The 72,089-nt window shown below is 37.5% G+C and overlaps 6 protein-coding genes across 8 annotated transcripts; 1 reads left to right on the top strand and 5 right to left on the bottom strand.

Annotated features, from left to right (window-relative positions):
• Positions 1-9,730: 9,730 nt before the first annotated feature.
• On the bottom strand, positions 9,731-11,044 carry LOC131619055 (uncharacterized). Its single transcript, XM_058890198.1, has one exon. It carries the CDS (start codon positions 11,042-11,044, stop codon positions 9,731-9,733), a length of 1,314 nt encoding a protein of 437 aa, XP_058746181.1.
• A 1,430-nt stretch (positions 11,045-12,474) lies between these two features.
• LOC131620569 (dolichol-phosphate mannose synthase subunit 2) lies at positions 12,475-14,935 on the bottom strand. Of its 2 annotated transcripts, XM_058891694.1 has the most exons (4): positions 14,738-14,935; positions 13,272-13,357; positions 12,831-12,944; positions 12,475-12,744 (listed from the first exon to the last, which is right to left on the bottom strand). In XM_058891694.1, the coding sequence occupies exons 3-4, from the start codon at positions 12,918-12,920 to the stop codon at positions 12,592-12,594; spliced, it is 243 nt and encodes an 80-aa protein (XP_058747677.1). In that variant the 5' UTR covers positions 12,921-12,944; positions 13,272-13,357; positions 14,738-14,935; the 3' UTR covers positions 12,475-12,591. The 2 variants fall into 2 exon arrangements, with proteins under 2 accessions (XP_058747677.1, XP_058747676.1); XM_058891693.1 differs by lacking the exon at positions 13,272-13,357 and having other exon boundaries at positions 14,738-14,932.
• A 20,277-nt stretch (positions 14,936-35,212) lies between these two features.
• LOC131619054 (uncharacterized) lies at positions 35,213-38,597 on the top strand. The gene is made up of 3 exons (XM_058890197.1): positions 35,213-37,662; positions 37,841-38,084; positions 38,298-38,597. The coding sequence occupies exons 1-3, from the start codon at positions 35,213-35,215 to the stop codon at positions 38,595-38,597; spliced, it is 2,994 nt and encodes a 997-aa protein (XP_058746180.1).
• A 5,156-nt stretch (positions 38,598-43,753) lies between these two features.
• LOC131620568 (uncharacterized) lies at positions 43,754-44,928 on the bottom strand. Its single transcript, XM_058891692.1, has 2 exons — positions 44,668-44,928; positions 43,754-44,473 (listed from the first exon to the last, which is right to left on the bottom strand). The coding sequence occupies exons 1-2, from the start codon at positions 44,796-44,798 to the stop codon at positions 44,014-44,016; spliced, it is 591 nt and encodes a 196-aa protein (XP_058747675.1). The 5' UTR covers positions 44,799-44,928; the 3' UTR covers positions 43,754-44,013.
• A 4,964-nt stretch (positions 44,929-49,892) lies between these two features.
• LOC131619053 (uncharacterized) lies at positions 49,893-50,465 on the bottom strand. Its single transcript, XM_058890195.1, has one exon. It carries the CDS (start codon positions 50,463-50,465, stop codon positions 49,893-49,895), a length of 573 nt encoding a protein of 190 aa, XP_058746178.1.
• A 1,944-nt stretch (positions 50,466-52,409) lies between these two features.
• On the bottom strand, positions 52,410-56,600 carry LOC131620566 (uncharacterized). Of its 2 annotated transcripts, none has more exons than XM_058891691.1 (5): positions 56,387-56,600; positions 54,784-54,890; positions 53,172-53,562; positions 52,894-53,051; positions 52,410-52,817 (listed from the first exon to the last, which is right to left on the bottom strand). In XM_058891691.1, exons 3-5 carry the CDS (start codon positions 53,539-53,541, stop codon positions 52,524-52,526), a joined length of 822 nt encoding a protein of 273 aa, XP_058747674.1. In that variant the 5' UTR covers positions 53,542-53,562; positions 54,784-54,890; positions 56,387-56,600; the 3' UTR covers positions 52,410-52,523. The 2 variants fall into 2 exon arrangements, with proteins under 2 accessions (XP_058747674.1, XP_058747673.1); XM_058891690.1 differs by having other exon boundaries at positions 54,779-54,890; positions 56,387-56,598.
• Between the last annotated feature and the right edge of the window lie 15,489 nt (positions 56,601-72,089).

Genomic DNA, 72,089 nt, shown 5'->3' with positions numbered 1-72,089 from the left:
AAATTTGAGAAAAATTAGGGTTTTTCACCATTTTAGGATTTTGCAGGAACTTTGAAGCCCTATATCCCTCAAATGATTGACTTTTTGAAGGAACTACATTAGTGACAAAGTTGTTTATTGGACCAAAATCTACAACATTCATGTTAGAAGTTTTCTTCAATTTGTACTTGAAATTTTGAGTTATTCCTCTTTGAAGTTTGAAGAAAAACCTTGAAAACACTTAGAAAAATTTCCAAGTGTGAAAAAGTCAAACTTTGACTTTTTCATCCTTGATTGATTTTCTTCATTTTTCTTGGTCAAATGACTTCAATAATTATATATTGATGATTTTGATCCTTAAAAGTCCATGGTTGACCAAAAATACAAAAAGTCAAAGGCGATCCTGTATTGTTGACTTTTCCGAATGAATTGAGTTGATGGAGATTTCTAATGAATCAAGCTCTCCTCCTTAAATAAATGATATGAATGGATCATATTGAAGTATTAGAGGATATTGAGCTATGATTTAAGCCATGGAATCTTGTCCTGGTCAAAAGTCAACTATTCATGTGAATTAGGTAAGAAAAACCTAATTGTAAACTAGATGAAATTGATGACTGTGGTTCTTGAATTGAAGTATATATTCCATTGGATATTGATATAGCAATCCTCTGAAGATGTTTTTGCCTTTTGGATCATGCTTTGAAGCTTTGTGAGTCTTCCAAATGTTAGCCCTGATTTCAGTTCTTGATAGGCCCAAAACCCTAGTATAGTGACCTTGATGGGTATGTGGCCTGATGCCTTGGATATTGAGGATCATAGGTAGATGGATGAAACATATTGAGCCCTATGATTGTGCTGAGGATCATTTCACTCATTTATTGGTCCTTTGCTTGAACTTCCTAGCCTTGAAAACCCTGATTTGAGTACTTGGTGAACAAGTGACTGCTCTGGGTATCTGCTTGGAATTGATGGAGTAGCTAATATGTGACATATCAAAGCGGGGTCAAAAGTTAGGGTATGACAATAAGATTGATATTTTTTTAAAGTCGTTACCAACTAGAGAATATTAATAAATTAATTGTTTACCCAAAATATTACATTGTTTACACAGAATATTTTTGTGTGTGTATATATATATATATATATATATATATATATATAATCTAATTCATTGTTATCTCTGTTGGTGAAGATCAGATGTTGATCCTCGTTTCATTGAAATATCAGGAAAGATAAAATGTTGGATGCAATATAATCCAAATCCCTTTTGCATTTATTCATTTCTGATGTAAAATAAGAAAAGGATTAGTTAAATGAATGAATATATGATTATTGTGGAATATTATAAAAAATGGTTATTGAAGAACACAAACCTTAAACACTATATATTTTGTGATGTTGCAATCCACCGTAGAGAACTTTACCAAGTTTTTTACGCTTCAAAGTTTTCATGTTATATGTTTCTTTAATAATTATTGATATTCATAATGCTTTTATAATGGATGTCTGTTAGGTTTCACACAGATCACTAATGAAAGTGTCTTGAGCATTGATACTCATGAAATGGACGACACATATTTGTTTAAGGACGATTATCAATATCCTCATTTATCACGCCAAAATTATACTCTCGATTTTGTTAAAACCGAGGTAAAATATGTTTACCCCTCAGTTTCATTAGAAACCCGAGATGCATAAGATTTTATTTTAATGTTACATTGTTTACATAGAATATTAAATTACATTATTACTACAAATACAGTGTTATCATAGTAGATGTTATTCTTGGAGAACAACACATCTTTGTTATAATCCATATCCTGTTAAATATATTTTGTGCTCATTATTTTAAAGTTTTATGGATTGCATGCAATCAAGTTCTAAGGAGATATATGCTCAAGGTAAGGAGTTATCAGTTCCAAACATTGGAAATGTTTTTTTTTTGCACTTGAAATCTATCATAGAGAACTTTTCCAAGTTTCTTTAAGTTCCAAAATTCCATTATCTTGATAAAATGTTATCAAGGAAAATGCTTTCATTAGAAAGATATATAATGGTGGATGTAGATAGTATGTTGTGGATTAGTGTGTTGGCAATATCTTGAACATTGTTCCTATAAGAATGTAAGGTAGAGATTCATTGTTGTAGTTGTGTAACATATTCCTCGGCTTTTATTAAAAACACCGAGGGAAAACGCGTTTTCTTTTTTAAATAGAAAAATAAAATAAAATTAGTAAGCCGGTCGATTTTAGAAGAACATCGAAGTGAATAATATTTATTTATTTTTTACACATTACATTGCTTACACATAATATTAAAAAAATCCAGATTCATCATCATCGTTGCAATTCCATATTTTTGTTGCATATATATTTTCAAAGGTTGAACAACCTTTTTTGCTTAACTTGGAAGCATGAATGATTTTCTGCACTTGCAATCTATCATAAGGAACTTTTCCAACACTCTTTAACAGAGAGTTGTTCCAAAAATACAACATTAACACCATTATGTGACATAGATTGCAAGGGCAAAAGATGTTTTGTTCAAGGATAGAAGAACATTAAAGATTTTTTTCTGTCTTGCAATTCATCCCAAAGAATGATACCTACTAGTTTGGGGTGGTAACATATAAGTTAGGATTAGGATAAAATCTGTTTAACTATTGTTTTTATAGTAAAGTTTTATTATTTTATCCCTCAAGTATTAAGGAAACTGGATGGATAGATTATTCAGTTTTCACTTATAAACAAATAAAAACATAAACTACAATACCTGAGATTCAAAGTGTGTCTTGAGTTGTTTTTCTCCTCGGTTATATTAAAAATTGAGGGAATATGTTGTTTTTATTTATTTTTTAAATAAAACATGGCACACCTTGGCATAATACCTCAGTTTTTTCTAGCAGGGGTAAAACTTTCATCATGAAAAATATTATTTATAGTAGTGTTCTCTTCCATCTAGAAATTTGACAATTAACCAAGAAAAAAATATCTAAGTGCATGAAGAAATTCGATGAACGATAAAATTCTAAGAATCTCAAATATGGACCAACCAGTGATTGTGGTGATTTCCACTTTTGACGAAAGCTCTTACAATATACTATGTAGTCAATATACTATTAACGATAGCTTTTAATCCTATGCAATCAAAAAACTAGATCCATGTCCATCAAATTCAAATTTATAAGATAACATAGATCCTTTGTCCTTTAATAACTCTATGACTCACTTTAACGGAATAACAAAGAACACACCTTCAGCAGGGAAGGATACACGAGGGAAGGGAATTGAGGATCCCTAGTAACATTAAAGAAAAGTATCATCTAAGATGCTTCCAGTCGACATTCTTACCTAATATAATGATCAGATTAATTGGTCTGCAGGGAGAAGGTATTACAAAGAAGGAAACCAGCTAGGCTTGATTTGCACAAACCAAGAAAGGACTCGATGAACAAGATCTTAAGAAAATCTATCTCCATGCAACAACACTCTCAACGTAAGCAAAATATAGGTAGACCTCTAGGGGTGAATTCGTATGCCTCATGCGTGCACGCAGCCAACTGAGATTTGTAGGACTACGAATAATAACATATACTCCAAATTCGAGGGGGAAAAAGATAATGCTTGGCCACCTATTCAAAAGGTACAATCCCGAACAAAAGGAATATTGCTTCGAATGGCTATACAACCAACTGAGGAATAAGTTGGGAAGGATAACATTGTAACCATATGGCTCCCTCTACGAGTTAAGTATTCAGTAAGGCTTTTTTGCACAATTTTAATAACTAATATGATAATTGTGAAACACAACAACCACAAAGGGTCATCCAATTCCATGCATGATGGTATAATTTACTCATTTAACTCCACACCCAAGGAGCACTCTTCTCAACTTAGCTGGCACATCCCCTTCTTAGGAACTAGCCACTCCAATAGTGTGTGCGATAGAGCCTAGAGACGTCCTCATCGAACCAGGTCATCCCTGGGGGAAGGGACAAGAACCTTACATTTGGTCAAAGACAATTCCTAGCAACGCTGAAGAATCAAAATAACTCTTTTCAACTAAAGCTACTAATAACGAAACTCTTGTTAAGACTATAGATTTCTAAGAACACATTAGAGGCCGACAATACCCATGAGGCAAAAAAATTAAAATGTAGGATCAAAAGCAATTCTTACCGCAATAATAACTCACTCATCAATCTTAGCCGAGGAAACTAGCAGTAAATGAGGTGAAGTAGACAATAATAAATAATAAATAATGTCTACAAAGCACACAAAGCTAAACAAAGGCAAGAAGCAATAAGGTATATGTATATATAATGATCAAACTTCTGCGCTCTAAGATGTTGCACCCTGGTCGTCCGTTGTAGCCCCGTCTAGAGCAGCCTTGAAAGGGGCCAGCCCCTTAACGAGGATATGAACGTCCAGACATAACTCCTTAGCCTAAGTCACTACATTCTCAAGAGATCCATACATATTGTGCACAGTTTTGTGAAGAGACTCATGTGATCTCTCCTTAGTCTAACACATGTTTTTCGATATGAAGCACGAGACTTTTTTTCTTGCTTAAAGTCTTCTGTACGGTGATCCGTATCAAAACAACATTGGATGTCTCTTGGTGTCGTTCTTCTCTGTCTTGAGGGAATCTTCCGGCTCAAGGATCCGAGCAGCCAAGGAGTATGGAGAGTCGAGGACCTTTGCTTTCTCTTGCAAAGTTTCTACAAGTTTATTTCTCTTTTGGATATCAGTCAGATCCTTTGGGAAAGCAGGTCAGTTCTTCTCCATGTCTTCTCACTTTCCTTACTAGGTACCCTCTCCTTGGAACGGTTACCTACATCCAGGACAACACCTCTACCGGCATCATCTAGAGAGAACAAAGAAGCAACTCGGTAGGCGTGGTGGGTAATCTCGGCCTCAGGTATATTATGGAAGAAGGTTAGATCCTCCATAGACACGGCAATATCAGCTTCCTCATGTAATGTGAGGAATTCGAGAAGGAAGAATGATAGGTAGTTAGAGGAAGAGAGTGTTCTAACCTGAAGCAACATCCCTATACACACAAGCATGTTTAGGGAAATCCCTATTCAAAGGAGAATGTTAATCCTCATCCCGACCCCTCTTCATCGAGTAAGAGATTGTGGCCGATTTTCCACAAATAGAGCCTTGACAATGGGGGTAGGTGCAAAAGTTGAGGTGAGAAGGCATAATTTGTCGGCCTGTGAAACTGGGTTTGATGCCTTGACCAGTTGCAAAAGATCGAGAAACTAAAAGCATATGACTCAATGGAGATTGCCATAGCTATGTAAAGAAAGTAAGGATATAAACCCACGGAAAATAAGCAACATATAATATGGATAACGAGTACATGCACAATGGACCCATAAAATATACGATAAAACAATAGATAAATAAAGAAACCATGTACATATCCATGTCTCCGAAAAATGTAATTCTTCATTCAATTCTCCCATTCTGAATGTTTTTAAAATAATCCATATTGCCAGTTTGGAGTTGGAATCCAGAGTTTAGGAAGGGATCTAAGTAATGGCAATGTCAAAACTCTAGAGTCCAACCTTAAGGATTATTGTCATTGTTTCATTATAAAACTTCGTTAGTTTCTCATTCTTCGTAGTAAGGAACATGATTTTTTTTTTGATCGAAAGAAAGTTTCCATTCAAACTAAAGAGGTTACAATGTCTCTTGCAGTGGGGTAGGATCCCTGCCATACACAGTCTCCCTCTCTGTGCCCAATACTTACCAGATTATGAGCAGCAGAGATAAAATTTCTAGAAACATAAATGACAGAAGCTTTCCTAAAACTATTACATAGGTTCCTACAGTCAATAGCAACTGGCTCAAGAACAGCACGATTAGAAACACGATTAATACAATCCACCGCGATTAAACAATCTGACTGAACCAAAATCTCCTCGATATTCTTTTCACGGGCCATACTAAGGCACCATCGAATGGCCAGAATTTCTGCCAAGGCTACTTCGACATTCATGGCTTCCGCTTTGCATGCTGATAAGATTATCTTTTCTCCAACGGAAATCACACATCCAAACGCTATACACCCATCTTCAAAAACTCCTGCATCACTTTGGACTATATGCACGCCCTCTCCCTCCTCTGTTACGCACTGACGAATTCTGTTCTTTATTGCCAGCTCCAGATTCCACTTGTTAAAATCCACCACCATATTCAACGCTGTCCTTGCCACCTCTATAGGAGATAGATGTTTTGATTGGAAGACCAGGATGTTTCGAGCACGCCATAGGTTATATGTCACTGAACACACCAGCTGAACCGCCCATTTATCTTTTTGTGATAGCATAGATTCCAGCCAAGGGATGAGAGCCGTGTCCGTTTGTACTCGCAAACCCAGAATAGAAGAAAAGAAAGCTTGCTTCGCATATTCGCAATTCAGCAAGATATGCTCCACGTCCTCCACCCTATCGTTACAGAAAGCACAGGAAGGATCCAAATTCATACCTTTAGTCCTCAGGTTTCCTCTTGTAGGAAGGATGTTGTTTGCCGCCCTCCAGAGAAACATCCGTACCTTCTGGCTGATTGGAGTTTTCCAGATTAGGTGCCATAACCTTTGAGTATTCACATTAGAAGGGCCAGGATCTTTACTAGTCTTTTCCTGCATGCATAAGTGATACGCCGACCGAACCGAGTATTCTCCATTCTTCTCATAATGCCAAATTAATTCATCTTCTAAGTTCTGGCGCGCAATTGGAATGCTAAGAATTGAAGAGGCTTCAAGAGGACTAAAACTTGATTCCACCAATTCCTTATTCCAGCACTTTAAATCTTGGTCTATCAGTTCACTCACTCTTGCATCTGGTCCGAAAGAGTCCAGTTGAGAAGTAGTTTTAAAACCTGCAACATTCGGAATCCACCTATCGCTTCTTACCAAGACCTTCTCTCCGTTGCCGATACGCCAACGAGAACCCCTCTGGACCACATTCCTTGCACTTAAGATGCTCCTCCACGCATAGCTTGGAGAGTAACCAACAGAACACACTTCAACATGGGATCGAGGGTAGTACCTCCTTGAAAGATCTTTTGCATCAGCGAATTGTTGTTATTTAACAGTCTCCAGAATTGTTTCCCAAGCAGACTTGTGTTGAATGCGCTTATCCCGCGAAAGCCCAGTCCTCCTTCTTGTTTTGATCTGGCCATCTTATCCCAGCGAAGCCAATGGAGTTTTCTTTCGCCGTTTCTTGCTCCCCACCAAAACTTGGCAATGAGGCTCTCAATTTCGTCACATATCGCTTCCGGTAGTTTGTAGCAGCTCATGATGTAACTTGGAATAGCTTGAGCTACCGCTTTAATAAGCACCTCCTTCCCCGCACGCGATAAGAATTTCTCCTTCCAGCCTTTGATTTTCTTCCACACCCTTTCAACCACCATCGCGAACACTTCCTTCTTTGATCTCCCGAATATGACTGGCAGCCCTAGATACTTGGCGTGGCACTCCACCGTCTTTACTCCCATCCTGTCCCGGATAAATTCTTTTCCTTCTTCACTCACATTTCGACTAAAGGATGCCTCTGATTTGTCTAAATTCACCACCTGTCCAGAACTGTCTTGGTATTTCTTCAGGATTTCCAGAATTATTGTAGCTTCGCTTAGAGTTGCCCGAGCAAACAGAAGAGAATCGTCGGCAAAGAAGAGGTGTGAAATACTTGGAGCCTTTTGTGCAATTTTCAGACCATGGATTCTTCCTTCCGCTACCGCCTGCTTTATAAGACCCGACAAAACATCTGCACATAGAACAAACAAATAGGGTGAGAGAGGGTCCCCTTGACGGAGACCCCTAGTAGGTAGGAAACTTCGGCATGGTTGTCCATTGAGAAGAACTCGATAGGAAACAGTGGAGATGCATCTTTCAATGAGATCAGTGAAGCGGGTTGGAAACCCCATGGAAGACAGCACTCCTGATATGAACTTCCATTCCAACCGGTCGTACGCCTTCGACATATCTAGCTTGAGAGCCATGTGCCCCTTTTTTCCTTTCACCTTCTTTTTCAGCCAGTGGAAACATTCAATAGCAATAAGCGCGTTGTCTGTGATAAGGCGACCTTGGATGAATGCGCTTTGCTCCTCATCAACTACACCTGGAAGAATCTTTTTCAGTCTATTTGCTATAGTCTTAGTAACCATTTTCATCACTACATTGCATAAGCTAATCGGTCGGAACTCCTTCGGGGTGGAGGGATTCTTCCCTTTTGGAATAAGCACAATGTTGGTGGTGTTAATGTTGCTGGGATTTTTGCCATGATTGAGAATATCCAGCACAAGACTACTAACTTCTGCACCTACGATACCCCAGTATTTTTGGAAAAACAGTGCCGGCAATCCATCAGGTCCTGGTGCCTTTAAGCGATGCATTTGGGTCAGGGCTTCTTTAACTTCTTGCATTGTAAAAGGCGTCTCACACCAGGCCGCTTGATCTTGTGGCAGTTTGTTACTAACAACATGACACACCTCTTCGATCGTGCTGGGATTTGATGATGAAAATAGCTTCTCGAAATAGCCTATCAAAATTCTCTCACAATTTTCCTCCCCCCTCCACCATTGGCCATTCTCATCGCGTAACTTTGAAATTCTGTTCGTTTGCTTTCTCTGATCTGCTTTCTTGTGGAAGAATTTATTGTTTTTGTCCCCGTGTTTCAACCATACAGCCCTACTTCTTTGTCTCCACGCTACTTCGTCAATCCTCGAAAGTTCCTCTCTTTGCTGCTCCAATTTTCTGTATCTTTTGATGGCTTCCTCGCTATCATTCCAATTACAATCCTCATTGAGTAGAGATTCAACGCGCTTCAGCTCTTTTCTAACTGCACCGGTTCTATATTCCTTGAATTGCTCACTCAGTTGCTGCATATCCGCCAGTTTGCCAACCGTGTTCCTCGAACTACCTTGCCAAATTCTTTTAATCATTTGTTCACATTTAGTATTACGGCTCCAATTTTCCTCAAACTTAAATTGATATTTCTTTTTCCTCTCCTTCTCCAGAAATTCTGCCTCGAGGTCAATTCGGATGGCTGAATGGTCTGAGCCATATCTGTGCAGATGAATCACTCTTAAAGGATTGAATCTGTTTATGAAGCTGTGTGAGGCCACGACCCTGTCTAGCCGGCACTGTATGTTGTCCTTTCCGCACCTACCATTGGACCAAGTAAAAGGATATCCTGTAAAGCCGACATCCAAAAGATCACACTCTTCCAGCGCCTGTCTTCCCCAAGCCATTTGTGTGGATGTTCTAATGTTCCCTCCTTTCTTCTCACCTTCGTAAAGTACATCGTTAAAATCTCCAAAGCTGATAGTTCTGTCTCCTTCACCTCTTATCAGATTCTGTAGCAAAGACCAGGTGTGCTTCTTGTTCTGCTCATATGGATAACCATAGATCCCATTAAAAGCCCAACTCTGAGTATCCATATTGTCTGCCACATTACCGCTTATATGATTTGAAGAGTAAGAAACGATTTCAACATCCATATTCGCCTTCCACATTAACATTAACCCTCCTGCTCTTTCCTTTCCATTTCCTGTACAGTCCACACTAAGAATTCCATCAAAAACAGTTCTCGTTTTTACTTTTTGTATTTCCTGTTGTTTCAAGCGGGTTTCCATTAAGAAAACCATGTCGGGATTTTCATTCCTCAGGAGCCTTAACAAGGCTCGAACTGCCCGAGGACTCCCTAAACCCCGGCAGTTCCAACTAATCACTTTCATTATGGTAGGCGGTGTTGGTTATCCAACACCACCTCTGGTCCTTGCTCGGTTGTTACCTCCTCTTTTGGGCCTTTCAATTTCTTCTCTCCCTTTCCACAAGTGTCCACTGTTCCATCTATTATCATGACATCAACAAGGTTTCGCTTCCCACGTTCCACCTCTTTTTCCACTGTCTTTGATGAAGTTGCCTTTCTCGTGTTTTGTCGCCTTATCCATTTACGCTTTTTGCTCTTTCCTTCCACTGATAGCTCCTTACTACCTTTCCCCACATTTGAGATATCCACCGCTCCTAGTGATTCCGCCATAGCTTCGATCTCCAAATTTGTTTTCCTGGGCTCCTTACCTTTCTGGACCCTATTACTTTCCATCAGTTGTATCTCTTGAGTATTCTTTTTAGTTGTAGCGATTTTTGCCCCAGGTTCGTCTTGCGCCATTGTCCGTTGCTGCTCTACTTCTCCTTCTTCCCCGTCTTTACTTTTACCTTTCGTTTCGTGTCTACTTTGGCCGGAGGATACATTGAAAAGATTCTTGCTACACGAGCTGGACGATGTGTCCTTCTTTTTGACTTCTTCTTGGATTCTTGGCAAAGGAGACGCGCGCAGCCAGGCTCCGAAAGCAAGATCTTGTTCCTCAATATCTTCAAAACCCTCTTCGCTTAGGTCACCCACTACATCACAATCTTTGATCTGGTGCCCTAGCTTCCCACAGACAAAGCAAAATGTTGGCAGTCGTTCATATATAAAGTGTACTCTCAGGTTCTTCTCCTTGAATCGCACCATCGTTCCTCGCTTGAGCGGTTTCCTTAAATCAATGTTGACCTTGATTCGCAGGAATCGACCATTCCTGTGAGCTTCCTTTGTGTCAAGTTCTTCAAAATCTCCCAGAATGCCTCCTAATTTCTTCGCCATTGCCTCAGATCTAAGCATTAAAGGTAATTCATAAACACGGACCCAGAACGTTCCGAAATGCATGTTCAACTCCGAAGGTTGTTCTTCCCCTGTAATTCTGCTGAGTACTAACAAATTCCTGTCGAAGCTCCACGGACCATTCTTCAGGATATTTTCCATTTCTCTCCTTGTCGTGAAGCGAAAGAGAAATAGATTCTTATTCAGCTCCTGTACCTCTACTGCATTTTTAAGCTTCCAAGCTCCAAGCATGGTACTGATGAAAGCTTTTGAATTGAAACTGTTGTCCGTCCATAGTCTACCTGCTAATGTTCGCTGAAAGATTTCTCCTTCGCAAAGCTCTTCGATTTCCGCTGTGATCCCTTCTTCTTCTTCCTTCGAAAAATCAACAGATCTCCACTTCTCCATGATACCGAAAGGTAGAAAGGTTAAGAAAAGAAAACACAGAGAGCCCTGAATACCGAGATTCAAGAATGACCACACTGAGTGGTGGGAAAACCAGAAAAAACTGGAAAAGGAACACATAAGTGATGAGGAAGACTCTCAAACCCTAAAGGATGAGAGATGAAAAGTCACGCTAAGTTCTAGAGAGAGGGAAAGTAAGGATATAAACCCACGGAAAATAAGCAACATATAATATGGATAACGAGTACATGCACAATGGACCCATAAAATATACGATAAAACAATAGATAAATAAAGAAACCATGTACATATCCATGTCTCCGAAAAATGTAATTCTTCATTCAATTCTCCCATTCTGAATGTTTTTAAAATAATCCATATTGCCAGTTTGGAGTTGGAATCCAGAGTTTAGGAAGGGATCTAAGTAATGGCAATGTCAAAACTCTAGAGTCCAACCTTAAGGATTATTGTCATTGTTTCATTATAAAACTTCGTTAGTTTCTCATTCTTCGTAGTAAGGAACATGATTTTACCTTCAAAGTCACGAGTATGTTTTAGTGCTAAACAATGTTCATTCAGTAACAATTTTTTTCTCGTCAGAATCTAAATGATTGAAAATAGGATGTCCAACTAGCTTAGAGTTGAATCTATGATTATGTACAATGCATAACATATTAAATGCTCAATAAAAATTGATATATGGTAGCCGTGCAACTTAAAACGACAACCACATTTTCTTATTTCGATGTATCACATTTTTCCAAATATGTTTTTTTATATTTACCACTTCTTTCACAATTCATCGTAATGAAGGACATTCTTTTATCAGAACCAGAATCAAACTTCCTTATTATAATCCACAGCCTAATTTGAAAACTTTCACATGAACACATTTAAGCATTATCATCATAACGTAAAAATTTGCTCAGTGATAAAAAAAAATTAAAATTAAACATCAACATATACAACACCTGCAAACGCACAATTTGACCCAAGTTATGACAAGCATAACTTTGCTTATTGTTAAAAAGATTTAGGCCCTATTTGAAATTGTTTGTTAGAGCTTATCTTTTTTTGCTACAACTTATTTAAGCTTATCTACAAATATAAGTTTTGTGATGTTTTTTTAAAGACCTTATCTAGCTTGTGACATTTTTCATAAACTTTTTTTTAACTTCTTTTTATAACTTCAAGAACACTTTATAAAAACAACTTATAGCATATATATATATAAATCATTTATATTTATTTTATCTTTTGTAATAAAAATTGATTATACAAACTTATTCATAAACACTTATTTTGATAAACACTGCAAATAAGCTATTTAGAACAGGTTTGTTACTGGTTTAGAACAAAATAAATCAAAACATATGAATTCTATTTATGTGTGTGTGTGTAATATGTTGCAAGTAAATCAGAGCATCAGAGCATTGACACCAATTAACACAGTATAGACATACAAAATTACAATTATTTCATTTTCTGGTGTAAAATGCTAGAAATACATTGTTGTTTCAAAACATCAAAAAAATAGTGCAAAACATGCATTATGCCTTCTTCTTCTTGGATTTGAGCATCACGAACCCAATAAATATGCATAAGAGGCAAAGAAGAGCCACACCAGCAGAAACGGGTATTAATATGGCATATTCTTGGGGTAAGAAATACTTATGTACGAAATGATCACCATCTACAAATGGCTGAAAGAGCACAAAATCGATAAACTTATCAGGAAGTTAAAATCAGGAAGACATAATTCATTAAAAGTACTAGACAAGTTACTAACCAGGATGATAACCCAGAAAGTATAATAAGTGAAAATCGATAAGCTTATAATGGACAATAGGAATCCAACCGCTCTGTCTGCCAATTCCATTTTAAATCCTTTGATTTTTGCTTCCTGTTGACAACAAAACAAACGTTATCAAAAACGAGTTCTGCTGAACCAAACTGAAATGATTTTTTGAATTGTTGAAACAGTTTAAAATTCTCAAAACAAACTGGTTTCACAACTGGTTTCTGAACAGGTTTAAACAGTTCAAAAACTGCTAGATCATTTGGTTCTTATTCGACCGATTTCCCTATTTACAGACTAAAAAAAAAGCAGCAAATCAGGCACCATGATAATGAGAATATGAATCAATTGTTTTGGTTTTGGGTGGTTTATAATATTGATCCAACTGCCCTTATTTTCATTTAGTCATATCTTATGAGAGAAACAGATCACCTTATCTATTCTTATGAAGAGGAACTATCGGTTTGAGATTATATATCAGGCTGTCCGTTTTACAAATTCAATTTTGCACAAGCCATCTGCACAAGACAGAGATTCCCGTGAGATTATATTGCAAGTTCCTATCAAGTTCACTCTGGTAGCGTATCACATTATTGACGCTAGATAATGGCGTCGTCCCATCACCATTGACACAAGTTGGGTACTGACTATGACAATGGCAAATTGATGATCCATCTCATTTACTACCGTTTGACTTTTGCTTACTATTTGAAGTTGACTGCAAATGGACAAAACTGTTTAAAATTTTTCCACCCATTTGAACTGAGACAAGAATTTTATCCTCTCCAAAATAAGGACTAACATCTAGCTGATACTTTAACTTAGTGTGACTTATAGCTAGCTACTTAACAAAAACTAAAGCAAGACAACATGAATAAAGCCAACAAAATAAGCTCCAGTTCAGTAATAAAGCCAACAAAAAACTCTAAAATACTTGATAAAAGGAAGTACTTAAAAGTTAAATGAGCATAATATTAATACCAGCCCAGATAAATGTTGTTAAACAATTTATAACACGATAATCAATTCCATCAGATAGAATATGAAAACTGGAACAAATCAGGCTACTAGAGGAGGAAGAGGCAATCTACGAATCATAAACTCTAACACTGACACCGGAACACGTCAGGGAAACTCCGACACTGATAATGTCAAAAACAAAGGACAACGACACTACTACATATATGATAGTATCTGAACTTAATTTATCCATCTTTTATTAAAAGAGTTAAAAATATTCTAATCAAAATTATTGTCTTTATTTTCCATTGATAACATTAATGTTTAACCCTTTTAAATATGTGTGAGATTTGTTTTAAAAATGTGTAAGGTGTGTTGAAGTTAAAAAACAAATTCTTTTTCAATCACTTGTCTGAATTGTCTCTCATGTGTTGTATGAGCGTCAAACGTGTCGTGTAAATGTCGGACATTGCGACACAGGTACTCCTGATGCAGACGCAACTGTTACCATGACCACTATCAAAAATTCTGCTTTTACCTATACTCTGCATTTTTTGGTTCAGATTAATCCTATTTGAATCCACTCAGCTGAACCAAAAGCAAGAGACCAATCAATAAGCTTATCTATTTGTACTACCAGATACCAATTTTAAATTCTTACTTCAAAAAGCCACATCAGTTTTGAAATTTTGTTTATGGCACTGAGTAACAAAACCCTAATCTATGAAGTAAATCCTAAAATCAAATTTGATAGACAGATTTCAATACATAAACATTGGAAGGAAAAAAAAAACTAATCTAACTTGTTAATTATCACTTCAGCATGCAATCGCTGAATTGCAGATCGCGTTGGGATCGGAATCTTATGCGCATTACAGGAAAGGGGAGGGAAACTCGAGAAAAGTAATAAACTGGGAAATATGGACGGGATTTCTTACCGTTTATGGCGGCCGACGATAAACTCCGGCTGTTTTCCCGGCCGGCTTTTGGTTTTTACGATTGCGCGAATTCGGTGCAGGGATACCAGCTTGTTTCCGATACTACAAGGACAGGGACAAAGTAGTAATTTCGTTGTTTTGATGAAGCTTGTTGAGACTTGAATTCTTCGAGAAATTACCTTCTAACCCATTTTTTATATCTGCCACACTCAAATTTATTTAATCCAACTCCAAAAGAATTTTCAAAGCAAATTTTTGATATGTATCTCAAAATTTTTGGTACAAAATATCGGAAATTCAATTAATTTGAAATTTTCGGTACAGCATAGAAAATATAGTTAATTTGAAATTTTCAGTATATCGGAATTTTCAAATTTTAGGTATACTGGAATTTTTAAATTTCTAATATATCGGAAATTTTAAATTAACTAAATTCCTGGTATGTTTCAATTTTTGGTTTTTTAAACGGTTGAGATTTTACCGACACTTTTGGAGGATCCTGATTGCACCGATACATTTGTGTGGTCTAGAATGTATCACCATTTGTATAAATAGGGGTGTTAGGGTTATTGGATAACACATCATTTCAATAAAATACCTCTTCCTCCGTATTTGATTAAAGTATCTATGTATTTCAATGGCCGCAAGTCTGCTGTTCAAACCAAGATTCCATACGACGATGAATCCTTTGCCACCTTAAAAGAAACGTTAAATAATTTGCTGCCTGATTCTGATAACAAAAGGGTGACGAAGATCGAGTTTCAGAAGGACTAGATTGATACAAATGGAAGGGTGAAATACAACTTAATCGAGTTGAAGAATGATGAAGATGTGAAGGCCATGTAGAAATTATTTCGCCGTAGGATAACTAAAGGTCTGATCGAATTGGATGCACAAATCCAAAGATCCGTTGACGACATAATGAAGTGTCTGATTCGTCTAGAGTCTTCTAGTAGTGCCTAGGTTTTTATGTTTCGGAGTACTGTTTATGCTTGTTGTTTGTCATTTGATGTTTGTTAACTATGTTTGTTTGTTATTGATTTTATTTTCTTTATCTACTCGAAACATGTACAAATGTCCTGGCCAAAAAGATTATGCAGTAAAAATAATGTTCATACATAAGATGTTCGTACAAAATATACAAATATACAAATAATACAATCATAACAAAATAAATCTACATAGGTCCTCCAACGGGAACATCCGCCAACCTAGCTAAAATACTGTGAACCTCACCATCAGGGTTCACCAAACCCATGAGGCTATCCAAGTGAACTGCGATGTACTGCAAGCGGCTGTCCTGGTCACCAACGGGAGGTGGAGGTGGTGGTGGTGGTGGTGGTGAAGAAGCCTTAGTACCTGAAGGCCCTAGAGCATTAGATGATGCGGAAGATGGGCTGACCCTAGTGTATGGAACACTGGGGAACCACTCCAAGTATCCATCCTGACACTGCCTAGGCTGTTGAACCGCAATGGTTATATCCATGATCTCACGGGGGGGTTGAGGATATGGCTCTGAAACCAGCGATCAATGCCACCAGCTGGAGCCTCCGGGACCGACCGTGGGATGCCCTGTATATAACCATATTGGCGTAGAAACCTCTCAGGCAAGTGTCTAGCCACATGGCTCTCCCATCTAACATACCCTGAATATAAGGAAGATACCTCAAAAGGACGATGTGCGCGGTGAGCTGTATAAGGTTTCCATATGACATCATCTAACGTCAGAGCATCCAGCCTCCGCCTGTACTTCAACAAGGGTCTGTCTTCTAGAAGGGTCTGTGTGGTCTGCCACCTCCTCGCACAAGGGTCATCAACCGCACAACGCTGGGTATTCCGCTCACAGATGTGAGGGAAGTGCTCGTAGATCCAACATTGCATAAATAAAATAAAACACAAAAAACCATGTTAAAATATATACTTGTAACAAGCTCAGATAACCAGCAAGTTGTCTGGTGTCAGGACGAGATGCGACATCAAGCACCGTGTACAACATCTTCAATGCCGCCACTCCTCAAGCCCAACATGGGGTCTTAAGGTCGCTGAATAGAGAAAGATAGAGGACATCTATATAATATCCAGACTTGTCCGAAAAGAGAGTACATGCCACTAGATGTAGCATGTACGCCCTAGCGACAGCCTGGTACCTCCCTGCATCGACAATCTCCTAATAAACCCTCCTCAACCAAGCCACCATAAGGTGAAAGCCCAGAGTGTCACCAAACTCCTTGAGCACAACCAGCTCATCAACCTCTAAAGCATCCACCACCATGTGCATCGGCGTCGCCTAGTCCCTATGAACTGGTGTAAAAACGTACCAGCTATTATAAGGTGAAATAGGGAATGCACATCTTCCAGAGTCGCGGTCATCTCCCCGAATGGAAGATGGAAGGATGATGTCAACAAAAGCTGATAGTAGAGGTGCGTCCAGCATCGTCAGGGAGCATCCAGCAAAGTCCATCAAATGGAAGTCTCGAACTATCCTCGCCACGTGCTCAGGCATCGGTCTCTCGGGGAAGTTCTTCAACTTCGACCTGTGAGAAGTGAGCTTTAGCACCGGACGCTCTTGTAACAAAAAAATACAATTAAAAAAATAAAATTAAAACACAATAGTATAAATCAAAGTTACATACCTCGCCCTACCATATCCCATAAGCGACATGGTCAACATATCTTATCAAAACGGACCTGTTAGAAGGTCCTCCTGGAAAACCTCCATCAGTGTGTACTGATGGCTCCATAGATGCACCTGTGGTGGTGTCCGTATCATGCACCACCCGCTCCTCAGCAACCCCCTCCTCAACCACAGCCACCCGCTCTTAAACTCTAGGAACCTCCTCATAGCAACAGGTACCTGCTCCTCAGCAACAGCCACCGGCTCCTCACAAATAGTCGGCTCCCGCACAACAGCCACTGCGTCAACCTCAACAACCTCATCCTGATGCACCTGCTCGTCCACATCAGTGGATGCTCTACCACCCCGGCGGTGAGGTGCATGGAACCTCCTACCTGCCTGCTCATCCCTCCGTTTCCGGTTAGAACCGGTCGGAGGAACGCGTCCAGCACGCAAGGGAAGAATATTGAGTACTGCAACTCTTATTCCTAGGAACCTACTTGCCAAAAATTATAATCAACCAATAAAGAAGAAAAAAAGATTGTTTCAATATCAAGATAGTTTGATGGATCACTTCTAAAAAGCAGTGTTGCATGTGCATAAGCCTAATACCAAAAATTAAAATGAGTAAGCACGGGCCTACATGAATCCAATATATCTAAAATTGCCAATATATCTAAAAGTTCCATATATCATCATATTCAAATCATAATACTTAAAATTTGAATAGAACGCACAAGTTACCGGACGCAATCACTTCAAATCATAATACTTAAAATTTTCATATATCAACATATTGAAATGAATAAGCATATGCCTATATGAACACACACACATGTGTGTGTGTGGCATGCACAAGATACCTTAGTAGGAGTGGATGGTGGTGCTTGTCGCATTAAGGAACTAATACTGTAAGCAAGTATATAAGGTGTTTTCTCCCTGCCGAGTGCTATACATCCCATGTGATTCTTGACCAGAAATAGAACTTCGGCTGCCACTGCCATATCCAAGACTTGGTTTTCCAACTCTACAAATCAAAATGTAAGAACAAATTACAGGACAACAAACAATATGGTTAGTGTGGAAGAATTTCAAAACCGTCAATATCATATTAAACTAACCTATCTCCATAAGCATCGCCATAATGTGAAGCAGTTCCCCCATAATCATATTCCATCAGAGCTCTGAAGGAGGTTGTGGCCTACTTTTATTTGGTATAGACAGAATAGGACGTCTATCTCTAGCACTAATAGGCCTGACTGAAAGTGCACGATTTGCAATTCCTCTTACCCGTGCGAAGAAAAATTAAGGGGTGCGGGTCGGCTCCAAGAAGGTCTAGACAATATTGCAGATCCAAGGCCTAGGAGGCCACCTAGTTCATAAACTGCCTTATATATCAAATGGGTTTTTAAAAACAGAAAATGTTGTTAATAAAGCTTAAATGGAAGTAAAATAAAAGAGTTTAAACTTTCTTGTCAGTAAAAATAAAGCTTGAGTTTTCCAAAATAATGTGCTAAATGATCTTTGAAATAATGTGCACATCGATAAGAATAATAATAGTTGGGTAAGGGACAATGTACAAGATTGCAACTGAGGATGGTACCTAATTCTTTTGGAGCATATCCAGCCCAAATAGAAACCCCGTGTTGAGGGAATTCAACACCAAGAATGAGCATGGTTTTTGATGAAATGATAGATTGTGCTCCATTATCAACAAATGCCTGAAACAAAGTAAAAACCCAATTATTGACAAGAAATCAATAGCGTATCATTTAGATCTATCAACATCACTAACCCATATCACTTTCCTCTGAAAGCAAGAACAATGCAAATAAACAATCGCAAGAATCGTGATTTACAAATCTAAAAGAATGAATGAATGTGTTAGAGTTTTACTTACTTGGTTGCAATATAAGTGAGTGTCGGGTGATTCGCGAGGAAGATTATTGAGGCTATGTCAATGTCGGGTTGGATACGCACCAGTTCTTCACCGTTCTCTATGTCCATTGTTGCATCAGTTCTTCACCCTAAAATTAGAATAAGAAGAAAAAAACCATTAAATCAAAAAAAAAAATCAAACACTCATCATCATAGTGATTATTTACTTTGAGAACACAAGTCTGGAGATGAAAAAATAAAGCAAACAATGGCATAAGAAACTCAGAAAGGTTGATTTTTTAGTGAAAGGACCAAATAACTAAATTTGTTATGTTCAGAGGAACGTAAACGCGTATGAGAAGGAGAAACAGTGGTTATTTTTACCGAAACGGTCGGAGATGGAGTAACGGTTGTCGGCAGCGACCTTATTTGACACTAAATTCAAACTGATCAATTAGAAATCCCTTGAAATGAGGAGTGCGAATAGGCCTTTGGTTTTTTCATTAGAGGTTGTGGTGGCCGATAATAAGAGGAGAAAGGAGGTGGAGGCGGTGTTTTTAGGGTTTTCGGGAGAGAAGAGAAAAGAAGACGGGGAGAAAAAGAGAGAAGTGGTGGTCGTGAAGAGGATTGTTCAATTGAAATTAGGGAAAGGGTAAGGGAAAGAGGGAAAAGCTTTTTGAAAATATTATGCCACTTGGAGGAAAGCAAACATTTGATTGGTTAATAACATTTAATTTAGTAAATTACAAAAAAGGATATTTTGTAGTGTAAATAAAATTTGAGTTAAATGGTACCAATCGTTAGTTGGTTCAGTGGTGATTGGCGCTGGACTTGGTAGGGAGAACCACGGTTCGATCCCCCGCAACTGCGATCGGGAGGGGGATGGAACCACTTGATGCCAGAACTCGCCCCCGAACCGGACTAAACCTGTGGTATAAAGCCAAAAAAAATTGAGTTAAATGGTAATATAGAATATTTGGTAGTATGTTTTATTAATAGGTAGATAGTTGATGAGGTTGTTGTCATGTGCGCGCTTTAGGAAGAAGCCTTCTAAAGACACCTTGCGGATGAATACTTTCGAAGCCACTCCAAAAGCTTTCTTTCAAACCATGAAATAAAATATGTTTTTTTTCTATTATGATTTAGTGTGTATCTATGGCACTTAATAAATTTATAGAAATTAAAAATATATGAATTTTCATGTTTCTCTATTCTTGTCAAGTACTTAATAGCACTCTAATTAAATTTTTATGAACATATCAATGTTTATCCCAATGATATACTTAGTTATGGTCAAGCTAATATAACTTTCTTTGCAGCCTAAGTATCATGATTACTTTAATTTTATTCAATCTAAATATTCATTTTCTCCAGGGTCTATATATTTATTTGAAGAAAATTCCACGAGAAAAAAAAATAGTAATAAAATATGTCTTTCTTAATGAGCGAGAAAGATGTGAAAAAATGGTTTTTAAGATTAATTTTACTATGAATAAGAAAGATATGAGCACGAAAAAGTATCCCAGTAGGCATCAATACATAGTGAGAAAAAGATGTTATAAAGGGAACATCGTACATAGTTTGAGGTAATGCACGTGTCTAGTGCTGCTGAAGATTCACAACATGGGTTTGGATTGTCATCTTAGAGTTAGGATTCTCGGTATCTCGACATACCTCATGCTCGTGGTCATTGATCGGTCACCATTTCTAGTAAGTTTCCACACCTTTTTCCGATCAAAAGTTGTAATCTTGGTAATACAAAGTGGCATTGTTTTAAGTTTTTATATAAGTTCCTTAGTTTTTCGGTTGTTTGAGCTTTTACATTATTAGTGTGTTTAAGCTTCATAAAAATGCCATTTTATGCGTTGGTTGTTAGTATGTTGTTGGCCAGGTTAATCCCGAGAAAGATGGCGCTCCGAGGCGAGAAAAAGGAGCTGAAAGAGCTAAAGAAGAGGCCAACACGGGCACCCGTGTGCACCCACACGGCCGTGTCAAAAGCTGCCTGGAAAGTGGATTCTGGAGAGCAAAACAGAGGTTTTACACGGGCACCCGTGTTCCTGCACACGGCCCGTGTGGAAAAGTGCCCAGAAAGTGAATTTTGAGGTGAGGGCCAGATGGACAACACGGGCACCCGTGTTCCTGCACACGGCCCGTGTTGTTGAGCGCGGGCAGATGTTCTAATTTTGATATTTTGGAAACCTTGGGCCTCATTAAGGGTATTTCGGTCATTCCGGATACTGAGTGAGTGAAGCAACACTACTAAAACCTAACGGGAAGAAGGATTGAGGCATCTTGGATCATTGAGCATAGAGAATTACAGAGAAAGAAGAGTCAAGGGTTTTGGAAGAAGATCTTCAAGAGCACTGGCGATTGGAGATCATATCAACCACTAATTTCTTGTAATGACTTCAATTACTCTTGTTGTTTTCTTTATCATTATGAGTAGCTAAACAACACTATGCTAGGGGTGATGTCCCTGAATCTTTTTATGTGATGAATTGTCACAACCGTTGTTGATGAATTTGATGTTTAATTATAAATTGAGTTTTTGATTCATTGTTCTTAATGCTTTATTATATTGGAAAGTATCTTATCGTTCTACGGTTAGGGTTTGGCGTGACAAACCTCCCTAATGCTTGTGAATCAAAACACTTCCGGCAAATCGCTTAGGAATAAGGATTGCACTTTAGTGATCATTCATTCTAGACTCTAATGCATAAAAGACCTAATACTAAATTCAGTTATTGAGGAATTGAGATTGTCTAATTAGTGTTAAGGGGTTCTTCACTAAGGAATTAGGGAGAACTATTTATAGAATTGATACACAGTTATAATTAAATCATCTCATGAACACGGTGGTTTCAAGGAGTTACATAGGATTCATACATCTACCTTAGCATATCTGCTCATATTTGCACCAAGCTATCTTTTATTTAGTGTTTTATTTATTTCTAGTAATTCTAATTAATCAAACAAACCAAAACAACCCCCATGATATTTTTGTTCAATTGAATCATTGTGAAACTTGTAGTTTACACGCAGTCCGCGAGTTCGATACTGGGTATTTACCCTTCTTTACTACTACATCGAGGAAATAGTACACTTGCTATAATTTCACGATCAAGTTTTTGGCGCCGTTGCCGGGGACTGCCAAACTATAAGCCGAACTTTAAGTCAATTGAAATTTTGTTGCTCTGCGACCAAAATTTTATTTTTATCTGTTAATTTTAATTTCGTTGCAGTCTTGTATCTGTTCTAACTGTTGTCTAACTGTTTATGCGAGGTCAGACCTCAGCTAAATTTTCCTTTGACACAGAACCAGAAAGAGCTCTGCACGAGAGACGCCGCAAGGCAAGACTTGAAAGACTGGCAGCACCAAGTGCAAGTCTTAGTGTTCCACATCAGGAAAGCGACGACGAAGTGTCTGTGCACTCGGAGCACAGCGACTCTGACTTTGACAGGGAGGTAGTTCAGGAACCAGTTAACATGGCTGGAAATCAACCTCCTGCAGAAAGATTGTTAGGGGACTATGGAGGGGCAAATGCTCACCCCAACCGGATGACTATTGTTAATCAACCTGTGAATGTGGCACATTTTCAATTGCATCCGTCCACCATTCGCCAGTTAGAGAGCAAGCCGTTCTCCGGAAGAATTAACGAGGATGCAAATAAGCATCTTCAGAGATTTCTCACTACGACAACTTCGTTGAAGATAGAAGGTCATTCAGAGGAGGCTAAGAGACTTGTTATGTTCCCGTTTACACTTACTGATGACGCAGAGGAGTGGTTTTACTCACTTCCGGCTGCAAGTATCACGACATGGCAAGAGATGGAAACGGCATTCCTCAACGAATACTTTCCTGCGTCGGTGTTTATCCGAAAAAGATACGATATTGTCAATTTCAAACAAAAAGAGGGGGAATCATTAGGGGATGCATACAAGAGGTTCAAAAGGTGTTTGACTGCATGTCCTACTCATAACATGGACGCTACCGAGCAAATGCAGAATTTCGTGAATGGGTTGCGACTAAAGACAAAGCAGCTTATTGATACCGCTGCTGGTGGTTCAACAAATTTTGCTACAGCCACAGTTATGAAAAGAATCATAGAGGCAATTGCTGCTAACGAGCATCTTGAGTTGTATGATCGTACCATGAGCCAACCGGAGGGCAAAATTGATTTGAAGTTGCCAGAACAGGTTGTAAAGATGGAGGATCAGATTGCTGCAGAGGTAGAGAGAAGGTTAAAAAAGATGAATATTGGAACTCAGACAGTAGCACAGGTGGAACCAGTTAAAGCGGTTCTTTGTGAAATATGTGGTGGACCGCACTTTGCTATGCATTGTGTAGCAACTCAAGAACAGGTTGAGCAGATTCATATGTTGAGGCAAAACAATCCTTATGCCAACACATATAATCCGGGGTGGAAAAATCATCCGAATTTCTCATGGAAAGACCAGCAAGGAAACGTCCAGAAGCAGGTTCAAGGACAACAACCATATCAACCTCAGACTCAACAATATCAACCACAGGGGCAACAATATCGTCCGCAACAACAACCATACCAACAACCTCCATATCAGCAACAATTCCAACATCATCCTCAACAATTTCAACAACAGGTACCAAAGAAAGAAGATTGGGAGATAGCTCTTGAAAAAGTGGCAACCCAAAACTCTCAGTTTCAAGAAGAGACAAGAGCCAACCTCAGGAACACCACAGCTTCAATTAAAAATCTTGAAGTTCAAATGGGTCAAATAGCACAACATCTCACTCTACAGGCACAAGGAAACTTTCCGAACGAAACTGTGAAAGATCAGAAAAATCTAGAGAAGATCAATGCTGTTTCAACAAGGAGTAAAAAGGTGTTAGAATCGGAAAAAGAAAAAGAAGAGAGAGATGACCCTATGGTGATAGAGGTAGATTTGGAAATAAGAGAGAACCCAAGAGAGCCAGAAGTGGTGATACCACCGGTTAAACCAGCTGAAGAAAAAATTAAAAAAGATGCTGAACCGGTAATTAAACTACCCTTCCCTTCAAGAGTAACAAAGAAGAACTCAAAAGAGAAAGACTTTAAGAAGTTCACTAAATTGTTCAAAAGGTTAGAGGTGAATCTACCTTTTTTTGAAGCACTTGAACACATGCCTTTGTATAAGAAATTTATGAAGGAGGTGTTGGCGAAAAAGAGATCACTAGGAGGAGAACCAAAAATTGTAATCGAGAAGTGTGGTATAGTCTCTTCAGCAAGAAAGATCCCAATTAAGAGGAAAGACCCTGGGGCGGTGGCGATACCATGCACTATCAAGAATATAGCATTTAAAAAGGTACTCCTCGATTCTGGTTCTAGTGTGAGTTTAATGCCTTTATCCATTTTCAAAAAGCTTGAATTAGAAAAGATTAGTGAAAGTAAGACACAGTTAAGGTTCGCCGATCACACCGTTAAGAAATCCTATGGGGTAGTTGAAGATGTACTAGTGGAAGTTGATAAGTTTGTTTTCCCTGTTGACTTCCACATCATGGACATTCCGGAAGATGAAGAAACTCCTATCCTTCTCGGGAGACCCTTTTTGTCAACAGGCCGCTGTAATTTTGACATTGAAAAAGGGACGCTAACGCTGAAATCATTTGATGAAGAAGTAACCTTGAAGATGTTAGGAGTCAGGAAACATAGGTCAGATGTGAATGAGAAAACCTCAACTGGTATGACGGAAGGTGAACAAGAAGACAAAAATCTTAAAAATCTCCAAGAAAAAGTTTCTAGCATAGCCTCTATGATGGAACCAACTTATGTAGCTGTCAAAAGTCCTAAGAAAGCTAAAGAAGTAGAGAAAAATATGGGAAGCAAATTGAAGAGAAAAGTTATCCAGGCTTTTCATCTTCATGAGTTCGCGGTTGCGGAAGTGGCAAGCAACAAGGTTTGGAAAAGGAAATACCCTCCATAACAAAGGTTAATGGACCGTCGAGCCATGCGACGTTAAACGAAGCGCTTCGTGGGAGGCAACCCACGGTTTTAATAATTAATTTTTCTGTTTGTTTGTTTTATTTTCAGGAAATAAAAGAGAGCATCTCTAGTGGAAGCTAGGAAGTGATCATTGGAATGCAATACCTCTGTAAGAAACCTCTCCAAGGCTGGTTCTAAAACATTGAGGACAATGTTTAGTTCAAGTGTGGGGGAGGTTCTTATTTTAGTTGCTTTATTGTTTTGCTTTCCGTTTTGAATTCATAGTTTAGTTTGTTTAATTTGAACCATTTTCTTTTGTCTTTCTGTTATTGTGTTTATTTCAAGTTTTTAGTGCTGCCATGGTGTTACCAGGTTGGATACAAGTCGGAGGGGGGAAAATGACTAGATAGTGGTTGAACAACACATTCCACACTTGATCTCCGCAGGCACCACGGAAGCTGACACAATCAAAGAAAAGAAGGTAGGACGCAAGAAGTCGACACTGAACCAAGAGAGAGTATGGTGAACTTTTGATGAAAGGAAATGGCAAAACACTTAGAGTACGTTGAAGCATGCAAGCTTAACCGACCCGGTGAGACATCAGAGCCAAATGCATAACATCCATATGAGAGTCAAGTTCAGGTATGGCACTATTCACTTTGATTTTGCGTATTTTCTCATAACACAAGCACACTATGAAAGCGCACACTGAGGCAAGTTTTTTTTTGTTTTAACCCCGAGCCTTTTTAACCATCCCGTTTGCATGTTATCCATTGTTAACCCCCTTTGAGCCGTAATTTTTATTTTTGTTCATCGTGTTATTTTTCCACCACTTGCCTTCTCATTGTTTGTATCATTGCTCGGCATTCATAATAGATCACTCGAAAGACATAAAAAGATCTAAGTGTGGGGTTGTAAACCATTGAAGAGTGGAACAAGAAAAGAGTACAAGAAAAGAAAAAAATTTTTGAATATAGATCTTATGAAAACAAAAAGAAAAAAAAAAGAGAAGAGAAAAAGAATAATGCATGTACCCTTGTCCATTTTTAGCTAAAGAAGGTTTAAACCCCATTCTTAAGATACAGATCAAAATGAGTGAAGAAGTGAACCCTATGAGATGCCGAGCACTTAAAACCAATCGTTATCCCATTCCTTGTTAACCCACCAAACCTAAGCCACGTTACAACCCGAAGACCTCATAAAGTGTGTGTGATCCTTGTGTGTAGTGATTTGAGAATTTATTCAAAGTTAAAAGTAATATGCATGCCTTGATACTATGAGTGTAAACACCTTAACCCGGAGAGATTTTGTGAGAATGTGAAAAGCTTGCAGGTGATAGACGTGCTCGAAGATGGGAATGCCATGGATAGTCGGAAGAAGGGAACCTTACACTTGATTGCTAAGTGTAGGAACCTTGCGAAAAACCTGGTTGTGTTGTGGAGAAAAGAATCTTGTCGGTGACCTTTTGTTTTGACTCGATACATCACTTGAGGACAAGCAATGAGATAAGTGTGGGGTTGTGATCGGTCACCATTTCTAGTAAGTTTCCACACCTTTTTCCGATCAAAAGTTGTAATCTTGGTAATACAAAGTGGCATTGTTTTAAGTTTTTATATAAGTTCCTTAGTTTTTCGGTTGTTTGAGCTTTTACATTATTAGTGTGTTTAAGCTTCATAAAAATGCCATTTTATGCGTTGGTTGTTAGTATGTTGTTGGCCAGGTTAATCCCGAGAAAGATGGCGCTCCGAGGCGAGAAAAAGGAGCTGAAAGAGCTAAAGAAGAGGCCAACACGGGCACCCGTGTGCACCCACACGGCCGTGTCAAAAGCTGCCTGGAAAGTGGATTCTGGAGAGCAAAACAGAGGTTTTACACGGGCACCCGTGTTCCTGCACACGGCCCGTGTGGAAAAGTGCCCAGAAAGTGAATTTTGAGGTGAGGGCCAGATGGACAACACGGGCACCCGTGTTCCTGCACACGGCCCGTGTTGTTGAGCGCGGGCAGATGTTCTAATTTTGATATTTTGGAAACCTTGGGCCTCATTAAGGGTATTTCGGTCATTCCGGATACTGAGTGAGTGAAGCAACACTACTAAAACCTAACGGGAAGAAGGATTGAGGCATCTTGGATCATTGAGCATAGAGAATTACAGAGAAAGAAGAGTCAAGGGTTTTGGAAGAAGATCTTCAAGAGCACTGGCGATTGGAGATCATATCAACCACTAATTTCTTGTAATGACTTCAATTACTCTTGTTGTTTTCTTTATCATTATGAGTAGCTAAACAACACTATGCTAGGGGTGATGTCCCTGAATCTTTTTATGTGATGAATTGTCACAACCGTTGTTGATGAATTTGATGTTTAATTATAAATTGAGTTTTTGATTCATTGTTCTTAATGCTTTATTATATTGGAAAGTATCTTATCGTTCTACGGTTAGGGTTTGGCGTGACAAACCTCCCTAATGCTTGTGAATCAAAACACTTCCGGCAAATCGCTTAGGAATAAGGATTGCACTTTAGTGATCATTCATTCTAGACTCTAATGCATAAAAGACCTAATACTAAATTCAGTTATTGAGGAATTGAGATTGTCTAATTAGTGTTAAGGGGTTCTTCACTAAGGAATTAGGGAGAACTATTTATAGAATTGATACACAGTTATAATTAAATCATCTCATGAACACGGTGGTTTCAAGGAGTTACATAGGATTCATACATCTACCTTAGCATATCTGCTCATATTTGCACCAAGCTATCTTTTATTTAGTGTTTTATTTATTTCTAGTAATTCTAATTAATCAAACAAACCAAAACAACCCCCATGATATTTTTGTTCAATTGAATCATTGTGAAACTTGTAGTTTACACGCAGTCCGCGAGTTCGATACTGGGTATTTACCCTTCTTTACTACTACATCGAGGAAATAGTACACTTGCTATAATTTCACGATCAGTCATCATCTTGATTGAGTGTGGATTGAGGGTGACGTGAGGAACTCCTCGACCTTGATGAAAGCCTCCTCACACTCGGAGGCCCATTCAAACTTCTCCTTTTTCCTTCGGGCGGCGAAGAAAAGGAAAGCTTTGTTGCCTGCACAAGTGAGGAAGTGAGATAGGGCAACATGTTAGTGGGGCTTCTCATATCAATGACCGCCTGACACATGTCTAGATTTTGGGTTCAATCCCTCTCCTTATCAGCATAAAACCCATTAATTTCCCCGCCTAAACTCCAAAAGAGAATTTGACGGAGTTTAGGCACATATCATACCTTCTTACTCACTGCAAAATGTCCTTCAAGTCGTCGGTGTGACTCTTCCTATCCACCGTTTTGATAAGCATGTTGTTGATATATACCTCTAGATTTCTCCCAATCTGATGGAAGAAAACTGCGTTCATGAGTCACTGGTACGTGGCGTCAGCGTTCTTGAGGACGAAGAGCATGACATTGTAGTAGTAGTTGACATGGTTCAACATGAATGTGATTTTAAATGCATCCATGGGATCCATCCAGATCTAGTTATATCTGAGTAGTCATCCATAGAATTTAACATGTGGTAGCCTAACGACTCGTCGATTAGACAGTTAATGTTTGACACTGGATATGGATTCTTGAGGAAGGCACCATTCAGATCCGTGAAGTCCTACGCACATGCGCCATTTGTTGTTGGCCTTTCGCACCAGAATTAAGTTGGCTAGTCAAGTGGGGTACTTCATTTCAGTGATGAATTCAGCCTCGGATAACTTTTCCACCTCTTCATCAATGGTAACCTTATTTTCCTCGTCTACCTTTCATTTCCTCTACGTTATTGATTTTGAGGATAGATGGATAGCAAGGCGATGAATTATAACTTTGGCGTCTATACCTGGTATGTTTGAGGGGGCCCAAACGAACAGGTCGACGTTCCTTCTGAGTCGGTCATATCTTCCCCTGCATACAAGGAAATGCATATCTTCGTGACTTGATAAGTGTTGGGTCATATTTGGACTTCCTTCAAGTCTTCCATGGACATGAGTTGTTCCTCATCCGTGCCTAATCTAGGGTCCCAACCCTCGAAGTTAGTATTTGTAAATTCAAAATGATGGGAATCAACAAGGGCAAGCTTTTCTTTGGCTATCTCAAGACTGTTCAAATAAAATTTACAAGCCACTTGATGATTTCCTCAAATAGTGCCCACTCTGCCATCTAGGAGCGAATATTTAAGGGTTAAATACCATGTAGATATGACCGCTCCTAGGGAGTTGATGGTCAGACGCCCTAAGATGATCTTGTAAGGCGACATGGTGTCTATAACGAGGTAGCTTCCATTGATGGTTTTTGTGTCAGCTCCTTCGGCGCAGGTGGTTTTTAGGGTCACACAACCCAGTATTTATACCCATTCGCCCGATAATCCTTTCAGAGAGCCGGTGAACCTCTGTATGTCGTCCAAGTTCAATTGTAACCTCTAGAAGACATCCTATAATAGGACATCGGTTGAGTTTCCATGGTCTATCAGGATGCGCCTGATATCCCAATTGCCATGTTGAACGATGATGACTAAGAGATCATTATCATGGGGGTTGATGCCCAGGGCATCCTCCCAGAGAAAACGATGTCGACCCCTGTCGTTCCTATAGTTTTTCAGAAAATCAAGGGGATATGATGTTCCATGAACATCTGCTTCACGTATCTTTGTGGGTGGCCCTAAAGAGACCCCTTTTAGAAATACCTCTAGAAATGGTGTTGGCTACGTGATGTAGGACCTTGTTAGCCATCTCTAGAAAAGGGGGATGATAGGTTTGGAGTGAAAGATATGGCCCAGGTTAATTTTACTAGGACCCCATGGTGGGCGTCACTGTACTGGTAAAAAATTATAGGATATGTGTGTTCTCCCTGCAAGGGCAATGACACTCAAAGGATATTGTAGGCATATAGCACGTTTGGATAGTGAGTTCTTTCTCACGACAGCGAGAAGCCTTGTGCGATGGTTTTTGAGGTTGTTTAAGGGACCAACCCATGTGAGGTGAGAGATCGTGCAAAAGCCCGACACTACTTGTTTGTAGACGGGCGGTTAGATTGGTTGTGTATGTTATGGTGATAATGAATGTAGTCCTCTTTAAGTAATGAAGATTTTGTATGACTTAGATTCTATCCTTTTTTCTTGAGGGATAGTATATATACAGAGATCTCTAAGACCTAGGGTTTCCTCAGAAAAGGCCACCATTCACTTAGTCAAATGGTGGATTGTTGAATCCCTATTTCCAAGGGAGATTTGGGCCAGTAACGACTCTGAATTTTCTTTATCCACGTCTTATCCTACATTTTATTTTCCTCGATGGACGAGGAAGACTTAAGAGCGAGGTGATACCTTCCTTCGAATGACTTTATGACGTCGCCTTCTCCTATAAGGTTGAGCCATACTTGTAAAAAGGTCGGGCAAAAAATAAACTTATAATAGGTCATAGACAGAGTTTGGCCTCAAATATTCTTTGTGGGTTAAGTTTAGGGCTTTCATATCCTAAAAATTCTGACTTGGTCTGACCTATTTTTACCTCTACCTCTGATTAATCGTGTAATCGTCAGATTGATTCTCACTATTTCTATTACATACAAATGGACCATCCAATAACTATATGTCAACAATATATTTTTAAATGACACACTTTATGAAAAGGTCTACATGAAATAACCATAAAGCTTTGTGGTTGGTTATTCAACTTTATGGCTTCATACAAGCCCCTAGATAATGGTTTAAGAAACTTCAAGATGTTATCCTTCATCTAGGCTTTAAAGCTAGTAAATATCACCCCCCCTCCCCCTCATTTCATAGTGTGTGAAAACAAGCAAGTTGTCTACCTATTTTTTTATATGGATGGTATCATCATTATAAACAACTTTGTTCCTCTCATCCAACAACTTATTACTAAACATAACATTGACTTCTCTCTCAAGTATTTAGGTGATTTGGACTACCCCTTAATATATAAGTTCACAAGAAATCCGATGGTATGCACATTCTCTCTCAGTTCAAATACATTTGGGATCATTTCACAAGAACTAACTAGTAACAAATTCATGCATACGCACGGGTTCTGTTCGGTTACGCAAATTTGGATACATCATTTATTTTAAATAAAAATGTTAAAAAAGAAAAAAAATTAGATAAATAATTGATTATTTCGTATATAAAAATATTTAGATTAATAATATATTTTTTCCGTATATTATTTTTGGATAAAAAATATTTAATCATCAATACCATTTCTCGTATATAAAAATATTTAAATCAATAATAGATTTTTTTCCGTATAAAGACTTCATTTTTGTTTATGTATTTGGTATGCACATTCTCTCTCGGTTCAAATACATTTGGGATCATTTCACAAGAACTAATATGCTTGAGTGCAACATTATATCCACTCCTATGTAGTTTACTTGCAAACTCATCAAAGTAGGATCGAACTCATTACTCATGTATAGGTTAGTAGTTGGAGCCCTGGAATATTTCACATTGATTAGACCAAATATCTCACATGCAGTTAACCAGGTGCGACAATTCATGTTCACTCCTACTAAAACCTAGAGTTGTGTCAAAAGGATTCCTAGGTATTTCAATTACACTCGTGATCATGGCTTATTTTTCCGTCCTACTTCTATCACTACAGTCACTCCTTCAAAGGCTTTTTGTGATGATGATTGTGTAGTTAATCCTACTGACAAAAGGAATACATCAAGAGCTGCAAATTATTTAGGCTCTAACTTGGCTTCATGGTGGTCCAAAAAACAACTTGTTGTAGCACGATACAACAATGCAGTTGAATATGAGAGTCTCATACATGTGTCAACCGATACATTCATTATTTAATGAACTTAAAAAGAGAATATTCAACTTATAGTCATTCATTATTAACTCAAAAGCACATGGAGATTGATTTTTATTTTTTGAGAATGAAAAATTCACTACTACAATTTTGGCCTACGGCCACGCTAAATTTTGCCACAGCTCAGAAACTGTGGCCACATATATGATTTGGCCATGGTTATCAAAGCGTAGACGCATGTTATAGAATATTGAATCCAGAGTGTAAAACTGTGGCCTGTACTTCAATTGCCACGGTTATATAACGGTAGATATTTTAAGCCGCAATTAAAAAACAGAGGCCTATAATTTTCAGTTCAAACTGTGACCAAAGCCCCAAAAAAAACCCCTCCAAAAGTTCCCTCCTTTCTTTTTAGTTTCCCTCTATCTTTTAATATTTTCTTTTCTATTTTTTTAATTAAAAAAAAAGAAAAAAATTGAAAGAACAAAGGCATCTGAAACGAACACCATGAACAAAAACACGCACACTACTGTTTCTCCATCTCCATCTCACAAAACGATCTGAAACGAACTCCATCTCCATCTCGCTGCGCCGCTGCTGCCACCTCCATCGCTTACAGGTTAGTTTCTTCTCTACTTCACCTTCATCTCAGCCTTCATCTATGCTTCACCTTCATCTCACTAACCTCAATCATCTCACGAACCCTAACCCTCTTCATCTCACGAACCCTAACTCTGTTCATCTCACGAACCCTAACTCTCTTCATCTCACGAACCCTAACTCTCTTCTTCCCTTCATCCTTTTCCCAAATCTTTTGTTGGTTTAGGGTTTATGTGTTTGTAATTCAATCTGTGTACGATTCTGCGTTCGTGTTCCTCATCTTCTCTATCGTCTCCTTTGATTTTGTTTGGACCTAATATATATTTTGTTTTGCAGTTGAGGTACCAAAGCTTCTGGAGGCTTCCTCTATTCATCTGCGTACAATTATCTGGGTACGATTCTCTTCTCTGTTCGTGTTCCTCATCTTCCCTCGTCTCCTCTAATTTTGTTTTGACCTAATATATATTTTGTTTTGCATGTGAGGTACCAAAGCTTCTGGAGGCTAATACGGTAGGGTTCCTTTTTGACCTAATCTATGTTTAAACAAATTCTACTACTGATGTTTGGATAGTGTGATTTGATGCATGTTTTGTTTTGACCTAATCTACTGAGGGCTTCATTTTGACCTAATCTCTGCATTGTTATATCTGTTGTTGTTATTTAGGTTAGATTTTGTTATGGTGATTTGAAACTGAGAGAGGCACTGAGTTTAGGTTAGATTTTGTTATGGTGATTTAGGTTAGATTTTGTTAGGGTTGAAAATTGATCTGGAATTTAGGTTGAGAAAGTATGTTAGATTCAAGTTAACTGCTATTCCCGTTATTTGACTGTTAGTATTGTTAAATCTAAAATTGATTTTCTGTTTGGGACGAAATCAGAATGCTAGTTATGCTTAATATCATGAATTGAATTGAATTTCTTGTGATTATTAGAAGAATATCTGTTATTATGATATGTGTATGTGTAACCTAATTTTTGAATTTTACTCTGAGGATCCTTTATGCTGCAATATACTATAGATTATTCATTTGAAGGAAGTTTGTAATTATGTATTTTTTGTTTGTTTGTTTAGGGGAGGAATATTCTTGAAACAGATCATCCAGAAGGTCCTTTTGGCACCAAGGTCAGTGTTCTAACTTGTTTCTGAGCTCACTTAGATTTGTGTTTGCTGCTGCTTTCCTATGTGTTGGATTAGATCTTGCTAGAGTTGATTTGGACATGTGTTTGTAGCGGAATGATTTGTGTTTGATGACCTTTAAGTAGAAAAGTGGTTTTTTGGCAAAACTAATCTTGCTAGAATGATATAACTGATTCTTAGCTTGGGATTTGGGACTAACTAGTAACTACTTTCAATCCACAATACGTAACTTTAGGATTCAATGTTAAAACTGATTGTATGTTTTACTTTTGCATCCATGCATCTTGTGTAATGTTCATGCTTGCATATGTTATTCATAGGACTAATATATGCGTTTTAGTCGTCATTTCTGTCGCAGTCTGATTTCGGAGAGTATGGTCAAGGTGGGTGTATTCTGCATTTTGGTCGAAGAAATTGCCAGATTTTGTGAACCGATTTGGTTCAGTTTTGGATTTATGGCTTTATGTATGAACATGGCTTTTTTTGTTTTGATGCAAGTGGTTTCTTTTCAATTGTGATATGCGGGGCTGATTTTTGGTTTAGTGTGAATGAGCTTAGGCTGATTTTGTGAGCTCTTGTAGATGGTATGAACATGTTTGTGAATGTATGGCAGCTAGGGTAACTTGATTTAGGAACTGTTTATCATAGGAATTCTGCTTCTTGCGGATCTGTTGCCCAATTTTGTTTTGATTTTTCTTGTTATTGTTTGTGTAGATGTAAGGCTGAGATTGATAATATGTAGGACTATTTATTGCTTGAATTCTGAACTGTTTGGAGTTAAATTTCTTTTTGGAACTGTCTTGGTTATTTGATATATGTATGCTGGACTGTTTTCTTTTTTGGTTTTGTTGAATGTGCAGTTGGTTTTTGTGTTTTGTGTGTGACGTTTTTTTTCCGTTTCCTTACTACTTGCAGTCAAATATAAAAATTTCAGATTAATCTTTTCCCTCCTAAGTTCAGATTACTGGAAGATTTCATCCTCCCAGGTAACAACACCTTTTTTATTTAATTTATGTATTCTGATTGATATGAATGTTAGTTCTTTGCTTACCTAATTAGTTGTAAATTAGGTATAATGTATAGACAATAATTCTTTCAATTAGGTATAATGTTAGTTCTTTTCATACCTCATTAGTCTTATGAAATGTTATATGTGAGTTTGTTTTTGTTTCTGAGAGGCTGCCAAGTTACATGCTTTTGTAATATTTTTTCAATGACCGACACAAAATAAAATATCCCATTAGTATCATGATTTGTTAGGATAATAATAATAATAATAATAATAATAATAATAATAATAATAATAGAGATATTACTAGTTGTTGTTATATTTTGTTGCATCTCTTGAAAATAAAAAACTACTCTCATATGAGAGAACATGTTTTGGTTCTGTTTTTGGAAATTAAAGTCATTGCAGCACATGTTTTGGTACTGTTAGTACATTTTTTTGTATGAATTTAGTTTTGAATGTGTTATGTGTTGTGTTTCAAATATATAGATTATCAAGTGATGGACAAAGAGTGGACTAAATTGCCGTGGTTTAGTCAAGAGTACATCAACGGTGTTACTCGATTTTTAGACTTTGCCTTCGCTAATGGAAGACCTCAAGGAGGTGAACTTCTATGCCCTTGTGCTAAGTGTAAAAATATATATTGGAAAACAAGGGATATTATTAAGGATCACCTAATAGCCAAAGGTTTTCTAGACGGTTATGACGTTTGGTTGCACCATGGGGAGAAACTACAAAGGTCTATGGAAATTGGTGATGGGATGGAAGATCAAGAGGGATCACATGATGACATTCCTGGCTTATTGCATGATATATATGGAGATAGGGCAGAAGCACACGGAGTTCATGAAGGTCCCAATGACGAGGCTAGAACGTTTTACAATTTGATTAAAGAGGCGGAACAAGAACTGTACCCTGGATGGAAAGACTTCTCTTCGTTATCATTAACGATTCGACTCTACTTGTTGAAATGTCTCCACGGCTGGAGCAATACGTCATTCACTGCCATATTAGAATTATTGAAAGAAGCAATGCCTGATTTGAACATTCCGGAATCATTTTACAAGACAAAAGCCATGATAAGTGGTTTAGGCCTTGATTATAAGAAGATAGATGCATGCCCAAACGATTGCATGCTATTTTGGAAGGAGCATGAAAAGGACAATTCTTGCACTATTTGTAAAGCTTCACGGTGGAAACAAAATTTTGCAACTGAAGGATGCGAGTCTGAGCAACCAAAAAATGACTGTAGAGTTCCTGCAAAAGTTTTGAGGCACTTTCCGTTGATTCCTAGACTACAAAGGTTGTTCATGTGTTCAAAGACAACTGAGTCAATGAGATGGCATGAAGAAGAGCGCTCAAAGGATGGAAAATTGAGGCATCCTACTGATGGTAAAGCGTGGAAGGACTTTGATGAGCTCCATCCAGATTTTTCTAGTGAGTCCCGCAATGTAAGACTTGGCTTAACGAGTGATGGGTTTAATCCATTTAGGACCATGAGCTTATCTCATAGTACATGGCCTGTCTTGATGATGGTATACAACATACCACCTTGGCTGCCCATGAAACTTGAATATACAATGTTGTCATTGTTGATTCCTGGACCAAAATCTCCAGGCAACGATATCGATGTTTACCTCCAACCACTGATAGAGGAGCTAAAGGAGTTATGGGAATCCGGCATAGAGACATATGATTCTTCAATGAATCAAACTTTTCAAATGCGTGCAGCTCTTTTGTGGATAATTAGTGACTACCCTGCTTATGCTATGTTGTCGGGATGGAGCACCAAAGGAAAATTGGCGTGTGCCTGTTGTAAATCTAACACCAATTCGTTATACCTCAAACACAGTCATAAGATGTGTTATATGGACCACCGTACCTTTTTACCAAGAACTCATTCTTGGAGAGACGATGTCAAATCATTTAACGGAGAAGAAGAACATAGGACTGCACCATCCATGTTAAACGGGGCAGAAATTCTTGAACTCTTAAAAGATTTCAATAATGAATTCGGGAAGAAGAAAAAGAAGAAAGTTGATGGCCCGTGGAAGAAGTGGTCAATTTTTTTTGAGTTGCCTTACTGGGCTCAAAATACATTGCGCCATAATTTAGATGTAATGCACATTGAAAAAAACATATTTGATAGTATTGTTGGAACTCTTTTGGACATCCTGGGGAAGACCAAAGATCATATTAAAGTCCGTTATGATTTTCAAGAAATGGGAATTAGAGAAAGACTTCATCCAAGGGAGATTGGTGGAGGACGTTCAGAGTTTGCAAAAGCATGTTTCTCAATGACTTCGCACGAGAAGTCAATTTTTTGTGGAGTTATAAAGGCTGCCAAGTTACCAGATGGGACTGCATCAAATATTTCAAAATGTGTACAAGTTGGTGGCAAAAAAATATCCGGTTACAAGAGCCATGATGCGCATTTCATGTTACACTATTTGTTGCAAATTGCAGTAAGAAACACAATGCCCAAGGAGGTGGCAACCCCACTAATTCGTCTTGGTTCCTTTTTCCGCTCTCTATGTCAGAAAGTTATACAAGTGGAAGATTTAGATTACCTAGAAGATGAGATTGCAGAGATACTTTGTCAGTTGGAGATGATATTTCCTCCAAGTTTCTTTGACATAATGGTTCACTTGCCTATTCACCTGGTAAATGAAGTTAGATTGGGTGGTCCTGTTCAATTTCGATGGATGTATCCCACCGAAAGATACTTCTGTAAACTTAAGAATTATGTTCGCAATAGAGCTTATCTTGAAGGTTCTATTGCCGAGGGGCATCTGGCTGAAGAAGCTATAACATTTTGCTCAAGGTATTTGCATAGCAATGTAGATACAAGGTTGAATAGGAAGAGTCGGAATTATGATGTTACTGATTCACTTGAAACAGATCAAAATGATTACTTTACAACTGTCGGTCGTCCTTTAGGGGGGGGCAGGTGAACCCTTTCATCTTGATGTGAAATCAAAGGATGATGCCTATCGATACATCTTATTCAATTGCAATGAAGTTCAAATTTACATCAGGTAGTACAATAACTATTTGTCCTCCTATGTATTTATCTACTAATCCTAAGATTAGAGATATGTTAACATATAATTTGTTGACTTTTGTAGTGAGCATGATCAAAGTGTTAATTCAAACACTAGCAAAAGGAAGTGGACCAAGGCCAAAAGTCAAAGTAAAGAATTTAGTGAATGGTTTAAAACTCGTGCCCAGAATGATGATGTGCTATTACAACTTGAAAAACTTTCTAGAGGTCCTAATTTTGTTGCAAAGAGGTATCCAGGTTACGTCATTAATGGATATAGGTTCCATACTAGGAAACGAGATACAAATCGCAAAACTCAAAATTCTGGCGTAACTTTAGTTTCACTAACTTCAAGTTTTGCTAGCTCCAAGGATTGAAATCCTAGGACAGAACCCATCACATATTATGGAGCCATTGTTGATATAATTGAGTTATACTACTATGGAAATTTCAACTTTGTTTTGTTTAAGTGCGATTGGTTTGAGGTTGAAAAAGACAAATAAGAACTTACTTGTGTGCGTTTCAATAAGAAAATTTATCAGAATGATCCGTTTGTGCTACCTTCTCAAGTTCATCAATGTTACTATGTCCAAGACCCTTTTGATCCAAACCGGCATTATGCTCTGCAAACAGTTCCACGAGATTTCTTTAACATTGCTGACCCGTACTTACAAGCTGAAACACCTTCTAGTGGAGAAAATAGTGATGGTGATGGTGAATTAAATTGGGTTAGGAAAGACATACCTGCAACAATAGCTGAAACACCTCATGAAACGAATGAAGCTAAAAGTGATGGAGAGGATTTTGATTATGATGATACCCTATTTGATTTCATGGACTAATGTCAATCTATTTCATTTCTGATGTAACTGATTGGATATAACTTAATCTATTTCAAGCTAAAAGTGTTTGTGTTCATTTCATTTCATTTCTGGTGTAACTGATTTGTGTAACTAATGTCAATCTATTTCATTTCTGGTGTAACTGATTTGTGTAACTAAATGAATGTATGACTTTATCTTCATGTCCAGTAGTCCAATGAGTGTAACTTTTTTCAGTTTAAGAAACTGTTAACAAACAATATGTGTTTGTGTTCATGTGTTGATTGATACAAAGAAGATTTTAATATAACTTAATATAACTTTGCAACCTTTTTATTAAGTATTAAACTTTTAATTAGGCTATATGATCCTTATTTGTTTTGAGTTAGTCATAGATCTATGAGATTTCTAGCTTAAGAATATCATATGCACGATATTGATTAGTGATTTATTGTTAACCGTTTGAATATTGCAATGTTGTGCTGATTGGTTAAACTTTGTTTCTTTTAATATTTTCCATGTTAACAGAAAATGAAGAAGGCATCAAACTTGCAAAAGAAGACGGCTGCCGCACAAAAGGGTGAACAAGTTACCGCCAATTTTCGGTTGCCTCTATTTAGATCCAGTGCTGAATTGGCTAAGAAGTATGATATCAAATGTGAGATGGTAAATAATAACCGTGAAGGACCTAGTAAAGTAGGCATCCGACCTCCTTTTGTGCCTGCATCTAGGGAACTTTTCAACTTATCTAAGTTTGAAACTGCTGATTCAAGGATTGATAGTTCGACCGATGTGTTTTATCCAACCAAAATGAGGACAAGGCAGACAACTCCCAGAAAAGTAGGGGCTGAATGTACTGATTCAAGGACCAGGCAGCAAGTGATTCCCAAAACAGGGTCTGAAGTTGCTTCAAGGACCAGGCAGCAACTTACTAAAAAAACAGGGCCTGGAATTGTTGATTCAAGGACCAGGCAGCAACAAGGAATTGATAAGCAGAATCCTTCAAGTCCAAAGCAGCAACAAGGAAGTGCTAAGCAACAAGTTTCAAGTGCTAAGCAACAAGTTTCAAATGCTAAGCAACAAGCTTCAAGTGCGAATCAGCAACGTCCTTCAAGTGCGACTCAACAACGTCCTTCAAGTGCAAAACAGAATCCTTCAAGTGCAAAGCAGCCACCTAAGGAGAAACGGGTGGCTGACACTGCTGATTCAAGGTCAAACCAGAATCGTATGAAAAGGGCAATGATAGAAGTTGATGGAAATTCTGGGACAGAGCAAGGAAGTGGCTTGAAGAAGACAAAACGAAGCCCAATGTGTAAATCGACATCAGTTGAAGAATTCCTCAAAGAAAATGGGGAAAATAGTGAAGAAGATGAATATGAGAATCTTGAGGAAGAAGAAAATATAATGTGTGAAGAAGAAAACACTCAGCAAAATGGAAGTAAACAAACTGAAGGTACGTACTAAGCTTCGTGTCATGCATCATTCTTTATTATTGTTTCATTCAAATTTATATCCCATGTTAATTATATTTTATCTAACACAAGGGCAAGTAAGAAAAGGACACGTGGACCAACTAAATGTTTGAAAATCCATGCTAGAAAGAGTGCGGATCGTGAAGAGGTGGTCTTAGACGATGATGGAGAACCTATTGGACCCAATGATCGAACCGTGACAAATTTGAGTTGTTTCCTTGGCACTGTCGCAAGGAATTCAGACTTGTGTCCCTTAGTTTATACTAACTTCAAAGCTTTGAAGAAAGCAAACAAGGACCGTATATGGGAATTTGTCACTGTAAGTGGGAATTTGTCACTGTGTGAATCTTTTTGTTATTTGTGTTCCTTATTTACTTGTCATTAATTTCCTTTTTTGTTGTAGGATAAATTCATTATCCCTGAAAATGGAAGTAGAGCGGTTTTCTCTCGCATAAATGATGCTTGGAGGCGTTACAAGAAAGATCTCAAAAAGAGCTGCTTTTTAAAGTACACTACTATGAGTGAAAGATTGAAGCATCGTCCCCAGACCGTACCTGAAGTTCATTTCAAGCAATTGATATCCTATTGGATGAACAATAACATCCAAGTAAGATAAAATTAGCAATTGATATCCTATATTAAATATCATGCAATGCTGTATTTTATGAACAATGTTGTCCCTAATGATTAATTCTGTAATTTAACATTTGCTGTCCCTAACTTTGCTGTTTTTGAATGTAGAAAATTAGCAAAATCAATGTTGTGAACAGAGCTAAGCAAAAGTATATGCATCGGATGGGCCCAACAAACTTTGCGAGGATTCGTGCAAAACTGGTAGGGTGTTTATACATCCTTCAATTTACAATTATGTATTAGTTGAGTGATTCATCTTTTGATGTGTTTGTTATCAACCAATGTAGCATGCTAAGAAAGAGGACGGAAAGGAAGTTAGCCAGGCAGAGATGTTCATTGAGACTCGACAAAGTCGAAAAGGAAAACAACCGGATGAGGAAACTTCAAGTGTAATTGTAAGTTTTCTATTTGATTATGCCTTTAATCAACATTTGCCTTTAATCAACATTTGCCTTTAATCATTTATTTTTCTAATGTGAATATTTTCTAATGTGAATATTTTTTAATTAGTCTAAGCTTCAAGAATCAATTCAGAATTCAACTGAATCTGAGACATTTAACTCCTTGTTTGGGAAAGAAAAATCTGGACGAGTTCGTTGCTATGGAAGAACAATCACACCTACCATGCTTAAAAGAAAAGAAGAAATTCTGGTTATTAAAAGGCAGCATAATGATGAAGTGGCTGGCATGAAGAGGGAGATGGATGGTATGAAGGCACTATTTAAGACAATGATGAAGCAACAAAACCCACATATGAGCAACGAGGAGATCTCTAATTTGATGGAAAGTGTTATGGGCTATTCCATTAGTTCTACTGCTGCTCCTGCTGATCCACATTCGTCTGCATCAACTCATATTCCGCGTTGCGAACAGGTATACTCTAAACTACAAAATTGCAGCATAGGGCACCGTAGAGCGGTATGAACATGTTTGTGAATGTATGGCAGCTAGGGTAACTTGATTTTGGAACTGTTTATCATAGGAATTCTGCTTCTTGCGGATCTGTTGCACAATTTTGTTTTGATTTTTCTTGTTATTGTATGTGTAGATGTAAGGCTGAGATTGATAATATGTAGGACTATTTATTGCTTGAATTCTGAACTATTTGGGTATAAATTTCTTTTTGGAACTGTCTTGGTTATTTGTTAATAACACTACTGTTGTAGCTTATAGTGTTATTGGTTGGTACAAGTTTTGTGAATGCTAGTAACATTGATGTAATTCATTTTCTGATGCCAATTAAACTGAAGTTTTGATGTATCATCATTGGTTTGTACTATGTGGCCCAAATGGCATAAGGGAATCACATTAATCATGTAAAGTTTCATGGATGATTAAAGATTCTATTTGATTTGCTTTAGGCAAAAACAATAGAAGGTTATCTTACTCGAATAGTGAAAAGTTGGTTGGTATAAGTTGATTCTGTTGGGTCATATGATTCTGATGTAATTCATTTTCTATTTGATTCTGTTGTAGCTTATAGTGTTATTGGTTGGTACAAGTTGTGTGAATGCTAGTAACATTGATCATGTAAAGTTTCAAACACAAGTTACTTCAGTAGCAGTAACATTGATCATGCTAGTAACATTGATCATGTAAAGTAATCTTCTTGCAGATTTGTATCATTACATAAAAGGAATGCTGAATGTTTATTATGTTTATTGTGAAATAGGGGAATGCTGAATGCTGAATGTTTATTGTGTTTATTGTGAAATAGGGGAATGCTGAATGCTGAATGCTGAATGCTGAAATATTCATGATTCTATTACACAACCATGACTAGTACACTTATGAATGCTGAATGATGTTATGTTTATTGTAGGGTGGAGAGGAAGCAGATTGTGATGAAGATATGAAAGAAGGTTGTGATGAACATGAAGATGTGGAAGAAGGTTGTGATGAAGATGTGGAAGAAGCTGGTTGTGCAAAAGATGTGGAAGAAGAACAAGGAGAAGATAAAGAAGAATAGTTGTGTTTTATGTTATCTAACTAGCTAGTTCTTAGAACTTTTTTTTTTGTTATTTTGGGATGACTTTTTTTTGAGAGAAACTTGTGTTTAATATGGTTGTTTTGGATCATATATGGTTGTTTTGAATTTTGAATTTGGGATGACATCAAAACTTAGTATCCAACTATTATTAGTGGCACTACAAAAAAAGCTTACTTTTGACCTTAATGTTAATTTGCTTGTAATTAATTAGATTCTAATCATCAATATTATTGTTAATTTTATAATGATATATATATTTATATATATATATATATATATATATATATATATATATATATATATATATATATATATATATATATATATATATATATATATATATATATATATAATAACATATTTATGTAATGATACAGAAATTAACCGTGGCTAAATAAATGGTTTAGAAAGCATAACATATAACAACGGTTTTAAATAGGTGGTCATAACCAAACCGTGGCTATATCTTGAACTAATACTGTGTCATAAACGTTAAAATGAAACCGTGGCTTTACCATATAGCCACAGTTTTGCAGTCATGGCAAATCCAAACCGCGGCCTTAATCAAGCTTCCTAAACCGTGGCCTAAAAAAGCCACGGTTGTAAAAAAGGCGTGGTCTATACCAAAAAACCGTGGACTTTACTTTAGGCCACGGCCGTATACTCCACAGTTGGATTTCCGTGGTCAAACCGTGGCCTCAGCGTTACGCCACGGTTATTTTGCATATAGCCTCGGTTTTCTGGTCGTGGCAGAAGACTTTTTTTCTGTAGTGAGTCATTGAAAAACAACTCTCTGAAGCCCATATTCGAGACACAGACCAATGACAAACAGTGGTCAGTAACAGGTCGTTACAACATGTAGTAGCATGTCATTTCTCAGGCACTATAAGTGCTATGTTGTGACTGATTGCAGTAATGACAAATCAAAACCTACTCTATCATTCTCTCTATTTTAATATTTATCTTTATCTTTGACATGTTATGGATTTTGACAATTCACTCAATTGAATCTCATGAGAATAAGGATTGAATGGATTACCTTTAAATGAGTTACATAAGCTAAATCTAATAGAAAAACAGCATTTTCTGAGAGAAACAAAAACAGAAATAACAAAATCCTCATTATTATTAAACAACATGATTGTTATCTGTTAGTTCTTTAAACCAAAAACTACAGACAAATATTCCACAGTTCATTCTCCACAAGGAAGCTCAACAGATTATATGAAGTCCAAAGAAACTAAAACAAACAAACAAAAAAAAATGAATTCTTTGGATAGGAAAAGATAATATGAAGAGCTTCAGGAGCCACGGCTTCTCTCTGAGGAAAATGTATTGGTCCTTAGTTTTGCAGCATCCATTGCATGATGTCCTTCCTAATAACGCCTTCCGATCGGTAAGCATTACAGTTTGTTCTAAAACCATCATGAGGATAGATACTGAGGTTCCGATAGTGGGTGGATGTCCCAGCAGGATTTGGTGGTCGCAACATACTTGCAATGGTGGGGAAAGGTTTTGGCCATATACTTGATGATGGGGTAAATAAGCGCTTATTTGATCCCCTCTTGAATAACCTGTAGTAACTAGGTCTTCTGAGGTTGAAAGACTTAGCTTGAAGCTTTGTCGTTCTTATAATTGAGCTAGCACCATTTGTGGCTGATCCACCATGAATCTGAGCTGACGGTTTCATTCGATCAAACCATCGCAAAATGAAGTTTCCGAGATTCCGGCCAACTTGTATGTCCCTTACTTGAATATTCTGATGAACTTTGATTGCTACATCAAATACAGAACGAGTTCTTCTGTGAAATGACAACATAAACGATATTGTATTATGTCAAACTATCATCCGGGCAGATGCAAACACAAACACCAAAATTTATAGAGATTCTATTTGTTCATTAAGCCGTTCAAGGCTGTGAATCATAGAATTGAAATTGAAACACAGATCCAGTAATTAATGGAAAGATTGAATTGAAATTGAAAAAGTGAATACCTGTGAAGAAATTGGCGGATCTGAGAGTGGTTAGGGTTTATGATCCTACGTTGAATCCTTATAGCGTGCCTGTAAGTTCGTTTGAGACCCAAAAAATACGCAGTTCCGAGTGCAATCTCCCATAGCACCATGATCGCGATATTCCTCTAATTTCTTCTAATTACTTTAATTAACGGGATTATTAAATTAAATATTAGTGATAATGTAGTTATGTTGTGTGAACTTTAATATAATCATTTCATTGCCTGTTGCGCAAGTTTTTTCATTTTTCTTCAGCCGCCACAATTAGCGATCTATAGCAGTTTTTTCTTCTTGTCTCTTGGGGTTTCATCGCTGCCGTTCAGTTTTGGTCTCCGATTCATCTCAACCGTTGAGTTGTTTTAAGGAAACCTATGAGCGTGTCGCTTTGTAGTCCCATCGTAAAGGCCCACAGTATGAGTATAGGCAAGGGTCCAAAAACAAGTCCATGAAATATGATGGTTGAAGAATAATTTAATGTTTTAAAAATCGGATTCAATCTGTTGGATTGAGAATTAGAGTTAAATTTAGTGCGATTAACCTTTTAAATTTAATTGTTCAAAATCATTCGAATTAAAATTAAAGTTAGTTTTATAAAATCATTTGGTTTAAAATTTAAAATAATGCATTAAATTAGCTATTTTTTTTATAATTTTTAAAAAAAGTTTAATACATTAGTGTCAAAGCTTAAAATATTTTTCATTAAAAATAACAATTTCTTGTATTTTTTACACATGACAACTTTTAAGTTATATCACTCGGTTATAATTTTTTTTCAACTACACTTCATTATCAACACTTAGTCTTTTTCAAACATATTCATAATGTCTAACTCAATATTGTTTGTCTTTCAACTCAATATTGTTTGTTATTGTTCAGTTATGACTTGTTTGCCGTCGTTCAACTCAGATTTGCTTAATGTTGTTCAAATATATTTTTATTTATTTTTAATAATTATATCTTCTTTAATTTATGTATTCTGAATTATTTCAATTTTATTTTAAATATTATATTCTATTATTTTAATTATGATTTGAATTAGTTTAATTTTAGTTTTTTTAATTTGTTCAAATTATTTTTAAATAAATGTTGAAATTAAGTGTCCAACTATGTTGTGTTATTATAGTTGTGTTATTATATGTATTGATATTGTTTTATTAAGTTTGTAATGGATTATTAAAATATTTATTTTATTAAATTATGAACATATCATTGTGTACTATGAAATTTAGTTTCATATTATTAATTTATTTAATAAACGTTTTGAACGTAGATTTAACCGGTTGAAATAATAAATCTTAAATTGTATATTTTACTGGTTCAACCTTCAGTTCGGTTTTTAAATATTGGAATAAATTAGGGTCTTGCTAACGAGTGCCCTCAGGGTACTCTTTAAGAATACTAAATAAAAAAAATTCTTAACAAAAGTCAAGATTTTAATTTTCATTGCATTGAATACACACATTTTTAAAAATACTTACTCTCGAACTATAAGGCAAAACTATTTAAAGAAAATAGCCTAGAATCCATTAGAGTCAAGCGCTTTGAAAAGGTACATTTAATTCAACATATAAATAACTTCTTCCCTCGTCACCATCACCAGTTGAGTCAAAAAATTTTAAACTTCTTCAATAAGAATCAAAATCATACTTGATTCACCCATTATATCGAGGAGTATGGATGTAGGGCAGAGAAAAGACCTTTCAAAATGAAATTATTGTAGAAACATATATTAAATTTGAAGAATTAATTTAAGTCATCTAAAACTTCATATATTGTATTTGTTATGGTGATTTAGACCAAAAATTATTTTATTTCTATATAAAAATATAAATTATTTTAAAATGATTCAAGGCCTTAAACATGAAATGTTAATTTGAGTGCAATATGTACATGAAAAAAAATGGTTCAGAAACTACATAATTAAACTCAACAACGCTTTTCCTTTAGGTATGAGTCAAATATTAGTACAAGACACGTTGATTGTACATTGAAAGTTTTTTTTTTATAAGCAATGGAATTTTATTAAACAACAACAGAGTATAAAGGGTACTCGCCCAAATTATAGCAATATTATCCTAACAATGATTGTAAAGGATTTTGGCACCAGAAATAAAAATTAATTGGGCCCTTCATTTTCACACCTATACACTGCCAATGCCACGAAGAAAGCCGAATCTGCTCAGAAACATCTACTACAATAGCCTCTTCGTTTTTAAAAATCACTGCGTTGCGCCGACACCAAATCACCCAAATGGCCGACAGCCACAACAATAGCTTCTTCTTCGCCGGGACCTTTCTTTCGACTGCAGCAGAGAACAACTTCAAATGATCAATAAGCGAAGCTGCATGGACTGTTTCTATGCCAACCCATGAACACACCTGCTGCCAAACAAATTTTACAAAAGGGCATAACACAAACAGATGTAAGACCGATTCACTATCGCCATTACACAGAGCACACAGCATATTATTAGACTGAACTCCCCTTTTCTCCAATTGGTCCCTTGTAGCAATTCTATCCTGAATGCACTTCCAACCAAACACTTGTACTTTCGAAGGAACCTGTGTTCTCCAAATCTGATTGGCCGCTTCCAAAGCTGCTGCATTTAACGTTTGATGGCCAACCACCCGTCTGATCACCCCATAACCACCACCAGCCGTATACGATTTTTTCCCTTGAGGTAGCCAAATGAATTCATCATTCCTCTCATAATTTGGGGCAATAAAACGCAGTATGTTGTTTAACTCAACCAATTGCTCCTCAGCCTGAACCTCAAGGAACTCCCCCTGGACCCCTATATTCCACGCCCATTATGAGTTTACCTCTCCCCCCATCTCGTATACCGTAGCATCCTGATTCGTCGCTACTTCAAACAGCTTTGAAAACATGCTACAGAAAGGCTCACCCCCAAGCCATCTTGTCTTCCAGAACAATGCTTTCTTCCCATTTCCGAACCTGCAAGAAATAGATTCCAAGAACCAATTTGAATCGGCAGCCCCAACAGATCCTACAGACATAACATCCCTCCACCACAGTGAAGAGTTTCTACTATTTGTTTGACTCACTCCCCCGAATACGCATTTCTCCAACATCCCGTATCTGTGCACCATTAACCTCCGCCATATCACATCCTCCTCGCTGAGAAACCTCCATTTCCATTTACATAACAAAGCTTCATTGGCTGATAGCAAGCACCTTATCCCTAACCCTCCCTCCGTTTTACTCTTACATATTTCGTCCCAACCGACCCATATAATCCCTGATTTCTCCTCCCCATTACCCCAAAGGAAATCCCTCTGAATGCGAATAATATCCTTTAACACACCCTTTGGAATTTTGTAGAAAGATAGAAAGTAGATTGGAATGGAATTCAGCACTGAATTTATCAGTGTTACCCTCCCCCCCATTGATAAGAACCTACTCTTCCAGAGACACAACCTTGTTTTCAACTTCCTGATCACCGACGCCCAAACTGCTTTTGTACGATGCTTTGCCCCCACCGGAATGCCTAAGAAATTGAACGGTATGCTTCCCCTTTCGCAGCAAAGAAAAGACGATGCCTCGAACAGAAACTTTTCCTCCAAATGAATCCCATACAAACTGCTTTTACCAAGATTAATAAATAACCCAGAGACCAATTCGAAACCCCTCAAGACAGCTTTAATACTTCTAATGTTGCTCCATGACCCTTCACCCAACACAACCGTGTCGTCTGCAAATTGTAGTAGGTGATACGTTGTCTCACTATTTACTCTAAAGCCTTGAAAATGTCCCAATTGCACAGCCTGATCCATCATTTTAGCCAGCCCTTCGGCCACCAAAGTAAAGAGGAACGGTGACAAAGGGTCACCTTGTCTTAGCCCTTTACCCGTTGAAAACTCCGACGTTGGACTGCCATTTACCAATACGGATATCGAACTATGACAAATACAAGCATTGATCCATTTAATCCACCTTTCTCCGAAGCCATTCCTCCTCATAACATAGTTTAGGAAATCCCAGGATACGTTATCATACGCCTTCGCAAAATCTACCTTTAGGATCAGACATTCTTGACCTGATCTTGTCGCTAAATCCATTAACTCGTTGAGAACCAGCACCCCATCCTGAATCTGCCTCCCCGGAACGAACGTTGTCTGTACATTAGAAATAAGAGCCCCTATACACTTTTTCAACCTGTTTGCCAGAACTTTTGCCAAAATTTTGTATAAACTTGTCACCAGACTAATCGGACGATACTCATCTAGCCTCTGAGGATTTTCTATCTTTGGTATCAAAGCCATAAAAGACGCTGATATCGCTTTTGGGAGATTAGCCCTGCTGTGAAACTCGTTGATGAACTCTACCACATCAGTCTCTATTATGCCCCAACATTTCCTCAGGAAGTTGAAATTTAACCCATCAGGACCTGGACATTTCTCCCCCTCACAAACCCACACCACACCCTTTACTTCCTCCACTGAAAAAGGAGCTTCCAACTGCTGCACCGCTGTAACAGATAGGGATGGGAATTCTAATCCTTCCAGCCGAGAGCGCCTTAAACTACTCTCAATAAATTTCTCCTCAAAAAAGCTTTTGACAACCTGTTTCACTCCTTCCACCGATTCCACCCTTCCTTCCGAGCCATTTACACCCACCATAGCATTCCTCCTCCTTCTAATTTTCAAAGAAGTATGGAAGAATCTTGTATTCTGATCTCCCTCTTTAATCCACTTAACCCTTGATTTTTGCTTCAGAATGCTTTCACGACGCTGTAACAAGTTCCAAAAATCCTTGCTAGCCTCTGCTCTATCTTTAATTAATTGTTCATCCAAACTTTCCATCGCTTCCATCACCAAGTCATCGCATCCATTTAACTCTGTTACCGCCTTCTCTATGCTGAGATCCACCCACCCGAAGACCGTTTTGTTCCACCATCGTAGCCTCTCCCTCAACATTCGAAATTTCTCCTTAATAACATACGCCCGCGACCCTGAAACCACCATATTATTCCATTCATTAGACACAAAACTTACCAGCTCTGGATGATCCAACCAGCAATCTAGTGAGCGGAACGGTTTTGGACCCCAGTTTGTTTTATTACATTTCAACCATACTGGACTATGGTCTGAAATGTCCTTTACACCAATCTCCTGAGATTCAGCTGAAATTAGATCTATGAACCCTTCTGATAACAGAAACCTATCTATTCTGCTCATCACTCTCATCCCCCCTGACACCAAGAAAACTTCCTTTCGCCGGTAGGCAAATCCTCCACCGCCATCAGTTCAATGAAATCATTGAATTCTGATGCTTCCTGAGACCTGAAGGACGACACCAACCCAACTCTTTCTGATGCACAGCGAATTGAATTAAAGTCCCCACCTACACACCATTCCCCATCCAACCATCTTCCTCTAAGTACCAATAATTCCTCCCACATCTTTCTCTTCAATGTGATATTACAAGATGAGTACACGTTAACAAAATAGCATTTCACACCTTTGAAGGTAGCACCAATACCTAAAAAACCTTCACCTGTGAAGCTGAAATTAACCTCTATCACCTCCTTCTTCCACAGCACTAACATACCCCCTGAGAATCCCTGTGAGTTTTTTGCCGACCATCCCACATTGCAGCCACCCCAAATCGACCCAACTAGATTATCATTCATATCTTGAATTTTTGTCTCTTGGATGAAGCAGATATCTGCTGCACCTTTCTTCAGACACTCCTGGATTCTCTTTCTTTTTAACGAATTTCCGCCACCCCTAATGTTGTACGAAACTATATTCATCGAACCTCGTTTGAAATTATCCCCATCTGTGATTGACGTTCCTTGCGGTCTCTATCCTCCATGGCTCTGATCTCTTCTACATAGACCCTGTCCTCCTCCTCCCCCACTATCCCCAGCTCCACGGTTTGGCTCCACACCTTGCTCGCCGCCTCACGACCCAATTCATCCTCATTATCCACCTCAACACTTACATTGACGCTCGAGATTCTGCCTCCATTTGGGTTTGATAGTTTTGAATTACGCGAACAATTGAGGGGGATATTGATTAGGGATTTTGTCCTTCGAAATTGAGGTATAGAAGACACTGTAGCCTCGCTGGATCTTATTGAGCCAGAAATATTGGGCTGTGTCGGCAAAATATTTTTCACTTTTGGCCCACCACGCATTGATTTTTTATGGCCCATCCACAAGTTACCCTTGAGTGGTCTTTTAGCCCTATACGCCAAACATCCTCTTGATCTTCTTTTGCTTTTACACTGTTTCACCTTTTCCACTTTTCTCCACGTATCACCTACGCCCTCTTTTGACTGAGTTTCCTCCTCATCCATGCTTGACACACGTGCCTCTTCATTTAATGTTTGACCTTTCCCAACATCCTTTTTATCGGGAGCTGACAAGTGATGTGATATTTTCCACCCTTCTCTTTGTACCCTTCCTTTCACCGCCGCCCCTACTGTGCTACTAGCTTTATCCTTGCGTCCAGAATTTGCCTTTTCACCAATAACCATGCGCTTTTCTGCCCCCAAATCTTCGACAACCATGTTTGCTTTTTCACCCCCTACTCCGCCATCGTCTCCTCCCACCTCCACCTCCCCACGACTGAAACCGTCATCAGCACTAAAGGACGACTCTGCTACCATCTCCCTTTTTGGCTTTGGCTCATTCTTTGGCATGACAATCCTCAGCGGTCCTTGAGAATCCTCGACTATCTTTATTGAGAAAGCTTCTCCATTGACCCCTATGTTGAACGTTTCATTTAGAACTATATTGTACTTGGTTCTTACCAAAATTCTAGCCACATCAAATTTCTCCTGGTTCTGAGTTTCGTCGTCTGAACAAAGATATGTTCCCACCGGAGAGACCAGGAAAAGAAAGAACTCCGGACACCACACATGGCAAGGAATACCGTAGCAGCGAAGCCACGTGACTCTCTCATTATCCACATCACTTGACCTCCATTTTCTTATTTCCTTAAACCACTGGCTTAGCCAATCCTTTGCCTCTCTTACCAAATACTCCAACTCCCCCTCAACCTTCTCTTCCAATAAGCATTTGTTTGCCCCGATTGGTGTAATCTTAACTGAAAAGTACCCCTCCATATTGAAATATTCTTGGAGATTATATGTCATTCCAGGTGACTCAACAACTCCCACGTACGCCTTCTCAAACCTGGCCATATGTTCTTCCCCCCTATCGAACTCCATGTGAGTGAAAGATGGCTTCCTTCCTTTATTCGCCACTATTTGAGCATAAGATCGATGAAGACCCGTTGCATACCTCCCGTCTGTATTCTGGTTTTTCCATTGGGGACTCGGCTCCCTTCTAGTTTGCTTTTCCCCCGTCGTTCGTCCCAGTCCCACCTCCCCACCAACCTTGCTTCCATTCTGTTGTCTCTTAACATCTCCCGATCTCGCAAACTTTGGTATGTTAGCATGTAACTTTCTCCCTTCAATGAAGATGTTATCCAGCTTTATTGCCATACGTTCTACCTCCCTGACATTGAAAAACCTTACAAACCCGTATCTCTTTCCTCTAACATCCCGCTTCGGTGGTATCACTACCTCATCAACATCTCCAAAATCTCTGAATATATCATACATCTCCTTTGCACCATGACTATCTGGAGTACAACAAGTGCGAAACTTGCTTAGTATAACAAGTGCGAAACTATTCTTTTGTTTTGAAGTACCTTAATACTATTTTTATTGGTTATCAGATAAAAAATTCAAGCAAATTATTTTCTTGACTGATGATAAAATATCCTTACATAAGTACAACAAATAATGAATGTATAGCATCACTTAATAAAAGATGCATTAATAAAAAAACCTTCACGAGTCACGACTGTTTCAAATCTTTACTCACTCTGCTATTAAAATGATGCAATGATGTTACCATAATTACAAGAGTTGATAAGAAGGCTGTAAGAAATGTAACGATAGATACAAGATCAGAGTGCGCCTTTTTTCCAGATGGTATTCTCCAAACAAGACCAGCATCATACAGATTGGCATTATCATTTTTCAATTTGACCAAACAATTGCTATTTTCCAACGTTTCCTTTGTGCTGCAGCGCAGTATTGTATCCGGTGCACCAAATTCGACTATTGAGTAGCCACTTTCATTCAGAGGCTGCAAAAGAGTGAAAAAAAAGGAAGGTTTAGCTAAAAGTGGCATTAAGGTATAAATTGAGTTATAACAGCCTTACTTGATATCGTGCGTGCAAAGGAAACTCTATGCTGATATTAGCTGGCTGTAGCAATGTATTTGGATCAATATCTAAGTGGATTTCAACGGCAGATCGATTGGACAAGAACGAAGGCAGCTCCAGATTTGTATCACCAAAGACGGCTATATCATTGAACACTGCAATAAAATGTGTTATTGATTGAAAGAAATATGGAGATGTTCCTTAAAGTAAAAATATGAAACTTCTTTTCCAAGTTTTTTTTATTCAAATTTGAAAAGCAAGTGAAGAGTATTTACCACCACGTTGAGCAAGATGTTGCAATTCAAATGGATCAGCAAAAACTCCAGAAGGCAGCCTTTCAATAATTATTAATTTACATGAATAGCTTACAAGATCAGACAAAGAGTTCAACTGTTGGGTTTGTAATTTGATTAATGTAGACACGCGACGGTGAGAACCTTCACCAACAAGATTGCGTTTTAGAACTGACAATTTTAATATGGAACTATGGTTTTCTGGAAGCACTTCACACAGACCAGAAGTGATTTCATGAGACATGAAATTTTCAAAGTCTGAATCATGTAAGCTCGTATATCTGTCATAATAAGACTGCATCAGAAATTGCTTCACGGGAGAAAAAGATTTAGCATTTCTACTATTAGACATAGTATTTGGGGAGCCAGTCACCTGAAATGAAAATGAAATATATTGTTCATGAAGATCCAAAGAAAAAAGGGAACTTTATACAAATGTTTTAAAAATCGGACCGGAGGGCGAACAGGTGAGACCTCCGGTTTAAGGTTCAATTGATTTAACTAGTTAAACCTACAGTCGAATCGTTTTATTAAATAAATAAGTAAAAAAAAATTATTAATATGGAGTTAAACTTCATAGATAAGTCTTACACAATCATATGTTCACAACTTAATATAGTAAATATTTCAAAATTTCATTAAAAACTTAATACGACAAGAGCAATGGTACACATAATAACACAACAGAATGGATGACAACGCTGTGTTTGAGAGGGACGGTGTGATGATGATGGAACGTGTTTGAAAGGGAAAAAAAACTATGACGGTGTAATGGACTGAGTTTGTGGATTAAGGATTTTGAAATTTTGCGAGCAGAGTGAAAAGGAGACAGGTGCATAGAGGCTAGGCAGAAATTTACTTGGTTTTTGTTTTTGGATATAGATGTCCAGCATATCGGATATGAGTGTCCAACATGTCCAAAATATGGGCCTGGTTAAAACCATACATATATTTATCCGGTTTTATATAACCGGATTTGGAAATAGGTATGAATAACATGCTTATCGGATGAGTGTCCAACATGTCCAAAATATGGGCCTGGTTAAAACCATACATATATTTATCCCGTTTTATATAACCGGATTTGGAAATCGGTATGAATAACATGCTTATCCAGTTAAAATGAACACCCCTGGTTACAGCAAGGGCTGCCCTGAAGTTTTTCTCTCAAGATTGTATTTCTAACCTTGTCTTGTATAATCACTCATTCAATGTACCATTCTTAAAACAACATTAAATTTACTTTTTAGTTGGCTTTAAGAATATGCAAAACACCATTTGCTTGTTCTTAATGTTTAGGCACTACTACCATGCTTACTTCGTATACCCTTTCCCTTGATGCTATTCCCCCTATCACACCCATCAATCATACGTGGAGTGCTTTTTTTCTCAATATTTCTAAACACTAAATTCTTTGTGGCTTATTATGGGACAGTCGACGAGCAGCATGTATTGTACATTGGTCGTTATGGTGCTAGTCCTATGCTCATTTTGAAAGAAGTCATTTCAACAAGAATAACACAGAATACAGATTGTTGCAAAGAATTCTAATTTTGCCATTCCAAGGGTTCTACAAATTCATTACTAACCTGACCTGATACTGAATCACCAACCGAACAGTTTCCAGGTGACCATATAAATGAATATCCAGCTAACAAATAGATGCAGAGTTGAACAAAGTGCCTAGTTGTCATTTAGAATCTGAAAAAAAAAAAAACAGATTAGCAGTGAGGAAAGATCAGACATACATAAAAAAAGGTCAATGATTAAAGAATCACTCAAACTCAAACCCTATTTTTCTAACTTCTTATACGGTAAGTTTGGTAACCCGCATGAATTGCATTCTAACCTAGTTTTGAAATTCTGTTTGGATAGATATAAGTGAAATGGGGTTTATCATAAGTTTAATTCGTCACAGTGAGTACGAAAAATAAACCTAATCTACGAAGAAGTGAATAATCAGATTTGATATATAGAATTCAATATATAAACATTAAAAAAAAACTAATATATGTTGTCAATCAATCCGCTTTAGCATGCAATCGCTGAATAGGAAATCGCAATCTCGCACGTTTTACAAATTCAATTTTGCACAAGACAGAGATTCCCATGAGATTATATTGCGAGTTCCTATCAAGTTCACTCGGGTAGTGTATCACATTATTGTCACTACTCACTAGATACTACCATTGACACAAGTTGGGTACCGACTATGACAATGACAAATTGATGATCCATCTCATTTGCAACCAATTGACTTTTGCTTACTATTTGAAGTTGACTGCAAATGGGCAAAACTGTTTTAAAATTTTCCACCCATTTGAACTGAGACAAGAATTTTGACCTCTCCGAAATAAAGACTAACATCTAGCTACTTTAACTTGGTGTGACTTATAGCTAGCTACTTTCACAAAAACTAAAGCAAGACAAGGTGAATTAAGCCAACAATAAACTTTAAAATACTTGAAAAAAGGAAGTACTTAAAAGTTAAATAGCTCAGATAAATATTGTTAAACAATTTATAACATGTTAATCAATTCCATCAGATAGATTATGAAAAATGGAACAAATCAGGCTACTAGAGGAGGAAGAGGCAATCTACGAATCAAAAACTCTAACACGAACACCGGAACACGTCAGGGAAACTCCGACACTGATAATGTCAAAAACAAAGGACAACGACACTACTACATATATGATAGTATCTGAACTTCATTTATCCATCTTTTATTAAAAGAGTTAAAAATATTCTAATCAAAATTATTGTCTTTATTTTTCATTGATAACATTAATGTTTAACACTTTTAAATATGTGTGAGATTTGTCTTAAAAATGTATAAGGTGCGTTGAAGTTAAAAAACAAATTATTTTTCAATCACTTGTGTGAATTGTCTCTCATGTGTTGTATGAGCGTCAAACAGACACCGATTTAAAGAGTCTCGAATCAAAGAAAATAAATCATTTATTTCGAGACAGTGAGCACAGTGAGTAACAAAACCCTAATCTATGAAGTAAATCGTAAAATCAAATTTGATAGAAAGATTTCAATATATTAATCTAACTTGTCAATTATCACTTCAGCATGCAATCGCTGAATTGCAGATCGCGCTGGGATCGCAATCTTATGCGCATTACAGGAAAGGAGAGGGAAATTCGAGAAAAGTAATAAATTGAGAAATACGGACGGGATTTCTTACTGTTTATGGCGGCCGACGATCAACTCCGGCTGTTTTCCGGCCGGCTTTTGGATTTTACGATTGCGCGAGTTCGGTGCAGGGACACCAGCTTGTTTCCGGTACTACAAGGACAGGGACAAAGTAGTAATTTCGTTGATTTGATGAAGCATGTTGAGACTTGAATTCTTGATGTGAAGCTCTGCAAAAGAAATATGATTGGGCCTTGAATTAGAAGTTATAACTTATAAGGAAGATTCTTAATACACACCTCTTTTTGTATCTAGCACCCCTACTACATCTTGGACAATTTAACCAAAATACTCTTTTAACAAAAGGTGAAATTGAAATACTAAAATAAAATATTTTAGATTCTTTAAAAAATATTATATCATTGTGAATTTTTAGTGAATTTTTTTGGGCATTTACTAGTATTTGGTGTATTTATGCATTTTACTGTATTTTTAAAAGATCAATATTAAAACTATTGTTGTTAAGGGTTCACAATATGAGTTGGGATTGTCATCTTAGAGTTAGGGTTCTCGGTATCTCGACATACCTCATGCTCGGGTCATCCCCATGCACCTACTTATGGTTCGGCTCCCGCACCTTAAGGATGTCCTAGGGGCCCATGAGGTGGATCACTAATTCTTTTATATCTGAACCATGTTTCTCCTCAAACGTCGCTCGAGGATGTATGGTTTCATAATGTATTAGTAGTATATGGGCTAAAAGATGTAGTTAGGATTAAATACATATTCATATAACCTGGACTATTGTCAGCTTTTGTCGAGAGGCGGTATTTAGAGATGTTGTCCTTTCATTCGCCCGTTGGTGAGATGAGCATCATTGTTGATGATGTTTATTATCTTCTCCATCTACTTATTAAAAGAGAACTACTAGATCACTATAGAATTCAGATGTTTGATGCATTAAACTCGATGGTTCAACAGATAAGAGTTGAACCTAGTAAGGTCGAACTCCAGATTACGCAGACGCATGGATGCCATGCATAGTTTAAATTTTTGGTGACCATATACAAGTGTCATTTGTATGGAGTTGTTAATCATTATAGTAATAATGCACTTAGAGAGTATCACAAACAATGTGCCTTAAAGATATACTTTTTCTACTTCATTACTTCTTAAACCTACAGAGGATTCTTGAGTATACTTCGGGAGCTTCCTATTTGGTTTGCTTGTACATCAATCTAGAAAAATCAAGTAAGTTCAAAAGTGGACAGTTGGCCAAAAACAATTGTCTCTTTCCGGTAATATTCATGTAACTTATTATTTTTATATAATTCTTATATAATTAATAATATTTTAGGTTAACCTATTTTTAGTCCTAGGTACTCTAGCATTTTCCTGCTATCCGTCTAATTATTGATGACTATGATAAAGTGTTTCCCAATGCATAATACATTTCTTCATATAGGGGGCATATGACGACTAAGACTTATAGGCATTCTCTAGATCATATTTAGGCGGATGATGTTTGTTTCACTATGTACGATAATCACCGCTTAACATGACCAATGGATAATATCTACGGGTACTCTGGGTGGCTAGCATATGGGTTTAGGCTTATCTACCCCAATCAACTAGAGCATATATTAAGGCAATTCAGGTTTATGCAGACCATTCTAAGGGATCACACAATTGTTATGGCTCCTACATTGACTCATGGGGAGTATTGATGCATTGTTTGATAGCTACCTATAGGATTTGTTTATAGAGGGCGTACAAAGTATACTAGGGGATAAGCCTTTAATTAGTGCATTTGGTAACATCGAATGTATTATAGAGTATCACATGTGTACATCCTGCTAGCTTCATAGGGAAAACTGCCAAGGCCAACTCATTAGGATATCATTAAGGAGGAATATGTTAAGGTAGATCATGTTGTTGATATGTTCATGAATGCACCTCTATATGGGATACGATGAAGTAGATATTAAAAGAGGCAAGAGTGCACTTTAGTATATAAAGCATAAGAGGGACAAGATTGTGAGACATACTCACCATATAATTTATTTAACATTATTCATTTACCTATTACGAAAAATTCATTTAAATTTGTAATGAATACATTTATTTCTAAGTTTTAAGTTATAACATAACTAAATTCACGAGGAGAGGTGAGAGTTATGGTGTTATTGTGTAGAGAGATTGAGGTGAGTGAATGGCAAAGTAAATTGGAGATTCTTTGAAATGGTTATGTTTGAGAGTTATGATAGTATTTCTAATAGTCATTGTAGTGATGAGAGTAGAAATAATGACATTGTTTTGGTATCTTCTTACCCAAGACCAATAGGGTTACCGATGGGGACTTGAGACACAATTTTGGCCATATTTTTTGATGGGGTGGTGAACATTAATTCTTTATTTAAATATGAAACAAGGGTAAAGGTATTTTGTGAAGATCTATACATATCAACCACCAGAAAAGAAAACAATGTTGTTAGAGCCTTGTGAGAAAAACAAGAAGGCTTGAATGAGGTGTTCTCAATGGGTAGAGGGGGAGTACTTCTGCATGTACACATGCATTATAACTAAATTGTTGGGTAGAGATCCCTTTAATCATTTTTAAGGCATAGTTTTGAAGGCAATCAGAGTATCTTTCTAATGAATCCATCTAAATAATTGGCTCTTTGTGAAGGGATTCAAAATACATTGTGGGGTCATTAGGATCATGGTAGGAGTTTCCAATCAAAAAAGTAATTTTTATGGCATGTTGACTCGCGTTTTCAAGAAAATGAAGTCAATTAATTATGAAAGTAGGATTAATCATACCACATTTACCTCCGTCATGAGGTATCCCCTCCCAATGAAGCCTCACCCAAGGCTAAAAAGCATAAGGCCAATTTAGGGAAGTTTCTTATTGGTTTGGAGGCAAATACCTCTATTTATTTGGAAATTTAAGGCTTCCTTAGACGATGGTGTGGTCGGCTCCTCTCAAGGAGTATCTACTATGGTCTATGGTGCCTCCTAGATGTCAGGATGTGTATTCCTTTAAACACACATTTTTATCTGTGTTTTAGAAAACTTTCAATGTGGGACTTGTGCTGGTCAAAAAGTACAAGGTTTGTGTATTCCCCTACAAGGACAGGGAAACCTAGAAGCCCTTCTAGTATATACCATGTTTGGATAGTGAGGGTTCCTCATGGCAGAGAGAAGCCTTATGCGGTGGTTTTTGAGGTTGTTTTAAGGGACCATCTCATGTGAGGTGAGAGATCCTACAGACTGTCGGTGCTGCTTAGTTGTAGGAGGGCGGTTAGATTGGTTGTGTTTGTTACGGTGGTAATGAGTGTAGTGCTCTTTGAGTAGTGGAGAGTGTGTATGAATTAGAGTCTGTCCTTTTCCCCTTAAGGGTTACTGTATTTATAAAGGTCTCTAAGATCTAGGGTTTCCTCGGAAAAGGTCACCACCCACTTAGTCAAATGGTGGACAGTTGAATCCTTATTTCCATGAAATATGTGGATCATTAATGACTCTTATTTTTTCTTTATCTAAGACATTTATCATCCCACGTTTTATTTTCCTCCATCGGCAAGGAAGACTTAAGGGAGAGGCGATACCTCCCTTCGGGGGACTTTATGTTGTCACCTTCTCCTATGGTATCCTAAGGCCTCGCCCTAGGAAAGGTCTTTTGCAAATATAACACTACATAGTCCCTCATGCATAAGACCTTCGACAGAAGGAAAAGTGTTTTTTACCTATGACTAATGGGAGTATCCCGAGAACTAGAGATTCCCATTGTGAGGTTTTAGTTGACCTTAGGGATCTAGGATTTTCTGGAAAATAACGCATAGCTCGGCAGACATGATGCTAATTCTCCAATTATATTTTAAAAGATGTAATTTAATTTTATAAATCAAAAGAGAGGGAGAAATAAAATAAGTAAAAGAAAAAATTGCATAGAGATGAAAAAATAAAAATATAGCGTAAAGAAATATAAATAAGAGACGACAGAAGTGCAACACTAATTTGACTTAATTATTTAGCTTACTCGCGTTCTCGAAAATTTTGTCATAATTTCTATTCTATAAAATATGAGTTTTACTTTTACACATGTTATGATTAGCGGTGGGAATAGGCTGGACCGAGTTAGGTTTTGTCAAGTCTGAGTCTGCCCTATTAAAAAATACAAATTTTAAGTTTGGCTTGTAGTATATCGTAGACTTATTTTTTTGACTTGAATTTGACCTTTTTGAAGGCCTGATTGGCCTATTAGCCTACTTAAAAGCCTATTTCGTTTGAAATTTCTAAATAAGTAAATCAACTCAACTTTATATAGACTAACAAATTAAAATATCAGAGAGATTAAATATTTGTTTGTATTGACTTATTTGAGTTTATCTAGTAGCATAAATTTTGTGATACTATTTGTTTGATAGAAATTACGAAAGCAAATTATGACATTGTTCATAAGGTTTTTTTTCATCTTATTTTCTTAATTTCTTCGAGATAACTAAGATTTATTTTTATATTTTAATTTAAAGTACAAAATACAATATAATATGAAGAACTCTTATCCTGAACTCTTTACTTGAGGAACTAGAGAGTCAGATGAAGAACTCTTATCCTGAACTCTTTACTTGAGGTACGTTTTCGAGGACGAAAACTCTTTTAGTGGGGGAGAGTTGTAACACCCCATAATTTTCATTATTTAATTTAATTGGAATTTAAATTATTTATTTGGATTAATTGGCATTTTTGGTGAATTATTGGGAAAATTGTGAAAATAAGTGATTGGGCCGATGTGACAGCCAGTAAAAGGGGGAGGTGTTATCTTATAGGCCTCATATTAAGTCATTCTATTTTTAATAAAAATAAAGGAAATCGGAGAGAAGAAAAATAGAAAGCAAAAGAGGAGAAGAAGAGAAGAATCAAGGGTACGTGAAAGAGCAGAAGAAGAGGAAAAAGATTTTCAAAAGTCTTTGGCTAAGATAAGGGGTGACTAATCCTTTTAGCCTATATTATCAATTTAAAGATGATAGGACTGATTATGTATGTTGTTTATCTCAATTGAATGTATTAATGGTTTTAGGGTTTTGGAATCTATAGAGTAAATTGGATGATTTTGATGAAATTGAATGGATATAGGTTATGGTTGATGTTAGATAACCCCAATGTATGATAGAAATGAGTTAGAATGCTGAATTGGTACTGTTTTGATGATTACAATTGTTTTGGTGTGTTTTGGTTTGGATTGGAAAAGATGAAATGTTGTCAAAAAGGGGATTTTTGGGTTTTTACGCAACATGAGTCGACCTTTACTGAAGCCAGGGTCGGCCTGATCTAACCCGCAAGGGCAAAAATCTGGGGTTCTTTAGCATGAGTCGACTCATGGGTCGGCCTGAGCATTCTCGTAGGTTATCCAATTTTTTTTTACAGATTTTGTAAAGACCGTAACTTTTGAACCATAAGTCCCTTTTGTGTGTCGTTCGAAGTGTTAGGAGGATAATGAAATGCTCTATGTGATGAAAATAAATTGATTAGAACTAGATGATCGAATAATTATGTGGTGGTGTAAATGACATGTAATTGTATATGTGTATGTCATGGATTAATGTTATTTGGAAATAACATGTATTGGTATTGTATAATATGTGTTAGTTGTGATACATGAAATTGATGAATGCTAATTGTTATGCATTGTTATGATTGTTACATGATGAATGTATGTTGCACAATAGGTGGATAATTCAATATGTTGAATTATGGTGATATGCTTAAATGTTAAGATTATATGGATAATTCTTAATTGCACAAGTTTTGGTAATTGTATGTATACATGATGCTTAAATTTATCAAATGTATATGTTATTTTTGGTGGTTGTTGATGTTAGAACAAAGTTTGGTTCTACATCTTTGAAATAGTTTTGATGATAACAAACACATAATTTTAATGTGAACATATATGCTCCCTAATCGTTTATCTATGTCACAGAAGTTCTGATACAGGTAACAGTGATTTTACATAAGCAGAAGGCTGCATTGAGGGGACGCTTATAAGAAGAAGATATTCTGAACACTCGTCTCTCAGAATCGGAAGGCTTCATAAAGAGAGGTTTACAAGAATAAGAAGATCTAAACTCTGAAGGAAGTTTATAATAACAAGAAGTTTCGAAGACTTTGAATGAAGTCTATAAGAACAAGAAGTATTTGCCACTTGATCTCCGTTCTAAGAAGATCATGTTCTGAAAGCCACTACAACAAATTCTAAGGCTATAAATTGCTCAGGTTTTGACTGTGACTTCTCAGAAGCGGAAGTTCTAATAAAGCTCTGATATGAAAACTCTTCTTGCACTAATGCTGACATAATGCTCTGATACTCTTTTCTGTTATGAAGTATTAAATTCAAGATCTTCTATTAACGGCTGGATCATCAATTATACGGACAAAATCTTTATCTTTGGAAAGGTCTTAAATCATATTATTTCAACATCCCAAAAGTGAAAAGTGTGTCTCTCTAACGGTTCCAAAAGCTTCACTATATATTGAAGACACTACTAAAGTTAAAGACAAGAATCATCACGCACAAATCATTACGAAAAGCTCTCAAAATTATTATTCACTCTTTTATTTTTGTGCATTGCTCTTAAACATTATGTATACAACACAGTTGTGATACAGCTTGTTAGAAGCACTTTCGTAAACACATAAGATTAAATTTTATTATTTTTGTTCCTTGAAAAACCGAATTGTGGATTATCTCAAGAAGACATTGACGGTTGTCATTGTGAAGTTGTAATCAAGTTTGATTTAATGGATTAAGTCCTCGTAAGAAAGGAAAAATCACCTTGGCGGGTGGGCTAGAGTAGTTTGAGTTCAAACAAACCAGGATAACCAAACGTGTTTAAAGTTTTTATTTTATTAAAAACCCAATCCAACCCCCTTATTGTGTTTTTCGAATCTTCAGTTGAGAATGACATTGATTGTCTTGTATGCAATATGTTGTTTGTGATTGATAAATGCTATGTGAATGCTATTGATGAATGTGACGGTGTGGTGATGTTGTGATAACATGCATGTGATATTGATGTTATATTCGTTGTGAATATGTATGATGTGATTATTGAATGGTGCTGAAACATGAACATACTGAATTTGGTGTTGCTATCGGTGAGTTATATTGAGATGATTTTGTTCATCATAATCGGTGTTGGCGATGAGTATGTTATATGTTATGCATGCATTCATAATCATTTAGTGGTTGTATCCCGGTGTTGTTTGGATCAGTGGAGGCTAATTCCCATTGTGTGGAATTTGTGCTTGGCAAGGCTGTATTCTGGTGTTGGTTGGATCGGTTAGATGGGTTAATCCCATGGTGATTGATACCACATGCATAGAATCATTGAATTTGTATATGTGTTGTTATAAGATGATTGGAAGATTTCTAGTGTTATATCGTAGTGATGTGTTTGATTTCATTTTCGTATCTATTGGTGAATAATTCTGAAAATCTAAATATGTTGCAGTTAGGTGAATAATCTGCTTATGATGTTTTGTCGTTATGAACTTATAATATAATTTAATTGTGATATGTCTCACCATTACTGTTGATCATTTTCAGATTGAGGAGTATTAGCATTTGTGCTTAGTGAGGATAGCTTGTAGGCTAGTCCGTTTAGTTTCGTGTCGGTATCATCCTCTAGTCTTTTAACACTGGAGAACGCTTGTTTTAGAGTTATTTTAAATGAACTCTTGTTTTCAATTATTGGATGATTTTAGTTGGATCGAGATGGTGGTTTTGGTGATGATTTATTAAAGATTTACATCATCTATATTATGAGATTTATTCCCGCCGTGTTTAACATGTTTTACTGAATAATGTGATTATGTTCCTCGGAAAGCATGAAAAATATATGTTTTATTTTTATTTAATGAGTTGTAACATCCTTTTACATGTTTTTACTCTGAATTTATTTAATATTTTGCGGGGTTTTAGAAGGGTGTTACAATAGTGGTATCAGAGCATAGTCGGTCATTATGGCCAGTGTCTTATTGTTAATTATTCCCTTGGTATGCAACATATGTGTGAAACACTGTTGGTACTCGGTGTGTTCCTAGTTGTTTGTCTGCAAAGGTGGGATTGAAACAAGTGGGGGAGAAGTTGTTCTACGTGCGACATTATGCTTAGGTAACTTTGGGCATAAGATAAAGGATGTTATTGCAGTTGGGTAACGATGGTTTATGCTACCATTATGGTTTTCGGCTACATACTAACAAATTGAGGAACTGATCACCCTTAATCTCTTGTTAGTAGTAGAGGGTGTCGTATTGGATGGGATAGGTGTTTACCCAGATTTCTGGTAAACAACGCTAGTCTCTTATTAAAGGTTACGTATGAGATCAACTAGAGAATCTCAGAACTAATTGTGCTATATTTGGTTTAAATGTAGTTTTGACTTGTATTTAATGCATAAAGGATAAAACTTGAAAAGGGTGTAAATGCACGGAATTTAAGGGAAAGTGACAGAAAATGACATAAAAGTTGATAAAAAGTGCAGAAAGCAATAAGAATTTAAAGGAATTAAAAGGAAATCATTGCATAATAATGTAAAATGGTACGCATACGTACATTTCAGAAAGTTACCCTCGTTTCTCACTGATTTGCACAGAGATTGAGTATTCTTTTGCAAACATAAAAATGCGGACCCTAAATCCTATGACAAAGTCGTTTATATAGACTTTCAAATAATAATTGTCCTAACGATCGACTAATAATTTGCCAACACCTGTCTCGACCATGCAGTCTTCGTCCATTAATCTTCCACGTGTCTCAGAGAAAAAACTGTCTGATCTTATCCATTCACTATCGATTCTTGGCGTCAAATGGTTGAAATAAGTCCAAAAACTTCTAATTCTTTTCCTCCGACTCCCTCTACACAAACTGCTTCTTCAACTTTCTGACTTTTTTTGTCAAAGAACTTGGAAAATATTTCATTTTCAAGTTCTCATTATTGGATATATCGCCTGCTTCAGTTTCAAGTCTGGCAACGTGTTCCACTGTCGACTCACCAATCTCACCTGCAAACTTAGTAAATTTCGGTACTTTCCAACCCCTAGGTAACTCAGTTTGTCGAATGTATTCTAACAAAGGGGAGACAAAATTTGGCCTATGAAGTCCTATGTTAAGACCATTTTGGCGCAAAATTTGTTCGACCACGTTTGAGATATTATTATGTCCTAAATATTGTTTTTGTTGGACATGTCTAAGTACTTGGTCTGCATCTTGATGACGCAGGACCATCCTAGGAACTGTTTGATCAATGCGTTTCTTTTCGTCCCTATGTGGGACTTGCCTTTGGTTTTCTGGCACATGCCCGTTTTCTGGTGTTTCGACAATCCTCACATTCGATGTTTTTGGGGTAGGTCTAAGTGGAACCTATGGGGTACCTAGAAATATGTTATTCTGTCCATTTGACCAGCCAATAATTCGTAACTTTGATTGGTGTTATTTATCATGGGAGTAAAAATAGTCCCAATTTGTTGATTCAAGGAATTTACCATATCATAATTAATTTCGTCCATTTTTTGCCTTATCGACAGCATGAACGTTGTGTTTAACGAAGGCGACGCTTGAGGGAAGTATCTTGTCCCTTGTGGTTGACCGCCTGGGTTGGACGAAGTCCCAATAGCCATCATATTCTCTGTATAAGTCGATGGGGTTGTATGTAACCCTGCCATCATCGACGTAGGCATTCTGTAAGGATAAAAACAAGGAGGAACGGTTCCTCCTTAGAATAATGGTCTTGCCAGATTCATAGGTGATCGTATTTGATTCATTGGGGACGAAACTATCGCTGGTGTCGACCCTTGGGTGTTGACGTTCTTGGTGAAGACAAAGCCGTTGTGTTTTGTGGAAGTGTACCAATTTGGATGGTTTCCACATCATTTCTAGGGGGACCAGAAGCGTTGGTGTTATTATTAGACATCTCGTTTAATTGTCTACCACTCCTTAATCTCATTCATAATAAAAAAACACTACTTTGTATCAATGAAGAACGTTCAAAACAACAATTTATAACTATAATAAACATTAGCACAGGGTCCCACCAGGTGTGCCAATTTGCTTACCCAGATTTCTGGTAAACAACACTAGTCTCTTATTAAAGGTTACGGACGAGATCAACTAGAGAATATCATAACTAATTGTGTTATGTTTGGTTTAAATGTAGTTTTGACTTATATTTAATGCATAAAGGATAAAACTTGAAAAGGGTGTAAATGCACAGAATTTAAGGGAACGTGACATAAAAGGTGATAAAAAGTGCAGAAAGCAATAAGAATTTAAAGGAATTAAAAGGAAATCATTGCATAATAATGTAAAATGGTACGCATACGTACATTTCAGAAAGTTACACTCGTTTCTCACTAATTTGCACAGAGATTGAGTATTCTTTTGCAAACGTAGAAATGCGGACCCTAAATCCTATGAAAAAAGTCGTTTATATAGACTTTCAAATAATAATTGTCCTAACGATCGACTAATAATCTGCCAACACGTGTCTCGACCATGCAGTCTTTGTCCATTAATCTTCCACGTGTCCCCGAGAAAAACTGTCTGGTCTTATCCATTCGCTGTCGATTCTTGGCGTCAAATGGTTGAAATAAGTCCAAAAACTTCTAAGTCTTTTTCTCCGACTCTCTCTACATAAAATTCTTCTTCGACTTTCTAACTCAACCACAGTCGAACACCTTTGACGAAATCTCCCTTTTGACAATTGAAAAATTCACTTCCCTAACTCCTTTCTTTGGACATCTTTATGTTATTGATCGTACCTGATCAGAAGAATCGTCGTAGGCTGCTCGGACTGGATCTTCTAGGAAGGAGAAGGGGGGTGTACCTGCAAGGTACTCCAATGCCAAAGTAAGTTGACGAGCAAAGGAGCGCAAGTACTAGCTAAGAGTGAGTAAGAATTGAATACCTGACCCTCTAATCAAAGAGGGTATATATAGCCCCCATCGCTGGGCCATGATCTCGCTATTGGGTTGGATCCCCAAGCCCAACTAGGAGACTGCCAGGTTTCCTGAGCGGAAATATCGGAGGTGCGTGTATGCCCTCTGTCCTGGTTAACCGCTCCGAAGTTCCAGGGAGACGCGGTCTTTCAGGAGCCACGTGGAATCCGAGTTGTTCGGAGGGTTGAATATGAAGGAACCCTGCGCGGAGCAGAGTCCTCGGCAACGAAGGTGTTTGCGGGGTCGTCCGTGCCGAGCATGTCGGGTGTCATATGCTCCGGGGATATAGGGCAGCCGAGCATGTCTAAGGTGGGCATCCTAAGTGCGTAGGAGGGCCGTAGAGGAACGTGGGCCTCTGAGGTTTATTGGGCCGAAAATCATAGTGGGCCTAACCTTGGCCCAGTCCAGAACAGTTATCATTATATATCAAAATAGTAAGTTGAAATCTTTAAGGTAACAAATTTCCCCCTCAAAAGGCCAATTTCGACTATACTGAAAAGGAGAAATTTGGCGTTTTGAATTCTACTAGATTTCGACTACTGTGATAACTATTAACGCCATGATTATATTACTGTTTCCAAGGCAATCTTCATTTCTTATTCCCTAGGTTAGTGGGCTCTTAACTGCCACCGTCACCTATTTTCAGTTTCCAAAGCGTTTGATATGATTTGAACTTTACACGCTTTTTCCTTTTGCTGACGCATCAAACAGGAGTTTTGGTAAACCGATTCCATCTATAAAAGCAATTCTTCACTTTTATTTTTCGTTTTTGCTTATGCGTTTCGTCAATCTTTCTCTTCAAAAACTTTTCACTTCCAAGATTTTACCTATTTCCTGCTTCAAAAACCCTTGCAAATCTGCAACAATGGTCGTTGCTAAGTCCACTGCTTTTGATACCGGGATGAACCTTTTGGCCACTATATTATCGCGAGAAGATGAAGAAAAAGGCTTATCATTCGCTCCTCAACTTCCTGTTAATGATATGAAGAACATTATTTGGAGAAACCAAATGCTCATCCCCTATGGGGTTTCAGACAAACTTCTAGCCTTCCTTGGGCCACATCCTGATCCCAAGACTCACCCTAACAAGGTTAGTAACTTCTTTCTTGCATTTAATTCCACTATGCCAGTGGTATTTGAGAAAAAACACGAACTTGACTTGAAGTTCATGGACCCTTCCATGAGAGTTTTTTCGTTCGAATCCTCCACCTGGAAATAGTCTCTACCTAGCATGGTTAACCAGGGTTCAAGAACAAAAGAAATCAAGGTGGGAAGAACTGGAAATCTTAGACGCCATACAACTATCCAAAACTGGACATAGGGTTAATGTGTCGATGTTGCTAGCTTCCATATTTTTCTAGGAAGGTTCAACCAAAACCTTTCAACTGCCCTGTGGGATGCTAACTCCCACTCTGTTCGACGTGGCTGCTATTATTGGGCTTTCGCCACTTGGGGAAATCTTCGACCCCACTCTTCCGACTGAACTGGAGTTTAATTTTCGCAATCCCACCATAACAAAATACATCAATGACCATCATGACAAGACGAATGCTAAAGGCTCCGACTCGGAGCACATTTCTTTTCTGACGTATTAGTTATATTATTTCTTATTTTGTCTGGGTTTTGTTCAAGTAGCAAAGGCATATATTCCTCTGGCTATCCAGATTCATGAAGCTCGAAAGATCTCCCTGGAGAAGCTCTTACTAGCTTGTCTTTACCATTCTTTGGGTCAAGCTTCTCTAAAAGTAAAGTTTTTGCATGCTACCCTAAAACAAATGTCTCTTTCAGGTCCCTTCTAGCTCTTACAGCTCTGGCTCAACGCTACCTTTGAGCCACGTATAGGTTAAACCATGTCACCAGCTCTGATGAGAGTGATGCACAATTGACGAATCGAAGGCATCAAACTGATTCTGCAAACTCCTTACGGAGATTCCAACAAAACAACATTTATGAGGTTTATTCAAATGTTTCTATATTCAAAAGTTTCCCTGGATAGCATGGCTCCTTTCTCTAACAGGTGTTTTGGCCCTGATTGGTTCAGAGTTATTTTCCCTGGAATAACACCCGCATCCCACGCTAGGTCGAATGATATTTGGTCAGCCTTCCTCACCCCAAATCTTCTTTCTTACCGGATAGAAGCAACGGGGAAATGTTATGGGTTTACGAGTTATCAACCCAATCTTGTGGCTCAACAATTTGGTTTTAGCCAATTTCGGCCAAGAAGCTTATGCCATTCTTCAACCGACATTTGCTGGTCAGGAAGACCATTCACAGCTCGCGATCATACGGACTGCTTGAAATTTCACAACAAATCGTTTCTCGAACTCCCAAAGTTCGCTTTCCAAGCCTCCTATCTTAAAACTGAGGAATTCGACCAATAGTGGTCGACTTATTACCAAAAACTATATGCTAACCATTTCTTGGAGAAGTTAAAGGCTGCTTTCAGCATTATAGAGGATCGACTCAACATCAGTAAGCTTTTTATTTTTAATATTTTCCTTTCTTGAGAGAGAATCATATATTAAACATATCTATTTTGTTTTTTAGATCTTGGAGAGGAAGAACCAGAACAAGAAGTCAAAGTCGAAGCACAACCAATGGCATAAAGGGTAAATCCTTCATCCTAACTTTCAACATAATGTTTATTCACTGTTCTTTACTCTTTTAATTTTCCTTAGGCTCGAAAATGCCCTAGAGTTTCCAACAGCACCAATACAACAAAAAGAACAAAAACTGCTGCTAGTAGAAAGGTTCGCCTTTTTAACACTGCTCAAACACCTTATTTATGCTAGCATGTTTTAGTTCCAAAACTCTACCTTTGTCATTATTTCATTTGATAATTAGCGATGATGACTCTGAGGAAACCAATTCGCAAGATAATCAAACTAGTGAAATTTTCACTCAAGCTCCAATTCCAACCCCAAAGAAACAAAAAAAAAAGGATTACCAAAAAAAACCTCCACGTACTCCAAAAATCCCTGCAAGTGGCCAAGATGAATCGACTATGTCGAAAACTCCCATTAAAGTAATCCCTATTAGGGTAACTTCTTTCGTCTCATGCTATGTCTTCACTGTTTACTTCTTCGTGAGTTCTTTTTATAATTGCAACTGTTATGTAGGAACCACAAAAAATAATAAATATGGATGCCCCCAATCAAACTTCCAAAGAAACTCAGAATGTTGCTAAAGGAAGTTCAGGGAACACTAGCCTCCCCAGTCCACAAAAAACTGACACTTTCGAAAGTTCTGCAAACTCGACTAACACCCCTCCCGGTCGACCTCAAGAAACCATGATCATCCCTCAAACAATTGCTAAAGATGATTCCACGCCAATCATGACTAGTCCATGGATTGTCATTCCAACAGTTCCTCCTTCAATCAATACATAAAACATTCCCAAGACTTCTGACCAAACGGATTTCATTAATCAAATTGTCGAAACACATCAACCTGACCCACAAACCCAGACTCACCCTGTGGTCGAGGACAACAATTCCAACAGTTCTCTTAATCAATCAGAGATCTTGGATCTAAAAAAGACCAACCCTTCAGAAGCTCTTTTGTGTTTGCAAAAACTTAGAGAGACTCCTGACAATGTCATGACTCCAATTCAGGTCAAAGTTTGTGAAGATGAAATTGAAACCCCAATTCTGAGTCTAATCTCCCAACTTAGGGACCAAATTTTTGAACCTGACTTTTTGTCAGTTCTTGAAGATTCAAATGATCTGGGAGGAAAAGTGAGAAAGATGCTTGCTGAAATTATCAAAGCCCCACTGAAGGATAGAAAAACACTTAGAAAGAGGGGTTTGAATAAGTGTAGCTTTAAAACTTGTAAGATAAAAACTATTTGCACAATGATTTTTATCCTGGTTCGTTGTTAACTAAACTACTCCAGTCCACCCCCTTGGAGTGATTTACCTCACCTGAGGATTTAATCCACTAATCACACTTGATTACAATGGTTTTCCACTTAGAAACACTCTAAGTCTTCTAGAGTATCCTGATCACAACCTGATCACTCTAGGAACAAATTGCTTAGACAACTTCTAAGACTTGCTAGAGTATACTGATCAACAACCTGATCACTCTAGAACTTACAACTTAATGTAAACAAATTCTTTTAAGAGTTACAATGCTTCTTATAAAGCTATTATCACAACTGTGATTTTCTCTTAAGTTTAAGCTTAAATCTCACTAAGATATTACAACAGCAATGTAGTGAGCTTGATGATGAAGTTTGAGAGCTTTTGATTTGAACAGCGTTTCTGCAAGTTGGTTCAGAGTTTGTAATTCGTTCGTTAACCTTTGCTTCTCATCAGAACTTCATATTTATAGGAGTTTGAGAAGATGACCGTTGGGAGCATTTAATGCTTTGCGTAATCCGTACAACATTGCATTTAATGTTTCACTCTTTTGTCAACTACCTCGAGCCTTGTTTCCGCTGTGTCTACTGACATTGCCTTTAATAGCTTCTAACGTTCCTTTTGTCAGTCAGCGTAGCCTGCCAGTCTAGTACTTGCTTCTGATCTGATGTTTGTGTAAACAACGTTTGAAAATCATCAGAGTCAAACAGCTTGGTGCAGAGCATCTTCTTGTCTTCTGACCTTGAAGTGCTTCTGAGCGTGATACCATGAGAACTTCAGTGCTTCTGCTTCTGATCTCAAGTTCTTCTGATGCTTCCATAGACCCATGTTCTGATTCTGCTTGACCATCTTCTGATGTCTTGCCAGACCATGTTCTGATGTTGCATGCTGAAC

This window comes from Vicia villosa, linkage group LG7, assembly GCF_029867415.1.
Source record: "Vicia villosa cultivar HV-30 ecotype Madison, WI linkage group LG7, Vvil1.0, whole genome shotgun sequence".
Classification (NCBI taxonomy): Eukaryota; Viridiplantae; Streptophyta; class Magnoliopsida; order Fabales; family Fabaceae; genus Vicia; species Vicia villosa.
The sequence above is the reverse complement of the archived record's forward strand: the minus strand, read 5'-3'. Positions and strand labels throughout refer to the sequence as shown.

Bases quoted from the DNA above. Each gene is read 5' to 3' on its own strand.
- LOC131619055 (XM_058890198.1), bottom strand. From the start codon at position 11,044: ATGGAGAAGTGGAGATCTGTTGATTTTTCGAAGGAAGAAGAAGAAGGG.
- LOC131620569 (XM_058891694.1), bottom strand. From the start codon at position 12,920: ATGGAATTGGCAGACAGAGCGGTTGGATTCCTATTGTCCATTATAAGC. The intron at 12,745-12,830 runs GTTAGTAACTTG...GTGCTCTTTCAG, and splicing joins CTTTCTGGGTTATCATCCTG to CCATTTGTAGATGGTGATCA.
- LOC131619054 (XM_058890197.1), top strand. From the start codon at position 35,213: ATGGACAAAGAGTGGACTAAATTGCCGTGGTTTAGTCAAGAGTACATC. The intron at 37,663-37,840 runs GTGAACCCTTTC...TGACTTTTGTAG, and splicing joins CGTCCTTTAGGGGGGGGCAG to TGAGCATGATCAAAGTGTTA. The intron at 38,085-38,297 runs GTAACTTTAGTT...AAAATTTATCAG, and splicing joins GCAAAACTCAAAATTCTGGC to AATGATCCGTTTGTGCTACC.
- LOC131620568 (XM_058891692.1), bottom strand. From the start codon at position 44,798: ATGGTGCTATGGGAGATTGCACTCGGAACTGCGTATTTTTTGGGTCTC. The intron at 44,474-44,667 runs GTATTCACTTTT...GTCATTTCACAG, and splicing joins ATCCGCCAATTTCTTCACAG to AAGAACTCGTTCTGTATTTG.
- LOC131619053 (XM_058890195.1), bottom strand. From the start codon at position 50,465: ATGAATATAGTTTCGTACAACATTAGGGGTGGCGGAAATTCGTTAAAA.
- LOC131620566 (XM_058891690.1), bottom strand. From the start codon at position 54,883: ATGACAACTAGGCACTTTGTTCAACTCTGCATCTATTTGTTAGCTGGA. The intron at 53,052-53,171 runs GTAAATACTCTT...ATTTTATTGCAG, and splicing joins ACATCTTGCTCAACGTGGTG to TGTTCAATGATATAGCCGTC. The intron at 52,818-52,893 runs GTAAGGCTGTTA...ACTCTTTTGCAG, and splicing joins CTTTGCACGCACGATATCAA to CCTCTGAATGAAAGTGGCTA.